General features: G+C 39.9%; 1 protein-coding gene across 1 annotated transcript; it reads right to left on the bottom strand.

The window, feature by feature from the left end:
- Nucleotides 1-24649: 24649 nt before the first annotated feature.
- LOC115921162 lies at nt 24650-39712 on the bottom strand. Its single transcript, XM_030978340.1, has 13 exons — nt 39391-39712; nt 38168-38366; nt 36599-36890; nt 35976-36145; nt 35093-35362; nt 34293-34431; nt 33333-33396; nt 31031-31091; nt 30295-30431; nt 28810-29073; nt 28087-28185; nt 26445-26573; nt 24650-25513 (listed from the first exon to the last, which is right to left on the bottom strand). The coding sequence occupies exons 1-13, from the start codon at nt 39558-39560 to the stop codon at nt 25342-25344; spliced, it is 2166 nt and encodes a 721-aa protein (XP_030834200.1). The 5' UTR covers nt 39561-39712; the 3' UTR covers nt 24650-25341.
- Nucleotides 39713-72089: the final 32377 nt, after the last annotated feature.

Here is a 72089-nt window from a genome sequence, read left to right on the forward strand (position 1 = left end):
GTTAGTCTATTTTCCGTACACCTTTCTACTTCCACTCCTTATTCATCGACACTAGACGAAAACGTTCATGGGTGGAGAAATGTGACAAAGAAGAGGGTGAGAGCATGGACCTAAGTATTTGGAGAGCAAGAGAGACGAGAGGAAATCCCACTAGTATCTTCACGAGGGGGGGGGGGGGGGGGCTACACGTAATAGAGAGAGAGAGAGAGAGAGAGAGAGAGAAAGAAAAATGTTTGATGGGAGCGCAGGCTAGCGAAATCATACTAAGGGAGACATTTACGTACATTTACTTTTGAGAAATAAACAGTAGGATTATGTCTGCCACATGCGTTGAGAGCTGGCTCCCCTCGGCTGACACATCGTAAATAACAAAGATAACATTCAATGACATTTTTAACCGAAGATTGAAAACTAGGTCATTCACACTTCTTTTTCTTTTTATCATTTATAATTACTTTGTACGATGGCGATGTTAAAAAATAGGATGTTGGAAAGGAAGAAAAAAAGTTGGATCGTAGATTAAATGACATTGATTTGCAAAACTGGAACGATGAAGTTCATGAAGTTCATGTTTCAATTACAGAATTTTTAAACAGGTAATCGGTTTGGAAGAATATATGTTAAAGTTGGATTTCAGTGATAATAATATTTATAATTAATTTGCCTGATGTTGCATTCAATTCATTTATGGTTTGCTGCTTCGCAATCGGATATAAAATAAATGATAATTTTAAAAGCAAACTCGTATCATTGGCGACGCAGGGGGGGGGGGTGGAGGGGAGAAGAAAAGAAAAGGAAGGAGGGGAAAAGGAAGAAGAGTAAATCTAAAAATAAAATCAAATAGACAGACGAAACAAGCAGAGAACTGCATCAATCGGAAATTCTAATTTTTTCGCCAATAATTGAATGTTTAAATGACAAGAGAGCTTGCGTCCATTTCATATTGTGTTTCAAGTGTTTCTAAACAATGGGTTTGGAGTTAAGGTGTCTGGCAGCATGTGGTTATCTCATACCCTTTTCACATCTACCAAATATTGCTTAACCCCGGGAAATAGGTGGGGCTAAGGGGGCTCTTAGCCCCACCAATTCCTTCCTTAGCCCCACCAATTACCCGGGGTAATTTTAGCCGGCTTTCTGTTCACATTACGTTTTGCCAAAGTGGGCTAACCCCACAAATAGTACGGGACTATCTGGCCCTGCAAAATAGCAGGGTTAGCCGGGCAATTGCGGGGTTAGCCGGGCAATTGTGGTGCTAAGCTGCGTAGTGTGAATCCGAACCGGGCTAAGGAGAAGCGGGGCTAAGCAACAGCCAATCACAGACAGCGTGGTCGTGTGGTCGTGAATTTGCATTTATCGCGCGCTATGCATGCAGTTCACGTTACGCATGCATGCAGTTCACGTTACGCATGCATGCTCTCTGTATTGACGTTTAGTCTTTTACGAGGCAGAGGTCATTATGAAAAAATCTTTATTATAAAATTGATTTAAAAAAATAGTGAAAGAACATGTAGCTCATAATTTTTTATTGCATTTATCATTATCAGTCATATTTACGTAGGTAAATTTATCAAGTGAATTGGATGAAAAATGGGTAATTGATTTGTATCGGTAAAATAATAAAGGGAAAACGCTTTGCGCAAGGCTGGATAACACAACACGAGCGAGCTAAAATTATTACGTACCGTACTGTATATTGTTGGTCTTTTTACCACAAGCAAAGAGTTCGTTTTTTCCCTTCATTTAGTCGAAAGGCGCATGCGCGGTAGCAAAAGCATTAATATTCATGAGCTATCAAATAGTCCGGGGCTAAGGCGAACGTAGTGTGAATCGCGTGAAATTTCTTAACCCCGGCTAAGCACATAGTCCGGGGTTAAGAAAATAGATGTGAACAGCAAAAAAAATAGTATGGGGTTAAGGATAGTATGGGGTTAAGGATAGTCCGGGGTTAAGAAAAATAGATGTGAAAAGGGTATCAGAAGTTAGTATAAACAGATCATGTTCGCGCCGTAAGATCACGTGATCATAGTAGTGATGATTGAACCTTCGAGAGAAAACTATAAGCGCGTGCATTTTTTTAAATCTTTACCTCATCATCTTTTCTGTTTTTTTTTATTTCTTTGTTTTACCTTTTCTCGAAATATAAATATGTGTATGTATTCCCTTCGCTTGTTCCTTAAGGTTCAAGGAGAATTACCCCCTTGCACAATCACCCCCCTTTGTTTAATTCCTTGTTTTTCTTGCTATCAATTCGATCAATCATTTTTTTGTTGTTTATCCTTATTTCTTACCATATGTAGATCTTTGTTAAGCCGTTATTATTTATTATTATTATTATCATTATTAATCATTCTTCTGGTTTATTCCTTCGTAAATGTGTTTTAATACTTTATGTTTTTCTTAGATTTCTTTCTATCATTTTATATTTTGTCCTCAATCCTCGTGTATGTCTTTGTTATTTCCTTATGTATTACTCCAATTTTGATTACGGGAGCTTGCCAACCCAGGTATATGTGTACATGTATTTAGCTTGCATGCAAACTGAATGTCATAAAATGGAGATCGAGATCGAGGGGTTTTCCAATTCCGGGAATCCCTGAGCGCGCGCACTACATATCAAATTTCAACTACTTTGTGGACCACGAGGTACATTGGCTGATCGAGATCGCGTTGCTTTTGTTTTTGATAATACTGGTTTATGAAAATGCCGTTTGCGGTCTGTGGCAAAATTTGTAATGTGTAGGGACAGGGTCAACCGATTGGTATTATGAATGAATAAAATAATAATATTTTTTTTTATTATTTGGAGTTACGGATCCTTTATTTATTCTGTTAATTTTCAATTCTCTATCTCTCTTAATTATCTTTGTCTGATATATTTCACTCTTCACTCCCTTCCCTCTTTCTTTTCTGTCCCTGTCACGCTAACGGTAACGGTACCCCTCCGCCTCTTCTCTCCTCTTCCCTTAATTATTCACGCCTTCCTGAAAATCTCACAACATACACATAATTCTTCTAGAAATAACAGCCGCATTTATCCAAAAATTCTAAGATTCTACCCACATATTAGATCTGATATGTACATGTAATGATGAATACTCTCGATTAGACAGAAATAACCGTCTGATATGGGCCATTACTCTTTGATAAATCTTACATTTGTCAACATTCCTCATACACAGACGGTGACCCTTACGGCTCGCACGACGGGGGGGGGGGGGGTGAGCCTTTCTTTTCTTCCCGTTTTTCCTTATTTAGATCTAAATTTTCCGATCAATAAATCGGACATAAGAAAGTATGTATATTTCTTAAAATTCTTACAATTTTAATCAAGTAATTGCAATGGCGAAATTTAGGCGAATTAGATCACGCGTTTATGAATATCAAAATATCACCGGGTCAAGCCGTGCTGACTCGTACGCACATGTAGGTATCGGACGTCCGGGAAAAAAAAGAGCATTCATTAACTCAAATCAAGATGGCTGCACAACAAATAATGTTAACGACAAGTCTTTCTCGGATTAAACATAAGCGGAATAGCCGTCGATATTAGAGACTGAAGCTTTCAGTCTAACTCTTGATATACTCTCGGATCTCCTCTGCCATGATATGAGCTATCCCAAACATTCCTCCCCCCCCCCCCCCCTCAAATAAAAAAAAGATGTTGTATCGTGGGAAAGGCCAATTAGACACCTGGTTCTTGGTTTCTGCACTTCTCTCATCGGATAACTTTTCTCTCCGCATGCGCAATCCCAAACATTCCCCGTAGCACATTGTCTCGTGTATGCATGGAATGAAAAGAGCATTCATTCACGCTTTTGTGATGTAATAATCAAGTGATTGTGACGTCAGTGGCAAGCGCGCATCGGTATGTTTGAGGATGCGCAGGCTCAGCAAGCGTATAATACAGCATGCTGTGCGCAGTTCTATCGTGATAATAACAAACTAAAAGGAAATATCACGATATGCATCGGGGATTTAGCGAGTTGATCAAGTTGAGGAAAAAAAATCATGATAGAGATGAATACAAATCACGATGTTTCTCACGATAAAAACACGATAAAACCCGTCTACAATCACGCTAACCTCCTATCGTGAAACACGATCCCGCATGCCCAATAACTTCTGGGCGGTATTGTACCAACTCCAAAACTAGAAACTTCCATCAACATTTTAAAAGTTTTGTGAGTTGCAGCGGATCGGCGGTCGTACCTACTGTAGCTAGATCTACAGCGGTATCCGCCTGCCTGCGCCTAAGCTCCCGGCGGCCGGACAGGCCACCGGCCCCGATGTAGTTTCGTGCACAGCATGAATGCATACGCAGTTCGCACACGTTCACAATACACAGAAACGTACTAGCTCAGCTCCAGCGCGCGCCCGCACGCTCCTTGTATGAAGCAAATAAGTATTTGCGAGTGACGAGAGCTCAACTGCTAGCGACCAAATTGGTACGTAATATGTTTATTTAGTCTTTTTTCTGGCCCTAATTTTTATCATGGACAATGCAATCCCATTAAAAAAAATGTTATTCCGTCTAAAATTGTGTTATTTATAAGTTAAAACCATTAAATGCGAGTATATTTTTACTGTTGTCCCACATACTGATATATTTGTAATAACGAAACGTGCAAAATCAATGCCGGATTTTTTTCCTGTAAAATCGGTATAAAGCAAGTTTCGTACACAGAAATTGAATTTTGTTATAAAAAAACCGTAAATAAATATATAAAGGATGTTCCTACTCCTCAGAATCTTTCTTACAACTGTTTAATTAAATTAAATTATTTATATACGATCGATGCCAGGCCAATTGTCATGAGTGATGATGACATCAATTTCTGTCTACGAAATGAAACTAGCTTTGGCTTGGCCTTTAGAATTAGAGTCTATAAAAAAAAAATAAGGTCATGATTTTGCATGTTTCGGCATAACAAATAGACCCTACATCGGTATGTGGGACAACAGTAAAAATATCTACTCCCATTTAATGGTTATAAATGGTCTAAATAACACAATTTTAAAGGGAGTTGGTCTACATTTTTTTTTAATGGGATTGCATTGTCCATGATAACAATTAAATTTGGGACAGAAAAAAAGACTAAATAACATATTACCTACCAATTTGGTTGCTAGTAGTATGATGGCTAAGGAAAAACACAACTTATTGTTACAGCTTACAATATGGCTTTAAGGAAGTAGCCCCTTGGTTTTTTTTAGGCAATGGGGAAAAGTAGCCCCCATAAAAAAATTAATTCCTAGCCCGCGTGTCAGTGATAATATTTTCTTAGGATATGAAAAACGAACAGTTAAACAAAACACTCCTTTTGACAAGTTTTAGTTACATGTGTAAATCATTAAGCCACACGTTTAACACAAAGTGAATAAATCATGGGTATCTGAATGTCTGCAATACTCTACATGACATATGTACGCTACAATTGTATCTATATTTGCCTTTGCTTGGAATTTAATTAGGTAAAACCGCGTTTGAAAAAAATACCTTCTTTAAAAAAAAAAGCCCCCCTGAGCTCCAAAATAGCCACCGCAAAATAATTAAGGGGGGCTATTTTTTTAAGGGAAAATCTGAAAAGAGCCCTCGTAAAAAAAAAAGTAATTTTTTGGTTGATGGTAACAGCGTAGTTGGTGAGTTTGTCGTACAATTTGAGACCACTGCAGCGATCAAGCAGCCTGGGTTGTGTACCATTCAGAAACGGATGTCAGAGGAAGACAAGGCATGGAATCCGTCATTTTTTATGACAGACTTTTCAGAACGGGAAATAAATGCCATTGAACAGATATTTCCAGGTAATAGCAATGATAAAATTCTTGTAGGTTTCTTCACAATACTTGTTCCAGTCTTTGAAAATACAACTTCAATTTATGGATTCAAGACAATACCGATTGTGTACTAGTACTAAAGACTGTTAAGTCTTTGGAGGTTTCTATGCTCTCCCATGCCCGCTCTCTATCTCCCGTGGCTACTGATGTTCCAGAAAACCTGGAGGGGTCGTAGAGCGAGGCCGATCTGTCAGTGAGTACTGGTGTAGTTATAGTTAGTGACCCGCCTGACCATGTCCGAGGTAAAAGCTGCAAATCGGTGCTAGTATGTATCCTTATAAAATAGGAAGTCATACTGGATGTTCAGAAGTAGCTCACAGGCCTAAGAAGACTACTGCACTGGACTGATAACAGAATATTGGAGACTTATAATCCTTGGTTCAATTCCGGTAAGTGTAGTTTTCTGCCCTTCCGTGGATTTTCATATTTACATCCAAGTAGATTATGGTTTATGGATAAAATCCACCTCTGCAGTGGGTTATAAGGAATGCATGAATTATTTTGTCCTATTGGATATACATGAAAACCAAATCCTCAATAAAATACTTATTTCTTGAACAAAGACAACAAGTTTATTATACATTTGTTTTATATTTCAGTCCTGGGTATGGGGTAACCGGTGTAACAAAGGAGTGCAGGTTAACACAAACAATGGACTTGAAAGGCAGAATGGAATATTTGAATATCCTTCTTGGAGAAGAAAAACGACACAAGTATTTCCGCCTACTATGAATAGGGAGATTTGTGTGAACCTACTGGATAAGGACCCTCCATTGGCCGCGAAGAAGTTTAGATGTTCCCAGAAACTTCTGACAAATGTCAAACTGAAAGCTATCGGAAGAAAACGGATCAGGCTGGAAACAATCCAACTCATACAAGCCTTTTATGAGGAAAACTCAAGTCCCGTACCTGATAAGAAGTTAGTAAGCAAGAAGACCCAAAAACCAAGACACATCATGCGGTGCACCATCTCCGAACTGTACTCCCAATATCAGAAGGCGCACCCAGATCACAAAGTTTCATTCGGCGTGTTCTTTGCGCACAGGCCGAGGCATGTCAGGACCAAATCCCAAGCAAAGTACACAGGGTGCCTGTGCGAGTATTGTGAAAATATTTTCCTGAAGCTCAAAGTCATCAATTAATTACAGCCTGGGATATTCAAGGATGAGTAGTGTACAGCCTGGTATCGGCAACAATGTGTCAGAAATCAGTTGGTGCCAGATTCCACAATCCTGCATGCATTAAACGCCAGTGCAAGGAGTGTGGAACACATTAGTTGAATGTCATCCTTCAACCACTTCTTTGTACTCCAACGCAACAGATTACTTGGACTGCGGAGATGGCATGATTATATTTTAAAATTCGTTTTATCTGTGTTTTGATCAATTCATGCAGGAAGCAAAAACGAAGATTGAACGATTCTGGCATCGGGGATGAGCTGGAGAAAGGCAGAGATCCCATTCAGGAATTGGCAATACCGTTGTGGATTGGCATAACTATTTTAGGGACGTATGCACCAAACATTATATAGATCACCCTAAAGTATTAGGTGGTCCAGGTCCGTACAATTATCTTACCGCCCTCTTACCTCCATATTTTGTTTATATAATTGCATCTTTGGTAATTATATTTAAACGTCTTTGGATCATATCCGTCGATAGAATGGCTCGAGTTGAGATCTGATCGAAGGAGGGAATTTTGACGGGCTCAGAGAAAGCGACTCACGGCTAGAGACTTTAAGGACCATTTCCGTGTGAATATGGTCACATTTGATTTTCTGTGTGGTGAGCTAGCACCTGCTATTCATCGCCAGAACACTCGATGGCGCAAAGCAGTTGGTGTCAGGAAGGGGGTTGCCATTACTCTGTGGTGTTTGTCAACAAACTGCGAGAACCGAATGATCGGGCATCTTTTTGGGGTGGCCAGATGTTCAGCCAATGTCATCGTCAACGACACATGTCTTGTTATTGTTCAAGAACTTATGACAAGATACATAACCTTTCCTTCTGGAGACAGATTGCGGGCAACCGTTCAGGGGTTCGAGGAGATGGGGGTTTCCCCAAGTTGCAGGTGCCATTGACGGCACCCATATCCTTATAATTGGACCTGTTAATTACCATGCCGATTATCACATCAGAAAGGGATGGTAATCTGTAATTCTCCAGGCAGTTTGTGACCATAAGTACATGTTCACAGATATAATGGTAGGATGGCCAGGACGCTGCCACGATGCCCGGGTGCTGGCAAACTCTTCTTTTCACCGAAGAGCGGAAATTGGAGAACTGCTTTCAAATGTACGTTTACTTTAGATCTAACCTAATTTATAAAACTTGGTCTTGAATTAAATTTCATTTTATTATTAAAGTTTTAAGCCACAAAAGATTATGATACATTCATTGAAAATCTCATGCAAGTCAATTAGTAACATGCACATTTATTTCATTTTTGTCAAGGGATAATATGAACAAATTGAACAAAGGATTACAAAAATAAAAATAAACCCAGAGAAAACAAGCCCATAAATCTTCTTTTAAAATGTCATAAGTAATAATAGGCTACCATTAATTTGCTCCACCTGTTCATCTAAAATTACACTGAGGTTTGTGTAATATTGATATCTCATCAGCATGATCAATGTGTATTTTAATGAATTAATTTCAATATAGACCTACCGGTATATTTTTTTCTAAACATCTTCATGATAATTAAATACTTAGTATTGATGTTGTTAATATTATTAAATGATTATATTAATTATTATCATTTTCAATACATTGTTATTGACCAGATGACAAGAAACATCAATGGCCAAGATGTTCCTCTAATGATACTTGGGGACCCTGCCTACCCACTGCTGCCATGGCTGATGAAAGGTTTTGCTGATAATGGTCGTCTCACTGAAGATCAGATTAACTTCAATTACAGACTCAGGAGGGCAAGAATGGTTATCGAAGGTAGTTTTTGAAGACTGAAAACAGAGAAAACCAACAATGGAACAAAGACATCAAATTTATTACAAATCTGTTTTATATTTCAGCGCTGGGTATGGGGTAACCGGTGTAACAAAGGAGTGCAGGTTAACACAAACAACGGACTTGAAAGGCAGAATGGAATATTCAAATATTCCTTCTTGTTGAAGAAGAACGACACAAGCATTTCTGGAATGATTTCCATTCTTATTTCGGAACACCTGCCTACCAGCATGCGCAGGTAAGGTATACAAACGGAAAAGAACTAAGAGAGAATATAAAACAAATCTCAAAATCTTAGCCCTACCACATGCAGAGAAGAAAAAAGATGCTAAAATGGAAGACTTCATTGAAGCCATCCTGTGGCTGACCACCCAACAGAAGTCCATCATATAACATTGGGGACTTTGTTTTCATCAAAATTCTAGTTGGAAAGAAGACACAGGCTTACGATGGGGAGGTACATGTAAGGCTATGATTTTTGAAGCTGCCTATTGAAAATCACTAAATCATGACTTTTTTAACCATTCAATTTTCTTATCAATGTAATATAACTGTAGTATCAACAAATTATGTTGTACAAACCAGTTCTGGTAGAACCATGTTTGTTTTATAAAGGGAAGGCATGCAGAACTAGCCGCCTACTATGTATAGGGATATTTGTATGTACCTACTGGATAAGGACCCTCCATTGGCGGCAAAGAAGTTTAGATGTTCCCAGAAACTTCTGACAAATGCCAAACTGAAAGCTATAGGAAGAAAACGGATCAGGCTGGAAACCATCCAACTCATGCAAGCCTTTTATGAGTGGACAAGCGCTATGCTTGTATTTGTTTCTGTATATACCGAGCGACACATGTCTAGGTCTCGCGAGCTGCTCAAATATATGAGCATAGTAAGAACTGCAGCGGCGTCGAACTATAACTGGCGCGATTACGATATACAGTTTCGTTTGTGCCACACTACTCGGCCAGAATCGTTGTGGGCAACTGTGGACACGGAGTTGTGGTTGCTAGTGGCAACGGCTCAGTCCTTTCGCGCATATGGGGCTGATTTATCACATCCAGAGATACGTGTGTATTTTTCCACAGATGATGATTCAGGCAAGTGTCTCCGAGAGAGAGATTCAGAGCATGAAGCACCCTCAAATGAATAGAGCCGTACGAGAAATTATTGGGGACCTGGATCTCCCTTCGCGAAGCTTCTCAGAAGTATACAAATTTCTTAGAGGTTTGTAACACGTATATAAATCATAATCTCTTGGTGAAAGATGCATGATGTAAAACTGAATGCCAACACTGTCATTTTGCCACAGCTGATGATTCGGACCACCATAAGGGAAAAGAAATTGATGACTGTACGACACCCTGAAATAAATCAGGCTGTGAGGGGGATCCTCAGGGATCTCCACCTAGATACAACATACTTCACCGACATCTACGAGGATTTCGGGGTTATAATACACAACAAGCGAAATTACTTGAAACGGTGAGTTGGTTTCATGTGATATTGTAGTGACCTTTATGGAAATGACTGTAGCACCCAACATCACAATTTATTATATATTTTTATCATTCAAGGTTGCTCTAAGACTTCCTACCAATCTATGTACTATCTGCTTGGACAGAGAGAAGAGTGCATTCCTGGTACCCTGTGGACATGCCCTTTGCTTCCCATGTGGAACTCATTTTGATGCAAATCAACTGGAATGTCCATTTTGCAAGGGAGAGATTACAAATGTGGGAAAGATATTTCCATAGGGGTGATAAAGATAGCACCACCAGCAGCATCAGGGGCACCCACTGCACCCCCTCCAGGGGCAAACCCAACCCCCGCTGGGGAGGAGATGGACGGTAACCCTCCAGCTCCCCAGCCACAGACACAGAGATGTCAGGACGGGGCTCATCCATCCTCCCTGCTTTAGCACCACCAGCAGCATCAGGGGCACCCACTGCACCCCCTCCAGGGGCAAACCCTACCCCCGCTGGGGAGGAGATGGACGGTAACCCTCCAGTTCCCCAGCCACAGACACAGAGATGTCAGGACGGGGCTCATCCATCCTCCCTGCTTTAGCACCACCAGCAGCATCAGGGGCACCCACTGCACCCCCTCCAGGGGCAAACCCGAACCCCGCTGGGGAGGAGATGGACGGTGACCCTCCAGCTCCCCCACCCTCAGACACAGAGATGTCAGGACGGGGCTCATCCATCCTCCCTGCTTTAGCACCACCAGCAGCATCAGGGGCACCCACTGCACCCCCTCCAGGGGCAAACCCAAACCCCGCTGGGGAGGAACTGGAGGGTTACCGTCCATCTCCTCCCCAGCGGCCGGGAGGTTTGGAGCCAATACGGTTGTGTTAGGATGGGAAGGACACACTAGAATGTCTCATGAGAACCACCATTTCTGGTCCAGCTCCAGAGAACTATCCATTTTTGGATGCCGTCAAACTATGGGCCTCCAAGAAAGAGAGGAGATACAGGCTTAAACTTGTCTAACAATTTTGAATGGTAAGAAATTTTGTTTTAAACTTTTAATCATCTAGTTCAGAATTTGTATTACGTCATTCGATCTCGATATTAATTATAATGCACACGGAGAGTACTAGCAACGCGCTGGAGATCTGAACGAGCGCGGGCGGCCAGCCATGCTGGCGCCGAATTGTAGAGGAGCTAGACATAGACTCTAATTTCATCATGGCCCGGATCATGGCAGCTTCAAGGTCTTCTACAAGATCAAAAGCGGACAAATGCTTCCGAGAATGTTTAATTTTCTTTGACCAAGACAACACTTCAACGATTGTGCCAGCGAAATATGTCCAAATTGAAGCCTCAAAAGCCAATATTGGGAAGGGGACAGAAGTACATTTTACAGTGTCCAGAGGGAAGGTTGGCGTAGACCTACATCATGTACGAAGTACCGAAACCCTCGTGGGAGTTAGTGGCAAGTCAAAATGTAAATTAGAGTCTATAGTTAAAGGTAACGTTAGATCAAACACGTCGAGACTAATTTGACATCATGATAATTTAGATTCATCAAACACTGCCAAAAAATATAAAGAATGGGGAAGGTAAAGAGACCTCTGTGAACTATGAGCATCTTGAAGATATATTGGGCGATAGGTCCACAAGTGACCATGCTGAATTAATGGGGGAGGGAGGCAGGGAGGGGTGAGGCAGGGAGGGTTAAGTCATGTGATGGAGAGCAGAGAGGGGGAGGGTGGGGTAAGTCAAGGATGATGGTACCGGGTCCATTTCGGATATGAAGGAGTCTGAAGATGACACCATCAATTTAGAAGAGGGCATGAGATCTGCTCGGAAATGGAAGCAGAGAGTTGACAGGGAGGAGGGTGGGGTTGAGGATGACAGTAGGCCTACCGGGTCCATATCGAATATGAAGGAGTCTGAAGATGACACCATAGATTTAGAAGAGGGCATGAGATCTGCTCGGAAATGGAAGCAGAGTTGATAATTATGCAACCTCGAGTCACCCCCCCCCCCCCATCCCTCCGGACGTGATATATGCCTGTATAATTACGTTGGGGTCGCTTGCACCTCCCAAACCACTAAGGTTTTACGGGCCTATATTGATAATAGACAGTCATTCCATCAATGACAAGCTGATATTCAGATATTGTTGACTTACAGGTTAGTCAACATATATCTCCATCGGCCCATCAAGTGCACATCCATCACTAGGAAGGGGATAAGGTGCAGCAGAGATGCTAAAGTTGAAGGACAAGCTCCGAAGTGCACCAGCCCACCAAGTGTTCGTCGATAACTCGGAAAAGAAGAATATGTAGCAGAGATGCACGATTCGAGGGCGAAGCTCCAAAGTGTACCCAACATCGTAAGTTCATAATTTGTTTATTATATCTATTTCCACTTGTGGAATTGAAAGACCTTATCCGCATGATACTTGTTTTTACGACGACCAACTAAAGGCAAGACGATAACGAGGAAGGGGCTAAGGTGCAGCCAGGATGCTAAATCAAAGGACAAGCTCCGAAGTGTACTCAACATCGTAAGCTTATAATTTGTTTATTAATCTATTTCCACTTGTGGAATTGAAAGACCTTATCCGCATGATACATTGAAGACCTGGTACTTGCTGACAGTTGTTTAAAACAGTTTGTCGAAAACTTTGCAAATTTGTATTGCTTGCGTTTCATGACAATGAACCTTCACCAACTTGTACATTTAACTTGTACATTTAACTACATGTAGAACAATACGTTTCACAGGTCCACCGTTTTCAAATAACTGTTTTGTATTTGAAGATTTCTATGGTTTTATTACACAAAATATTCATGGAACACAAGGTGTTGATAATCAAGTACTAAATACAATTAACTTAATCCAGGCTATTCCAGTACTCACCGAAAAACTTGGTAATGATAATATAGAGGTTAACGACTTCATTGATAAGAAGAACTACCACTCTTCCAATTCATGGGTTCATGTGTGTGATAAAATTCTGATTGGTAAGGCTGGCTTGAAAACTTTGTCAGAATATGATTATGTTGCTGTGCAGAACTGTTTTGCCATTATCGGACAAGAACACCTATGCTGGTATAAAATATATGTAAAGAAATTAAATGTTTATGTATGTGGATCTCATTACAAGGGGCTAGTGAAAAGAGATCAAAAGAGACCAGTGTGAACTATGAGCAACTTGAAGATATATTGGGTGATCGGCCCACAAGAGACCAGGATGTATTAACAGGGGAGGCAGGGAGGAGTAAGTGATGTGATGGAGAGCAGGGAGGGGGGGGGGGTACATTGAGGATGATGGTACTGGGTACATATCGGATATGGAGGAGTCTGAAGATGACACCATCAATTTAGAAGAATGCATGAGATCTGCTCGGAAATGGAAGAGAGTTGATAATGCATCCCTGGGCAGGCTCATTTGCGACACCGGTAGGGTCTTAATCCTGCATATCCGCGGGGAGAAGGGGGCTCCAACCTCGGATGGACCTTCCCTCGTGTGTAGGCAAGAGGTCCAACGTAGGGTGAACAGGCACCAGTGAATTCACATCTACTGCTGCACGTTGGGTCCTCGGGAAGTTGAAGCGTGGGTAAGGACTTTTCCCAACGCTTATTTCAGCTTCAACGCCATGGTGAAGTCATATAACAGGGACTAGCGGGCTGCTCTTAGCCTGATTCCGCGGAGTCGGTTGTTACTGGAGACCGACTCTCCACACCTACCCGTTGGTGGTGGCGTTATTTACGCCACTCCCGCCTATATCGGGGAGGTGGGAGAGTTGGTAGCCGAGGTAAGAGGTGACCGTCTCCAGGCTCTCCTAGAGCAGACTCGGGTTAACACCCAAGGGCTCTATGGCCCGTAGGTCGGGTGTCCATGGGAACTTCTGTTCCTGTAGCACTAGGGAACTGTTAATTTATTTATTCCATAAATGACAAGCTGATATTCAGATATTGTTGTTGTCATACAGGTTAGTAAATCTGTACCTGAACCGGCCGACAAAGTGTTCATCTATAACAAGACAAGGACGTTTGTGCAGCAGAGATGCCTGATTCGAGGGCGAAGCTCCGAAATACACACAGCATGATAAGTTTATTATTTGTAAGATCATTCGAAAGTTTGCTGTCTCTGTTGGGTCAACTGATTTGTATAACAATGTCACCTTGCTTCGCGTCCAATTAGAAGGTGGTATGCCGCTTTTCATTACCCTGGTGAATGATGTGCAAGTCCAGCATACCGTAAAATACACTCCATCTGATTCACCATTAAAAAACCAGGTAGAACAATTCAAGCTCTTCATTCATACCTCTAATTCATTCCTCTAATGATACTTGGAGACCCTGCCTACCCACTGCTGCCATGGCTGATGAAAGGTTTTGCTGATAATAGTCGTCTCACTGAAGATCAGATAAACTTCAATTACAGACTCAGCAGAGCAAGAATGGTTATCGAAGGTAGTTTTGGAAGACTGAAAACAGTGAAAACCAACAACGGAACAAAGACAACAAATTTATTATACATGTACATCTGTTTTATATTTCAGCGCTGGGTATGGGGTAAACGGTGTAACACAGGAGTCCAAGTCAACACGAACAACGGACTTGAAAGGCAGAATGGAATATTCAAATATTCCTTCCTGGTGAAGAAGAATGACACAAGTATTTCTGGAATGATTTCCATTCTCATTTCGGAATACCTGCCTACCAGCATGTGCAGGTAAGGTATACAAACAGAAAAGAACTAAGAGAGAGAATATAAAACAAATCTAAAAATCTTAACCCTACGATATTCAGAGAAGAAAAAAAGATGCTAAAATGGAAGACTCATTGAAGCCATCCTGTGGCTGATCACCCAACAGAAGTTCCATCATATAGCATTGGGTACTTTGTTCTCATCAAAATTCCAGTTGGAAAGAAGGCACAAGCTCACATTGGGGAGGTAAGGCTATAATTTTTTAAGCTGCCTATTGAAAATCACTAAATCCTTTTGATTTTTAACCATTAAATTTTCTTATCAATGTAATATAATACAATTTAGTGAACTGTGCAAGAAGCTAAAAAAGGTTATTTCCAATCTGGACAGAGAGGTGTGGACACGCCTCGAGGTCAAGGGAGGGGGGGTCGCAGAAGTATTGGCGTCAGCAATAAAACCAGTAAGGTTCGCGCCATAGCATCGCATGCTCTCGACTCGCTTCATTCTTTCTATGGTCTTCATGAGAGATGGTCATATTCGTGAACAAACTTTGGAATAAGGAATAATCTGTATTATTTCCAATTTATATTTGTATATCATTTTCCTTCATCTTGTTAACACTCCTGCACTCTACATAGACTTCTTATCCCAGCATTAAAGGGGTAAATAACTAGAGTTTGTAATCAGTAATATAGGCAAGATGCCGAAAGCGAAAGCCCAGCAGCGGTCATCGGAGCGGGGGCGTGGAAGGAAATCGTCAGTATCAGTAGGCCGTCTTGGCCGGAATCGCAGTGGTGGCGAATACAGCTCCGCCGCAGTCAGCGAAAGCGGCGGGTCGGAAGAAAAGACATCCATCGTCAGCATCTTCATCTGCTGTCGACAGAATGTCCGCCATGACGTCTTTAACATCAGCCACGATAGCGGCCTCTGGTCAATCGGGCGAGTCATGGCCTTTATTTTTACAGGATTCGGGAAGTAGGAGGCATGAAGAGAACGGGGTTGGGTCGAACAGTGCTCTGACCTCACCTCAATTAATTGATGCTCATCCTACTATTACTAGCATTAATTTTCCACCCCAATTGACGCAACCGGGCCTTCCGTGCATGTGGCGTGGCATTTGCGAGGAGTTGGGTTTGACCGGCCAACACGCTATGCGCGAGTGGATTTGGAAAGGGGAATACATTGAACTTGGGCATTTGCTAAAAGAGGGTTCCCCTACTTCTTCAGATTTAACCCTCGCTTTGGATCAGGCTAACGGGGGTTTTCAGCTCCGCCCCCAATCCCGTCCGCTGGTTATTCGCTCTATCGAACAGTGGACAAGCGCTATGCTTGTATTTGTTTCTGTATATACCGACACATGTCTAGGTCTCGCGAGCTGCTCAAATATATGAGCATAGTGAGAACTGCAGCGGCGTCGAACTATAACTGGCGCGATTACGATATACAGTTTCGTTTGCGCCACGCTACTCGGCCAGAATCGTCGTGGGCAACTGTGGACACGGAGTTGTGGTTGCTAGTGGCAACGGCTCAGTCCTTTCGCGCATATGGGGCTGATTTAACACATCCAGAGATACATGTGTATTTTTCCACGGATGATGATTCAGGCAAGTGTCTCCGAGAGAGAGATTCAGAGCATGAAGCACCCTCAAATAAATAGAGCCGTAAGAGAAATTATTGGAGACCTGGATCTCCCTTCGCGAAGCTTCTCAGAAGTATACAAATTTCTTAGAGGTTTGTAACACGTATATAAATCATAATCTCTTGGTGAAAGATGCATGATGTAAAACTGAATGCCAACACTGTCATTTTGCCACAGCTGATGATTCGGACCACCATTAGTGAAAAGAAGTTGATGACCGTACGACACCCAGACATAAATCAGGCTGTGAGGGGGATCCTCAGGGATCTCCACCTAGATACAACTTACTTCACCGACGTCTACGAGGATTTCGGGGTTATCATACATAATCAACTAAATTACTTGAAACGGTGAGAGGGATCATCAGGGATCTCCACCTAGACTCAAATTGCTTACCCGACGTCTACGAGGATTTCGGGGTTGTCATACATAATCAACGAAATTACTTGAAACGGTGAGAGGGATCATCAGGGATCTCCACCTAGACTCAAATTGCTTACCCGACGTCTACAAGGATTTCGGGGTTGTCATACATAACAAACAAAATTACTTGAAACGGTGAGAGGGATCATCAGGGATCTCCACCTAGACTCAAATTGCTTACCCGACGTCTACAAGGATTTCGGGGTTGTCATACATAATCAACGAAATTACTTGAAACGGTGAGAGGGATCATCAGGGATCTCCACCTAGACTCAAATTGCTTACCCGACGTCTACAAGGATTTCGGGGTTGTCATACATAATCAACGAAATTACTTGAAACGGTGAGAGGGATCATCAGGGATCTCCACCTAGACTCAAATTGCTTACCCGAAGTCTACAAGGATTTTGCGATAATAATACACAAGCGAAATTACTTGAAACGGTAAGTTGGTTTCATGTGATATTGTGGTAACCTATATGGAAATGACTGTAGCAGCCAACATCACAATTTATTATATATTTTTATCATTCAAGGTTGCTCTAAGAGTTCCTACTAATCTATGTACCATCTGCTTCAAGGACAGAGAGAAGAGTGCGTTCCTGGTACCATGTGGACATGCCCTTTGCTTCCCATGTGGAACTCATTTCCATGCAAATCAACTGGAATGTCCATTTTGCAAGGGAGAGATTACAAATGTGGGACAGATATTTCCATAGGGGTGATAAAGATGATAGCACCACCAGCAGCATCAGGGGCACCCACTGCACCCCCTCTAGGGGCAAACCCAACCCCCGCTGGGGAGGAGATGGACGGTAACCGTCCAGTTCCCTCACCCTCAGACACAGAGATGTCAGGACGGGGCTCATCCATCCTCCCTGCTTTAGCACCACCAGCAGCATCAGGGGCACCCACTGCACCCCCTCCAGGGGCAAACCCAAACCCCGCTGGGGAGGAACTGGAGGGTTACCGTCCATCTCCTCCCCAGCGGCCGAGAGGTTTGGAGTAAACACGGTTGTGTTAGGATGGGAGAGGACACACTAGAATGTCTCATGAGAATCACCATTTCTGGTCAAGCTCCAGAGAATTGTCCATTTTTGGATGCAGTCAAACCATGGGCCTCCAAGAAAGAGAGGAGATACAGGCTTAATTTTGAATGGTAAGATATTTTGTTTTAAACTTTTAATAATCTAGTTCAGAATTTGTATTACGTCATTAGATCTCAATATTAATTATAATGCACACGGAGAGTACTAGCAACGCGCTGGAGATCTGAACGAACGAGCGCGCGCGGCCAGCCATGCCGGCGCCGAATTGTAGAGGAGCTAGACATAGACTCTAATTTCATCATGGCCCGGATCATGGCAGCGTCAAGGTCGTCTTCAAGATCAAAAGCGGACAAATGCTTCCGAGAATGTTCTTCTTTTTTTTACCAAGAGAACACTTCAACGATTGTGGAGGCCAAATATGTGCAAATTCAAGCCTCAAAAGCAAATGTTGGGAAGGGGACAGAAGTACATTTTACAGTGTCCAGAGGGAAGGTTGGCGTAGACCTACATCAAGTACGAAGTACTGGAACCCTTGTGGGAGTTAGTGGTAAGTCAAAATGTGAGTTAGAGTCTATAGTTAAAGGTAACGTTAGATCAAACACGTCTAGACCAATTTGACATCATGATAATTTAGATTCATCAAACACTGCCAAAAAATAAAAAGAGCGGGGAAGGTCAAGACCTCTGTGTGAACTATGAGCAACTTGAAGATATATTGGGCGATCGGCCCACAAGTGACCAGGCTGTATTAACGGGGCAGGCAGGGAGGCAGGGAGGGGCGAGTCATGTGATGGAGAGCAGGAAGGGGGAGGGTGGGGTTGAGGGTGACAGTACCAGGTCCATATCGGATATGGAGGGGTCTTAAGATGACACCATCAATTTAGAAGAGGGCACGAGATCTGCTCGGAAATGGAAGCAGAGAGTTGATAATGCATCCTCGAGTCACACGTTATATGCCTGTATAATTATGTTGGGGTCGCTTGCACCTCCCGAACGACTTAGGTTTTACGGGCCTATATTGATAATAGTCATTCCATAAATGACAAGCTGATATTCAGATATTGTTTTTGTCATACAGGTTAGTGAATCTGTATCTACACAGGCCCACCAAGTGCTCATCGGTAACGAGGCAAGGGAGATTGTGCAGCAGAGATTCCAGATTTGATGGCGTCGCTCCAAAGTGTACGCAGCATCATAAGTTTATAACTTGTTGATTATATATATTTCCACTTGTGGAATTGAAAGACCTTATCCGCATCATAATTGTTTTTACAACGACCAACTAAATGCACAACGATAACGAGGAAGGGGCTGAGGTGCAGCTGGGATGCCAAAGTTGAATGACAAGCTCCACAGTGTACTCAACACCGTAAGTTTATAATTTGTTTATTATATCTATTTCCACTTGTGGAATTGATGCATGATACATTGAAGACTTGGTACTTGCTGAAAGTTGCTTAAAACAGTTTGTCGAAAACTTTGCAGATTAGTATTCCTTGCGTTTCATGACAATGAACCTTCACCAACTTGTACATTTAACTAGAACAGTATGTTTCACAGGTCCACTGTTTTCAAATAACTGTTTTGTATTAGAAGATTTCAATGGTTTTATTACACAAAATATTCATGGAACACAAGGTGTTGATACTCAAGTACTACATACAATTAATTTAATCCAGGCAATTCCAGTACTCACCAAAAACTTGGTAATGATGATATAGAGGTTACCGAGTTCATTGATAAGAAGAACTACCACTCTTCCAGTTCATGGGCTCATGTGTGTGATGAAATTTATCGTATTGGTAAGGCTGGCTTGAAAACTTTGTCAGAATATGATTATGTTGCTGTGCGGAACCGTTTTGCCATTATCGGACAAGAACACCTATGCTGGTATAAAATATACGTAAAGAAATTGAATGTTTATGTATATGGATCTAAATACAAGAGGCTAGTGAAAAGAGATCCAAAGAGACCCATGTGAACTACAGTATGAATGCTTCTAACATGCTTTTGATAAGGGGTCAGTATTTGAAAGTCGTAAGCTGATATATCAATTTGTAAAAATAAGTTTTTCCCATGCCTAACTGAAGAAGTGTTCATTGAATCAATGTCAAACCGGAGCAGATCTGAACGTTGTATTACGCATTTGTATTTTATTGCTTTATAATATGTTTTAATTACAGCTTTCAACCAGCCAGTTCATGGTGACCAGTCAGACATCACAAGACATGGAGTACAATGTTGACATGGAAATTGGTCATTGCTCTTGTTATGCTGGTAAGACAGGGGGCCCCTGCAAACATCAGGCAGCAGTGGTGAAACATTTCAATGTTTCATCTACAAATTTCATCCCGGTTAATGACCCACAGACACGAAACAAGGTCTCTCTCTCCTCCGAGATGTTTCCAGAGACGTGGTCTTAACACAAAAGGTCAACGGCGCACATCTCATTCCCTTCCGTAAGGATGCATGAGGACGAGCATGTAACAGTCATCCGTTTGCCGAGTTGAGGGATATTTCAGAAGCTGTTGCCAGAATTCATGAAGTTTCCTACAACAAGGCAAGAAGTGACTACTATTCTGAGAATAGGAGGACAAAAAGGAGGATTATTTGTTATTAGAAATTTGGGCGAGGGAGGAAATGAAGCAAAAATTAGATGGGACAGTTAGGAACATAGTTGTGCATGAAGAAATGGTACAGCTTTTAGCAGAGGCAGGATAAATGAGATCCTCAACTTCCATTCAAAACAAAATGAAAATCTAAAGAGGAGATTCTACCAAAAACTGCAAACAAATTAAAAGAGTGGGGAAGGTCAAGTGACCTTTGTGAACTATGAGCAACTTGAAAATATATCAGGCGATCGGCCCACAAGAGATTAACAGGTCAGGCAGGGGTGAGGCATGTGATGGAGAGCAGGGAGGGGGGGGGGGGGAGGGTGGGGTACGTTAAGGATGATGGTACCGGGTCCATATCGAATATGAAGGAGTCTGAAGATGACACCATCAATTTAGAAGAGGGCATGAGATCTGCTCGGAAATGGAAGCAGAGAGTTGATAATGCATCCCCGAGTCAACCCCCCCCCCCCCCCCCCCCCCCCCCTCCCTCCGGACGTATTATATGCCTGTATAAACCACTTAGGTTTTACGGGCCTATATTGATAATTGACAGTCATTCAATAAATGACAAGCTGATATTCAGATATTGTTCTTACAGGTTAGTCAACTTATATCAGCACCATCCAACAAAGTGCACATCTATCACTAGGAAGGGGATAAGGTGCAGCAGAGATTCAAGATTTGATGGCGTCGCTCCAAAGTGTACACAGCATCGTAAGTTTATAATTTGTTTATTATTTCCACTTGTGGAATTGAAAGACCTTATCCGCATGATACATTGAAGACTTGGTCCTTGCTGACAGTTGTTTAAAACAGTTTGTCAAAAACTTTGCAGATTTGTACTCCTTGTGTTTCATGACAATGAACCTTCATCAACTTGTACATTTAACTAGAACAGTACCGTTTCACAGGTCCACTGTTTTCAAATAACTGTTTTGTATTTGAAGATTTCAACGGTTTTATTAAGCAAAATATTCATGGAACACAAGGTGTTGATACTCAAGTACTAAATACAATTAATGTAATCCAGGCAATTCCAGTACTCATCAAAAAACTTGGTAATGATGATATAGAGGTTACCGAGATCATTGATAAGACGAACTAACACTTTTCCAGTTCATGGGTTCATGTGTGTGATGAAATTTATCGTATTGGTAAGGCTGGCTTGAAAACTTTGTCAGAATATGTTGCTGTGCGGAACGTTTTGCCATTATCGGACAAGAACACCTATGCTGGTATAAAATATACATAAAGAAATCCAATGTTTATGTATATGGATCTTAATACAAGAGGCTAGTGAAAAGAGATCAAAAGAGACAAGTGTGAACTATGAGCAACTTGAAGATATATTGGGCGATCGGCCCACAAGAGTCCAGGCTGTATTAACAGGGGAGGCAGGGAGGGGTAAGTCATGTGATAGAGAGCAGGGGGGGGGGGGGTGGGGTACATTGAGGATGACAGTACCAGGTACATATCGGATATGGAGGAGTCTGAAGATGACACCATCAATTTAGAAGAGGGCATGAGATCTGCCCGGAAATGGAAGCAGAGTTGATAATTATGCAACCTCGAGTCAACCCCCCCCCCCCCCCAATCCCTCCTAACATGTTATATGCCTGTATAATTACGTTGGGGTCGCTTGCACCTCCCAAACCACTTGGGTTTTACGGGTCTATATTGATAAAAGACAGTCATTCCATAAATGACAAGCTGATATTCAGATATTGTTGTTGACTTACAGGTTAGTCAACTTATATCTCCATCGGCCCATCAAGTGCACATCCATCACTAGGAAGGGGATAAGGTGCAGCAGAGATGCTAAAGTTGAAGGACAAGCTCCGAAGTGCACCACCCCATCAAGTGTTTGTCGACAACTCGGAAAGGAAGAATATGTAGCAGAGATGCACAATTCGAGGGCGAAGCTCCAAAGTGTACTCAACACCGTAAGTTTATAATTTGTTTATTATATCTATTTCCACTTGTGGCATTGAAAACTCGGAAAGGAAGAATATGTAGCAGAGATGCACAATTCGAGGGCGAAGCTCCAAAGTGTACTCAACACCGTAAGTTTATAATTTGTTTATTATATCTATTTCCACTTGTGGCATTGAAAGAGCTTATCCGCATGATATTTGTATTTACGACGACCAACTAAATGCACCATGTCAACCCCCCCCCCCCCCCCATCCCTCCTAACGTGTTATATGGCTGTATAATTATGTTGGGGTCGCTTACACCTCCCAAACCACTCTGGTTTTACGGGCCTATATTGGTAATAGAAAGTCATTCCATAAATGACAAGCTGATATTAAGATATTGTTGTTCTCAAATAGGCTGATTAATCTGTACCTTCACCGCATTCCACAATGTTCGTCCATCACCAGGAAGGGGCTGAGAGGCAGCCGGGATGCCAAGGTTCAAGGACAAGCTCCAAAGTGTACCCAGCATCGTAAGTTTAAAATTTGTTTATCATATCCATTTCCACTTGTTCACAAATGTTTCAAAAAACCCAATCTGTACATAACATTAGAACGCGCAGTGCACAAAATGCAGGATTAATTTTTCCCCAAATAAAAACCCAGATGGGAAAACGAAGTTTTTCATTTGATGGTGCGGCTTTATGGAATAGTTTACCTAATTTTTTAAGAAATGCATCATCAAATTCTTCATTTACTCTTTTGTTTTGGCGCTATAATAATAAATCATTGAACTGGTCCATTGTGTTGTTTTTTGTTCCTTTTTTTTTGTTCGAAAATGTTGTAACTGAGTTCATTTTGTTTCGATTTGGATTGTGTACATCAATATGTTTGTAAATGTTGTATTTACATGTATGTTGTAGGGCCTCCAAGGAAAACAATATTTAACTACTGATGGAGTCACCCTACTAAAAAAGACTAATAAATAAATTAAATAAATAAATTTAAAAAAACGGGTTAGATTTTTTAAATAAAAAATTTGCCATTGCTTCAGCACCGTCAGGCCGAGAACAAATATAAACTCTTCATACCCTTAATTTTTCATAAGAGTCTTCGGAAGTGACCTCCACATTGCACAAAGCCTATACTTGGTGACAATGGTAGGCAGAAAATGGGATCTCTAAAAAGAAAAGGGTTGTATATTCTTTGTACCAATGGCTCATTGCTTCGGCTCCTTCAGTCCAGCCATAAAGCTCAACTTAGAGACCTTTGAATTTTAATTAAAAGTTTTCTCAGGCCACTCCAAGATACAGTAAAGCCTGCAAATGGTGGGGAAGGCACATGGAAAATGGGGTCTCCTCTAAACAAAATGAAAGTAAAGGGTGGAATATTCTTTGAGCCGGCCACTGCTTCATCACTACAAATCAGGGAGCATGCCATATTTGGCTTTGGACACCCTTGACCCTTTCCTCAAAGTCTTCCTATGTGACTTCCATCGAGAGTACTCTTGGAACCGATGGATCACCAACTTGAAGAAGGTCAATGGGTTATTTTTTAAGAAAATGGGAATAAAATTTCTTCTTTCTATCCCCTCTACATCCATAAAATCTTAGTATATAATTTTAAACTTGGAAACCCTTGATCTTTCTTTAGAGACCTCCTCTGTTATTTCCATAGAAAGAGGTCTTTGAACTGATAGATCTCCAAGATGTTCAATGGTGCCTTTTAAAGCCCCACTGCACTACTTATAGCTACTTGCGCCCTCTATATAGCAAACAATGTCTAATCGGTGCCTGTTGGTCCCCCATGATCCTCTTTTTCTTATGTTAATTGAGAGCTGATTTGATGAGATAACCATCTGTCAGTGACCTTGCAGGGAGGTCTAACCCCCCTGGCCAAACTAGTACAGACATGCTTTAAAAGATTCTTAGATAAAGGAACAAAAACTCTTCATTCTATTACCTCCTAACTAACATAGTCCAGTATATTTATTTTCTGGATACCCTTGAATCAAACTTTTTTTTTTTCATTCTATCATCTACACCGTGCATTATTCACGAAAGAGAAGTACACATACATGCATAGGTCATTATTATTTCCCTATAACTTTATGCTTTGAGTATGTCAAACTCTGTAGTTCTTGTCTTCTTTTACCACTTTGTTTATCGGCCTTCATTAAGTTGTAATTTTTTGTCATCGCGCAAATTTGTTTGTTTGATTTATTCACCATGTAAAATAATTGTTTACAGATAATAAAATTCAGCGGGTTACATCGAGAAATAATACATAGTAGGAAGAGTGCATAAACAAAAAATGTTTGAAGCACAACCTCCTAAGATATCATAGCTGATAACTATTAGGTTGAGATAGAACATGGCTTAAAATAAGACATTCTGTCATTACAACAACAAAAACAGAATACAAAATAAATGCTTACATCAAAATAATGCCCTTTAACGTATTTGAAAAACAAGAAAAACAAAGGAATACACATTATTACCTCTTCTTGACAAGTGTTGCATGATTCCAGGGTGTCGCTCCTGAAGTGAGCTTGCCCTTGTCTTATGAATGGCTTTCTTACCGTCAGCAGTCGAGACAATCAATCTTGAAAGTCATTATGTGATGCAATCGAGCTTCTTGGATGGTTCCTGGTTCATTCCATCGTGTTTCTCCGACTTACACACCTGGTGCTTGAAGAACACTAGCTCTCTCAGATCTATGTTACGTGATGCCATTGTGTCTCTCGGGGCTACATACATGGTACTTGAAATAAAAAAACTCTCCCCACTCGATGTTGGGTACAAATGAGAGTCTATCCATTCGGCTCACTACTGACTTCAGCTCTTCTGACGATCCAAAGTCTACAAGCAGCGATGGCCTAATCTCCTTGCACCTACGACAGAGGAAAAACATAAGTACTATTAAAGCCAGAGTCCCTTTTTACGGGGACCTCACAAGAGGTTTTCTCATCTGACGTACAAATTATGCAGGGCTGTCAACTTTGGGGAACTGCTTCGAGGGACATCGTAAACAATTTTGTTATGGTTTTCAACAGGGAAGGGGGGGGGGTGTTGAGTAAGAAAAACAAAAATCATGCTCACTACCCTCAATTGTTTGTGTTGTATTATTATTCCAAATGGTCTAACAATTATATGTAGTGAAAATGAATGCTTAAATATGAATATTGTCTGATTTATGGGCAAAAATGTGAATTTTATGACCTTATTTGCATAAATTACCCTAAATATGCAAATGAGTGAATTTTTCAAGAAATTACCATAGTATTCTATACACTTCACTTGACATGTATGCAAATTTCCGCGGCGATCGGTCGTTTCACGGCCGAGATCATAGGGGGGGGGGGGGGCTTTAGAAGCCCCCCCCGGGCTATGCAGTATCAAAATAGCCCGGGCTAAATAGGGTTAAACAAAGCAAGCCTGTGGTCCCATCAAGAAGTAACCCCTTAGTCTCCATACGGGTCGAAAGGTGGAAAATGCAGAGCATTACATAAGGCCTGTTGGTCATGAAACTGAAGGCTAATCTTGGTGATTGACCTTGGTGTACACCGGAGTGGTGTCGAATCCGCCATGAGAGCCCACTACTATGCAACTTTAAAGGCCGGCTGTACTTTTTGGCCAGGAGGGATTAGACCACACAGTGTGGTCAGTGACAGGTGGCTATCTCATCAACTCAGCTCTCAATTAACATAAGAAAAAGAGGATCATGGGGGACCAATGGTCACCGATTAGGCATTGTTTTCTATATAGAGGGAGCAAGTAGCTACAAGTAGTACAGTGGGGCTTTAAATGCTACATTACACTCACCCCTTCTTGATGTACCATCCCAGATTCTTCCTCACTGGAAAAGAGTCTGCCGTAAAAAGAACCAACAGATAGAGATCTGGACAGCTCTCTACAAGCTCCATGAAATGTGATGGTGCTGGTTTCTCAATCCTACACAGAAATCAAATTTGATAAATCAAACCATTATTCAGGACAAGGTATCTGTCACAAACGTATCGTCTGTAAAAAGCCAGAAGGGCATTACATCCAGAGCTGCCAACCTTGTGCGACCAAAAAAAGGAATCATGATGGCAAAAAAAAGGAATTTCAAGCAAAAAAAAAGGAATTCATTAAAAAGAAAGTTAAAACCACGCGCGACACACTTCCAATGCATAAATGTTCATTCATCATGCTGTTTTTTCCATACAAGCAGGTAATTTTTTTGGTGTTTATTTCGGTATTATCGGCATTTCATTTTCATTTCTCTTCAAGTATGTTTTAAAATTATTTTTCTATTGAATTTGTGATCAAATCACCATTTTAGGGCAGTTGTTTGACATGCGGTATGTAAAAAAATAAAAAAATAAAAAAATAAAAAATTAAAAAAATTATTAAAAAACATATTTTATGAAGAAAAAACGTAATACCGTAATTGGGAGGAAAAAACGGAGTATTTCTGGCAAAAACGGAATGGTTGGCAGCTCTGTACATCGTATCACTATACAAAGAGCCATTTTACAGAGATTGCCTTTCTGGCTCTAAACAGACAATATTTTACTTGCAAAAAGCCATTTTGGACTCCTCTGCATACCATACAGCCCGCGTCTTATTTTTTCGTACCACAGGGAGCCCAGATTAAGCTCACGAAGGAAACCCGAGCATGCGCACATGGAATCTGGTAGGGATGTTAATAGGGTGATAGTAATTATACAAATCAATCTTTCATCAACCAATCGTTAGCTCAATCCGTAAGGACAGCGTTATAGTTATACTAATAGCACTTTCGAGTTTGACTTGAGGGTTCGAACCTCAGTATTTATTCACTTTTTTTGCCTTTATAAATAGTGAGGCAAAGCAATAAATAATCAAAGTCTAGATGTTTGTGACCTCTTTGCAAGCTTTTGTAGCTTGTTCTGTATGAAAATACTGGAATCTGGGCTCGCTGTGGTACGAAAAAATAAGACGCATACTGCCCATACTGATACACAGTGGCCATGTTACATCTTGAAATTAACTTTTCAGGGGTAAACTAGATGGAACTTAATTTCACAAACCAAAACAGAAGCAATTTTTCAAATTCAAAGTTTAATTGTAATCCATTAACAGGTTTTCAGAATATCATGATTACCAGCTATTTTTGATATAAATGTATGACCCTTTTATCTTTGACCTCATGACCCTAAAATCTTATAAGTTCATTGGCTTTGCAAGATACATATAAATGTCTCGAGTTTGATGGTAATTCGTCCATCTGTTCTAGTAATAATGCGATCACAAGCTATTTTTGCATATATAATGACTCCCATGACCTTTGACCTCATGACCCTAAAATCTTATCAGTACGTCCATCGAGAAACCTATGTGAGAAATGGTTATTAGTGGCATGAACAGCCTGCCATAGTTAAGTCAAAATTAAGTCTATCTTAGTCTTTGTGAAACACTCCCCAGGTATCCATTTACTTACCTTCCATTCTCAGATATCAAGCAGATCCTTCTCAACTTCTTGCAGTGCTGAAGTGAACTCTGAAGCCGAATTGATACATTAAGATTCTTGAGATCAATCCTGGTAAATAAATGCATTAGAAAATGGACCATTACAACATTGACAATATAAAGTTTGTATCAAAGTGACCACATAGTCACCGAAAGTAAGTTATCTCATCAAATCAGCTCTCAATTAACATAAGAAAAAGGGGGCCATGGGGGACCAACGGTTGACTGGAGATGCGAATCCCGATACAGCACTAATATCCTTTGGCAAGATATTAACCTGAACTTGCTACTCTCCACCCAGGTGTCAAATGGGTACCCGGTAGGATGCGGCCGTCATTGTTGATCAAACATATTTGCTTTCTTAGAAATCATGGAAAATTATCATAATCATTATCATAATCATCATCATCATCATCATCATCATCATCATCACCATCATCATTATCATCATCATCACCATCGTCATCATCACCATCATCATCACCATCATCATCATCACCATCATCACCACCATCATCATCATCATCATCATCGTCACCATCACCATCATCATCATCATCATCACCATCATCACCATCACCATCATCACCACCATCACAACCACCACCTTCACTATAGACATCGTCATCACTATCATCATCATCATCATCACCAATTTTTTATATGTTTAAAGACACTTGATCTTATGACGCACCTTAAATCCTGCAGCGATGTAGCAAACTTGAGAGCATCGCAGAATGCTGGCATCCAGGAACAGTGCCCTCTCAGTCCAAAGTCTGCCAGGGACAGGAAGGACAGCTGGCGGCATTCCTTGAAGATGGTGCTGAATCCCGCCCCATGGCGAATACCTGAAACCCCACCTAGAGTAAGTCTCTGAAGGTACTTGAGGTGGCCGAGGACAGAGAGGGTTTCATCTGTTGGAACCATGCCTTTAGAAGTTCCTCTGCAGCCTTCAATGCTAAAAGGAATCAAACAAATTCATATCAAGGGGTCAGTGACATAAAGATGTAACTCCATTTTGAGAAAAAGTGGTTTATGGGTCATTGAGCACTTGGGCCTTAAGGAGTTCAGTCTATGTTTCACTAGCCATTGACTTTAATGGGGTGTTGGGTGGAGTTAAATCTTTGTGTTTCCTGGAAAGCCCACATTTTTCTGAACATTTTGATTACAAATACTCATTTTGGCAAAATATGGAGTTACATCTTTGTGTCACTGAACCCTCAATATGATCTATCTATAATGGATGACTTCATGAAAGGTCATCAATTCTAAAATAAACAATGTTTTGTTATTGGTGGGAATTACATACGCACGTTTAATTGCGTTTTATACAGCACATTCTACTTACTATACCTGGGGGGGGGGGGGGTGTTTCACAAAGACTGAGATTGAATTTAAGTTGGACTTAGGTAATACAAAGTTTTGGGAAATTTTGAAAATTGGGTGGATAGTGATTCTTTACAATTTCGATATATTTGGATGCCCCTGTGGATATATCAAAAACACCAGAAATGTTAGCTCCTAAAACACTTCTGCTTTTGAGAAAAATTGAATATAAAGATTTACCGGTGCTCCCGGTAAATTTTGATAAATTTCAAATAGCTCCTACGGCCGTACAATGGTAGCTGCCACCATGAAAATCTCAGAGTATGTGGTTGTATATAATTTCCGAACGAGAATAGCTAATCGGTCAATTTTAGTCAAGAAACATAATATCTTGACCATGAGAGGGAGCTATACAACATAAAGTGTTTATTATTTATAATTTCATAACTTTAGAGTCGATTTCGACCGCGACAACGAACAGTGAATATTGTAGGATCGCATATGCTTCCAATATGTTCATTTGAACCAAATTCACGACCCTATACCAAAACTTTGTATTACCTTTAACTATGACAGGCAATTCATGCTATTGGTTGCTCTCACTATTGGTCGCTCAAGCATGATCTTTAGATATTTTTTCCTTCAATAATGAACTATCAAATAATGTAAATTCTGTAGATGTGTGACCATGATTTGTATGTCCTTGAGAGACCAATGCCAGTAAATGCTGAGACCAAACAGCGGCATGAACGGCCTGCCATAGTTAAATCCAACTTAAAGTCGACCTTAGTCTTTGTGAAACACTCCCCTGGTCAAAGAATAGTGGATGAATGTCTTAGACAGCTGAGCTCACCTTGAATCGCTGATGCCATCATAGGGATACCCTAGGGAGACCCTAGTCTGTGGATTGATCAGTTCTAGTTCTGTAAGACCAGGACAGGATTGGACCAGACCTGATATGTCCTTTCCTAAATCATCAGGAGTCTGGCTCTGTTTGTATAAATAACAATCAGATATAATTTTAAAAAATTAAAAAAGAAGAAAACTTAAGCTGAATATTGTAGTCTTCAAATAAATAATACCTGCTGAACAGTTTTGGTAGAAACTGTGTCAGCCTACTAGTCAAGTATCTCAAATCGATTTAGTGAAAAACATTCAGAAGCAGGGTTTATTCTAAAAATGAACACCAACAACAAATGTGAACTTTAATTGAGTCAATTTATGGAGCACATTTTGGTACAAATACTGATAACATACATCAGCTGATGGCCATATGAAAGATTATTGATGATTCTGGACACTCCGTACATGTATGACCCTTTGATCTTTGACATCATGACCCAAAAATCTAATCAGTTTATTGGCTCTGCAAGATACATACATGTCCTGAGTTTGATGGTAATCCGTCCATCGGTTCTACTAATAATGTGATCACGAGAACAGGATATAAGGACGGACAGGCGGACAACCCCAAAACATCATGCTCCCCGCTACTTTGTTGCGGAGGCATACAAATTACCAAATATCAACATCAAGCTCAGAACAAATGTCACCAGAGGATTGTATCACTGCAGAATAGACATACTTACATTTTCAATGCCCTTGGGTAGCGCTGAGGCCCTCTCTGCGATGTCTTCTTTAGTGTCAAATCTACAAAACAAGTTGGAAACAAAAATACTGATTATTATCTGCTTGATGGCAATACACCCCTTCACGGTTAAGGCAGCCATTTTAATTTGTGAGTAAACATTGCGTCATCAATGTTTTCAGATGTGCATGTATTGTTGCGTCATTACCTGCGCTGCGAGCTCACATCATTATTGACATAGGCACCATTTTAAATTGTGAGGAAAATGGTGCCAATTTCTGCGCATGCGCACTCTTGTAACCGTGAAAGGGTGTATTGTTAAAGCTGATTGCTGTTACATAATAAAGAATACACAAGCAACTAAACTATCACAACACATACTCTTTGCTGAACATATCACATAATTATTCTTTTCTCAAAGCTGTAGTAGAACTAGAAATATCGCAATCTGTATTGCCGTGCAATGCGAATGTATCCCCCGGCAGTGGCAGCGATTTTGCGTCATCCTTATGTTCGAAGGAGGGACAAAGTCCCCTCTCCCCTCCCTGAAACAAAAGGATGACATAGAGATCACCACTGGTAACTCAGACTATTGTCAAGACTAGGAACAGCATCACCAAAACAATATGTGTGTAGATTAGAGTATATGGCATCTCTGTAGAAAATTTGAAAGATATCTGTCAGTTAGAAATGTAGCAGTTAGAGCGCACAAAAGACAGCCACCAAAATATGACCATTGACCCTATAACAAATGGAACACAGGTGGCAGCATAACCAAACACTAAAGATGTTTAGACGGTACTAAGACACACCTCCATACAACATTTGAAAGAAATTTGTCAAGAAATGTGGCACATAAAAGACTGAACAATGAGGGCAGCATCGCCCAAAAGTGTAAATTGTACCAAGATACATTTCTCATTCTCTATACGAAATTTGAAAGAAATCCGTGATGAAATATGACCCGCAGAGCGCACACTAGACACCCATCAAAATATGACCTTTTGATTCTATAGAAGACGGAACACTGGGGGCAGCATCGCCAAAAGTTGTATGTGTGTAGATTATACCAAGATACACCTCCATACAAAATTTGAAAGAAATCTGTTAAGGAATAATACAGTTAGACCACAAACTAGAGTGCCACAAAGACATCTATAAAAATATGACCTTTGACACTATAAAAGATTGAACACTGGAGGCAGCATCACCAAAATCTATAGGCTTGTAGATTATACCATGATACACCTTTGTTAAAAATTTGAACGAAATACCTTGAGAAATGTGGCCTATAGAGGGCACACAAACCATCCACAACTAGATGGAACTTCAACTGCGCACAGTCGAAAATGATGCCTCCGTCATAGAGCAATTTTACAAACCAAAACAGAAGAAATTTTTCAAATTCAAGTTCAATGGTAATCCATTAACAGGTTCTCAGAATATCGCGATTACCAGCAATTTCTCATATACATATATGACCCTTTGATCTTTGACCTCATGACCCTAAAATCTACTCAGTTCATTGGCTCTGCAAGATGTCCTAAGTTAAATAGTAATCCATCTATCAGTTATAATGAGAATGCATTCACAAGCTATTTTTGCATACATAATGAGCCCATGACCCAAGAATCTATTTAGTTCATTGGCTCTGCCAGATACATACATGATCTAAGTTTGGCAGGAATCCATCAATCTGTTCTAATGATAATGCTATCACAAGCTATTTTTGCATAATGAGCCCCATGACCTTTGACCTTGACCCCAAAATCTTATCAGTTCATGGACGGACAACCTGAAAACATAATGCCTCCGGCTACTTCGCAACGGAGGCATAAAAATATGGCCTGTTACCCTATAGAAGACGGAACACTGGGGGCAGCATCACCAAAAGTTATAGGTGTTGAGATTATACCATGATACACCTCCATACAAAATTCAAAAGAAATTTGAAAGAAATCCGTCCAGGAATGTGGCAGTTAGAGCGCACACAAGAATATGACGCGGCGGCTTAACGCTGTTGAATCCAAAGTACCCCACCGGCATACTGCCGGGGGATACAATTTATATCAATGTTACTGAACTTGAATTGCGTAATAAATTTGTAAGCAGCATTTGTACTTGTGTATACTCCAGGGGTGATAGTGGGCACTAAAAAAAATCAGAAAATTGGGGAAAAATCAGAAAGAACAAAAAACCTGGGAGGAAATTATCGGGGAGGGGGGGGGGGGGGGGGATCTGGAGGGGAAAAAATCAGGTAATTATCAGGCCTGATACTGCTTGAGCATGGAACAAACACTTACATTGAATGATTAGTCCGGCTGTGTATCCCAAACGCACAAGGAGAAATGGACAGATACTGCAGCTCTGCAAATAAAGAACATAAAGAGAAAGGAGACTTAGAGTGAAGAAAAGGCCAAATGAAACATGATGGCTGTGAATTAGTGAGGAGAGAGAGAGAGAGAGAGAAACCGAAAGAGAGTGGGCAGAGATAGAGAGTAGGAGAGAGAGAGAGAGAGAGACCGAAAGAGAGTGGGCAGAGATAGAGAGTAGGAGAGAGAGAGAGAGAAACCGAAAGAGAGTGGGCAGAGATAGAGAGTAGGATAGAGAGAGAGAGAAACCGAAAGAGAGTGGGCAGAGATAGAGAGTAGGAGAGAGAGAGAGAGAAACCGAAAGAGAGTGGGCAGAGATAGAGAGTAGGAGAGAGAGAGAGAGAAACCGAAAGAGAGTGGGCAGAGATAGAGAGTAGGAGAGAGAGAGAGAGAAACCGAAAGAGAGTGGGGGCAGAGATAGAGAGTAGGAGAGAGAGAGAGAAACCGAAAGAGAGTGGGGGCAGAGATAGAGAGTAGGAGAGAATAAGGGAGAGATGGAAACAGGAACAGAGTGGGGGCAGAGATGGAAAAAGAAAGAGAGTGGGGCATAGAGTAGGAGAGAGAGAGATAGAAACAGAAAGAGTGAGGGGCAGAAATAGAGAGTAGGACTAGGAGAGAGAGCGATGGAAATAAAAAGAGAGTGGGAGAGAGACGGAGTACTTTTCAGCTTGCCCAACATTCAAGCAAGTGGACTGTTGTTGGTTGTTAAAGTGAACAGTAGCCCTGGTAAACACGAATCCAAAATATGAAGACAAGCAGAAGCCAAAACAAGGCAGTTACAGAACTACTGGAATCGGCTGTTATTAATCTTTTTTATACAGCACACATTATCACATTTAAAATACCGTTCAGTTTCATATTTACAAGGGTTGAACACTCAGAAGTTCTTACTCTTCATTCTGCCCAGGATTTGAGAGACTGGAGTGTCCAGAGTGGTTGGATGGATGTGAATTCCTGGTAAGCACAGACCCAGCAGATTAGGACAAGCAGAAGCCACTTGGGGAAGCAGCTCTAGAATCAGCCTCTCCATCTGTTAAAAAAACAAACAGATACAATTTGAAACAAATAGAAAATCATTTTCTTCAAAATTTAACTTAGGTTTATTTTACTTTCTTTCTTGAATCACTTGATGGTCGTATGCCCACAGTTATAAAATTTTCACACAACTGCGCCAGAGGTGACATTTTTGAGAGACATTGTGCATTATAAGTGTTCACTATTATTAAAAGCATTACACTTTAACATTTGCAATTAAGTGTAAGTGGGATAATATCTCACATTTCAATGCTGGAAATCAATGTGGTGATAGGCCTTTAAAGGCACACTGTCCTACTTGAAGCTACTTGCTCCCTCTATAAAGAAAACTTCCCAAATCCGTGCCTGTTGGTCCCCCATGATCCTCTTTTTCTTCTGTTAAATGGGAGCTGAGTTAATGAGATATCCACCTGTCACAGTGACCTCGCTGGCTCGCTGGGTGGTCTAATCCCTTCTTGCTGAAGTAGTAAAGCCTGCCTTTAATACTCAAAGAAGTGATCAAATTCTGCCATAAATAATTTATGTTTGTTAAAGATAATCAGTTGTTTATTGAGAATCGGGTATGGAGTATGGAACGCTAATTGACAGCACCTCACATACGAATGACAGTACTCTACTCAGAGGACTATACAGATACTTGAAGAAAGTCTCATTACCTTCTCAGAAGTTCCCTGACATAAACGCAGATACTGCAGATTTGGGAACTGCTTGAAGGTGTGATCTTCCACATTCTTAAGACAGACAAGGTCTGTTCTGAGGTAGCGTAGAGAAGGTACAGTCCTCTTCAAGTCAAATGGCATGTCTGCGTGGCTAAGGTTTGACGACCAGTAAGGCTTATCATTTAGCTTACTTTGGAAAATTTGATCATTTTCAGTCGCCGATATTGCCCGTGAGAAGAACAGCTTGGTGAAGCTTGCCCCGTTTAGCTGTAGGAAGAGAGAAAATATTGAAGAGTTAAATATTTCATGGTGTCATGAACCCCTTGAATACTGTATTCTCTCATCCCCATAGACTTAATAAAGGTGCTGCCCGGTTCATGTTGGTATAGGTTAATTGCAAAAGATTTTCGACTGACTTTACAAAAGAGTATTTCAGATTCACGAGTTTATGAACTGCACATTCATATGCATGACTGCACGACAAAGTGAAGTTTAAAGCAAATTTCAAGTTTTCCTATGATCTTAGCACCTGTACTAATAATTCAATTTTTCTTTCATTTCCACCTATCCCTTCCTTTTATTTGCCTTTCTTCTATTTATTTGTTTCAAACCATGGTTATATACGCATTTCAATGTGTTTCGAGAAAGGTTTGTAGCGTCATATGACGCGCTTAAACCTAGGTTTGTCGACAAACCTCCTTTGTGAAATCGGGCCAAAGACTCTATTAAGATTAATCTGGACCCTATACCAAAACAGTTGGTGTGAAGCCCTCTATTAAAGGTAATAGGTAAGTACCATAAGCAACAAGAATTATAGACCATACCAATATAATAGTACATAACAAAACAAAATTTGGAGGAGTAGAAAGAGCTTCCTTACCAGTAAATGTTTGATAATATTCTTCATGATGTAAGTCAGTTGTGGATGCATTAGAGAGTGAGCTCTGGTCTGACTGAACTGCTTCAGGTGATGAAAATGCTCCGCTATAACCATCACATGCTCATCCCATAACATTGACGTTCGCATCCTACCGGGTTCCCATTCAACACCTGGATTGAGAGGGGGTCATGCAGATAAAATCATATCAACATATTTTTTCTTCTTGATGCACACTTATTTTTTCTTATTTATAGACAATGCATTTTGAACAATGCTGCATTTCATGTATTCTAGTTGATTACGCTCTGAAGCTCTTCGAAAAGCGCTTTCCAAATGAAATTTACCATTACTAAAAATCATTGAATAAGATATTCAAATAAGCTGGACTTACAGCGCTTCTGCTAAGTTCTGCAGTAGTTTTGGCAAGGGGTATTAGACCTCCCTGCAAGGTCACTGACAGGCGGTTATCTCATCAAATCAGCTCTCAATTAATATCAGAAAAAGAGGATCATGGGGGACCAATAGGCACTGATTAGGCATTGTTTGCTATACAGAGGGCGCAAGTATCTATAAGTAGTGCAGTGGGGCTTTCATCCAAGATTCTTTTTTAGAGAGAAACTCACCGGTTAGATTTTGAAATGAACAACCGCAGTGTACATAGCCTGTGGTTTTGAGGTGGTGATCAAGCCTCAAGGCAGTGAGTTTGGGACAGTAAGCGACCAGAGAGAGATCCACACAGCACATCAAGAATGCAATACTGAGATGGGTGATTCCAGAGAGGGTACAGAGGCTCTCGCTGCTCAGGGCTCCCTCGTGAGAGGATCCTTCTTCAGGTGCAGAGATGAAAGTGAAGTTGCGATCGGTATAAGCCAGCTTGTGGAGCTTGGTCGCCTTGGATAGGATCATGTCCATACACTAGAATGAAGATATCAAATAAAAATTTAATTATAAAGTTAGCAGATAAATTTTTCATTCAGAGTGCATCATAGAAAAAATCTTAGAGATGAATTTCATCACAAAGTTTTGCTGATGAAAGTGAGATATTGCATGCAATAAGCCAGTTCATAGTTGCAGTCTGAGCATGAGCAGATAAAGGTCATTGCAAAGTTGCAAACCAAATTGTGAAATACAAGGAGACAAAATACTGGATGCGTGCTCATGAAAGTTATGTAATCATTATTCATTTATGCACAAGCAGCGCACTCCATGATACACATGTGGAAGTATTCTTTGAAACGGAGAAATAAAGGCTATTTATGTAGCACCTCCATCACTGTAGGAGTGATTATTTCAAAATGTACAAAGTGGGACCTCTTCATGTTTTGAAGATCTGTGGATAATATCCACCGGAAATTGGCATGTGCTAACCGTGAACAGGGGGGTGTTTCACAAAGATCCTAAGTTGAACTTAACTCTAAGTTGGACTTAAATATTATGGAGAGCCCTTTGTAGCCTTAAAATCAAATATATTCAAAAGCGAAAATTCAAGTATTTTAGACTTTTCATAAATTCCACATCAACAACATTGAAAATTTCTCGATAATTGAAAATAAGAATGTTTTGAATCAACTTTTACAAAATATTGTCAATGACGCTAACAGCTTTCCATAATTTTTAAGTCCAACTTAGAGATAAGTTCAACTTAGGATCTTTGTGAAACACCCCCCTGGTCTATAAACAGGCTTCAGAGTTGAATCATATGAAGAATTTAAATGAAGTAAGGTACAGTACCTCTCCTTAGCTACATTTTCAAAGAATCTTCCCATTTCATGTTGAGGTAAATAGAGACAAATACCCCACCTGCTCTGCCCCTCTCCCCACCCCCTACACACAACAAACAAAGGATGAAGATGGAGAAAGATAAACTATGTAGAAGGGCCAAGGATTAAAGTATCACTTTTACTTGGAGCTATGAGTTGGCCCTTTGCAAAAATCTCAGACACCCTTCAAAAAAATAACTAAACCTTCTCTCCATATTATCATTTATAGAACAGCACCCAAAATATGAAAGAATATAATCAGCATTTATAAATCAAATCTGTCAGGACCGTAATGGGATAGCAACAAAAATAGTTTGACTTATGTAAAACTTGACTAAGGAAGTATAGTTATTACAAATTTTGCATTGTTTGATTTTAAATTGATTCTACTTTGAGAAAATTTAACTCTTGCGACCGAGTTGTGCCACCCACCTTTTCACTGATGCAACATCCTGTCACATCCAAACACGTGACATTGACCATGAAATTGGTGAGTTTTTCAAAATACTTGGCCGATATCCAAGGATTGTGGCTCAGGTCCAGGGCTCCAATCATCACACCTGAGAGTGTCTTCATGTAGTCTAGCAACCAGCCCCATGTGTTGTCACGACATCCAGAGAGGTTCACATTGCTGGAAAAAATGAACAGTAATCATTTATTTTAACTTCAAGGGAGATCAGTATTATATGGAGCATTCTCACATGTAAAACAGTATTCAAATTTCAAGCATTTAATTACAGCCCCACTGCACTACACATATCATGGGCGTAAATCTGCAATTGATACCTATTGTTCCGGGGGGGATGATCTATTCATTCATCCCCCCTGAACAATAGGTATTACGTAAGGATTTACGCCCATGACACGTATAGCTACTTGCGCCCTCTATAAAGCTAACAATGCCTAATCAGTGCCTGTTGGTCCCCCATGATGATGATCCCTTTTTCTTATGTTAATTGAAAGCTGATTTGATGTTATTCAACGGCTGGCTGAGTCGTTGCGAAATTGTTCTCAAAAAAAAAGTTGACAGCCCTGCAAATTATACATGTATGGCCTACTGTACTGGGGAGTACAGCACTGCAGGGCCGGCTGTCGACCATTCTGCATTATTTTGGAGGGAGTCTCACGCAACCACGTTTATTCTCCCACCGTCCCACGAGCTCGTAGCGGGATATGGGAGACTCCCTCCCGCCACCACGCCCTTCTTTCCGCTTCCATGTAGAATCTCCCGGTTCATGAAAAAACCTCCCGCCAAACACAATTTTACCTTTGTAAAATTATTATTAAAAAAGCTAAGGAGTAACATGAGTAAAGGGCTGTTGAATTCGTTCAAGTTTTGAATTGAATATCAAAAAGTGTAGCCGTAGGGCCTCATTGCATGCACTAAATTCTAAATGATTTAAAAAGGAAGTCAGTTTCCACTTTTCCGCCTTAAAAATCATACAAATATACAGAAAGGGTTTACAATTAATTCACTGGCCTTGGTGGGTCATCTTACTGTCTTACAGTAACAACAACTTTATTCAGTCCAGACCCCGAGTCTGACGTAAATATTTCAAAATCAGATTCTAACGTAGGCCTAGAGGTCTAGCTACATGCCGAGCACGTGCTGTGCTGGCGATTCTCTAATCCAGCGAAAATTCAACTGAGCTTACCGCCCCGCTGTACGGGTGAGCGCCAGGTCGAAAAGGCGTCTGCTGATACTGGTTACTTTGGAGACTTCAGTTGCGTGGAGATATGACAAAATTTCGATTAACGCCACATCTGGAAGCATGTCAAAGTAGCCTTTATTCTCTTCATTTGGGTTCTCATTCACCGACGCCATTACCACCAGTCAGCTGTCAACAGAATTATTGCTAGTCGAAGCAAAAAGAAAGCATGCGGAAACTTCAGGTCAAATGAAAACATGCAGTAGTCTGCAAATGCAGACTATATTTTGATTTTCATACACATTTTCATACACCATGACCGTGAGCCAATTAAGTCTAGATCTAATGTTTTTTAAATAATTTTCTCAGACATGCTATAAGCTCCACCCTAAAAATTGCTCCAGATCTCATTTCCCTGATGATATCATATATGTCAATCATGAGTGAGCTAACAAGACTCACTGAGAGACGGAATTTCCAAATGGACCAATAAAATTAATCTGAATCTGATCTGAATAGTACAGTGGCGGATCCAGGGGGGGGGGCCGAAACGGCCGCGGCCCCCCTATTGGCGGCGCAAAAAAATGAAGAAAAAAAAAAGAGGAAGAAAAAAAAAGAGAAAAAAAGAAAGGAGAAGAGAAAAGGAGAGGAGAAGAGAAAGGAAAAAAGAAGAAAAGAGAAGAGAAAAGATAAAGAAGAAAGCCCCCCCCCCCCCCCCCCCCCCCCCCTCCACTCCGGGGTCGGAGGGACCGAATTTGTGTTCCCAAAATTTCCGATAAAGAGTTACTTTTCACGCAACAAAGTCCGGCCCGTAATACACACAAATCCGGCCCGTACTGAACTTTACACACCGGAGATAGAGGGGTGCTTTCAAAGAGAGGGAACCGTGAGCGTACCCTAGATAACACTGAGAGGGAGGGAGGGAGGGAGAAAAGTCGGGTGAGAAAGGGGGAAAGACAAGGAAATGGCGCTAAGTGACAGTAACGACGAATAAGGGAAAACTGGAATCGGGAGATTTGGGGTCATTCCAGAAGGCTTGGCAAACGTTATTGAATAGAGGGGGGCCGGGCCGGCCGCATAAAATCTCGAGCCGCGGATTCAAAGTTAAACGTTAAGAACATCCCCTGTAGCAAAGGTCATCACTCTTTAGTGAGAAATTTGAAAAGGGCACAATATTTTGGATGTCTTTTAAATAGAAGTTATATACTCGACAGTCAAATTATAAACTAACGGTAGGGCCGCTCCACAACTCTTATTTTGCCCTTCATTTCGATTCAGCTCATACCAACTCGCTTCTGCTTGTATTTGAACTCATGTTGGTAGTAATCATGGACAGGGGCGGCAATCCTGGGCCCGATAGGGGGACAAGCCCCCCAGGAAATTTAGAAATATAGCTAGAAAGAAATATAGCGGAAAGAACGTAGATATTGGGCTAAGGGATTTTCTAGAATGCATAATTTCAGCATTCAACATTGCAAAATCTCGCTTGGTCCCTACGCCCCGGCCCTCGCCCGATAACACAAAACTATATGACGCTCCCGGCCGTCATTTATACATGATTGGTGTAATAGATCTTTTTTCCCTTTCATTTCTACTAACCTAATTGTGTGCTATCACAATCATGATTGTTTCATTTTCCCTTTAAAGCAGGCGCGTAGCTAGGGGCGGTAGGGGCAGTAAGAGGACATAGGACGAAAAAGGAGCAGACAAAGAAAAAAAATGAAAATTCTGACAAGTCGAGAACGGTACAACAAATCGTTTTCTTTCTCTAATAATTTTATGAAATGTCAAAGCTTCAGCGCTTCGCGCGGGCGGAAGGAAACCAGGCAAAAAATTAATATTTATTTTTCGGGGGCTATTTTTCAAGCTTGCCTGCATGAAATAACATTCTAAAATTTGTTTTGCATTGAACTCTATGCAAACTACAGGGGCTCTTTTCTGATTTTTGGGGGCTCTTTTAGGCATTTTGGGGGCTAATTCGCCCCGAGCCCCCGTGTATTTTTTTCACTGAAGGAAACTGAATTCAGACAAGGATTAAGAGTCGAGAATGATAAAACGAATCATCTTCTTTCTCTAATAGTTTAATTAAACGTCAGAAGTTTACGCGCTACGCGCGAGCCGGAGAAAACTGAATTCAGACAAGGATTTAGAGTCGAGAATAGAACAACGAATCATCTTCTTTCTCTAATAATTTAATGAAACGTCAAAGTTTTAGCGCTTCGCGCGGAAGGAGGAAAACTGAATTCAAACGAGGATTAAGAGACGAGAATGGTACAACGATTCGTCTTCTTCCTCTAATAATTTAATGAACCGTCAAAGCCTCCGCGCTTCGCGCGGGAGGAGGAGGAGGAGGGGAGGGGGGTAACTCAATTCAGACAAGGATAAAGAGTCGATGACGGTACAACGAATCGTCTTCTTTCTCTAATAATTTAATGAAAATAATGTTAAGCTTCCGCGCAAAGCGCAGGAGGGGGGAACTGAATTCAGACAAGGATTAAGAGTCGAGAATGGAACAACGAATCATCTTCTTTCTTTAATAATTCATTAAACTATAAAAGGCCAAAGCTTCCGTGCTTCGCGCGGGAGGGGGGGGGGGGCTGAATTTAGTCAAGTAGAGTCGAGAATGGTAAAACAAATCTTCTTTCTCTAATAATTAATGAAAGGTCAAAGCTTTCACGCTTCGCGTAGGAGGGGGGGAAACTGGATTCAAACAAGGATTAAGAGTCAAGAATGTTACAACGAATCGTCTTCTTCCTCTAATAATTTAATGAACCGTCAAAGCTTCCGCGCTTCGCGCGGGAGGGGGGGGGGGGAAGGGAACTCAATTCAGACAAGGATAAAGAGTGGATGACGGTACAACGAATCGTCTTCTTTCTCTAATAATTTAATGAAACGTTAATTCTACTCTTAACCTATCATGCACTAAAATGATCTAGCTCCAGAATATATTTCATCCCTTCTATCACCACACTCCGCAGGTCGTTCTGGTTTACGTTCATCACATAATATTAGACTTAAAGAAATACGTATACCAAAAGAAATTGGGGGATAGAGCATTTGCATCAGCAGCTCCTTCTTTGTGGAATAAGTTACCTTTCTCTATTCAGACGGCCAACACTCTCTCTACTTTCAAAACTGGGCTTAAAACTCACCTGATGCTCAATGCATATTGTTAAATTTCAATGTTCTTTTTATACAATGCATGCAAAACAAACAATAACATTGTGCCACATTGTATGTACCTTGGCACCATGAACTTGTATGATCTAATGCAGGTTAACATTTAATATTTTTTAAGTATTTTCTTAAGTATGTTGAATATTAATTTAAATTATTTGTATGCGCCTTGACCATTTCTAGAGATGGATATGTTGCGCTTTATAATAATTATCAGGTGGGCTGTATAACGTACAGACCACCTTATAATCAGGTGGGCTGTATCTAATACAGACCACCTTATAATGTTGTTAAAATTGCCTTTATTATTATTTCTTTATTTTTCTTATTTCGACCCACTTTTTTGTGAGCAAGATAACTTGAAAATGGTTCAATTAAATACCTTGAAATTTAGCACACATTATGTATAGGCATTAGAACAAAGCACAGAAAATTGTTCAACCTTGACCTTGACTGATGACGTCAGCTAGGCGCCATTTTGTGAAATTTTCTGAAATCAAGTCATGGTCATATCTTCATAACCGAAATCCATTTCTCATTCATATTTATTATGATCAAGGTCAATATCAGTCTGGTCAATTTCAAGACAAAAAACGCGCGTGTGCGCGTACGTCCGCGCGTCAGTGCGCGCGCAAAATTTTGAATTGCTCAAAATCGTCTTAAATTTTTTTTGCATACGTTTCAGGTCATTTAAAGCATTTTATAAAAAATCGCGCACACGCGCATGCGTGCGCGTTTTCGCGCGTAACACGATTACACAACGTAGAATCACCATTTTTTGTTTTTCATGATATTTCTCATATTTTTTCGAGGAATTTGATACCATGTTTATCTCTTTATGTCCATCAATAACAAGATGAGCGTCAACTCAAGAAAAATGCCCATGCGCGCGAGCTCTTTTAATACATAGCATATATGGGCAAAAACATGCCTATACAAAATCCATTATAGCTCTTTAGAGTGAACTGTGACCTTCAATTTGTTTTCATATTTAGATAGAGTATGAGCCGAAGATATGATTCCATGTCTCATTTGGCCATTAAGTGTATCGTGACATCATCACAATGGCCTTGGAACTCAAAAAAGGAATTTGCATATTATGACGTCAACATATTTATGGAAAATTGATTGTATCTCTGTAAATATTGATCAATTTTCTTCAAAATTTCGATATGTTGTAGCTAAGACAATTCTCTACAAGCTTAGTAATAACTATTTTTTATTTTAATGACGTCATCATAGTGAAAATCTCGATTAAAGGCCTCATGTCAAAAGGCCTTCATAATTTGCGTTATCCCTATAGAAGGTGAATTTCGTTCACGTCATCAAACTACATGATATTGTTTTTTAAAGAATTTTAAGCAGTATCTCGCTTATTTTTGCTCTATTTTGTCTCAAATTTAAGTTGACCAGCCCACCTATACTTGTTCCAAACAAGTATTATATGTCTAGTTTCGTTAGAATTGCCTTTATTTATCAGGTGGGCTGTATCTAATACAGACCACCTTATAATGTTGTTAAAATTGCCTTTATTATTATTTCTTTATTTTTCTTATTTCGACCCACTTTTTTGTGAGCAAGATAACTTGAAAATGGTTCAATCAAATACCTTGAAATTTAGCACACATATGTATAGGCATTAGAACAAAGCACAGAAATTTGTTCAACCATGACCTTGACTGATGACGTCATCTAGGCGCCATTTTGTGAAATTTTCTGAAAATCAACTCATGGTCATATCTTCATAACCGAAAGCCATTTCTCATTCATATTTATCATGATCAAGGTCAATATCAGTCCGGACAATTTCAGGACAAAAAATGCGCGCGTGCGCGTACGTCCGCGCGTCAATGCGCGCGCAAAATTTTAAAATGCTCAAAATCGTCTTAAATTTATTTTGCATACGTTTCAGGTCATTTTAAGCATTTTATTAAAAAATCGCGCACACGCGCTTGCGTGCGCGTTTTCGCGCGTAACACCATTACACAACGTAGAATCGCCATTTTTTTTTCTTTCATGATAAATCCCATATTTGTTTAAACGATTTGATACTATGTTCATCTCTTTATGCCTATTAATATTAAGATCAGCGTCCATTCAAGATAAATGTCCGTGCGCGCGAGCTCTTATAATACATAGCATATATGGGCAAAACATGCCTATACAAAATCCATTATAGCTCTTTGGAATTCACCGGGATCCTCAATTTGTTTTCATATTCTGATAGAGTATGAGTCGGAGATATGATTTCATGTCTCATTTGGCCATTAAGTGTATCGTGACATCATCACAATGGCCTCGGAACTCAAAATACGAATTTGCATATTATGACGTCAGCATATTGATGTAAAATTGATTGTATCTCTGTAAATATTGATCAATTTTCTTCAAAATGTTGATATGTTGTAGCTAAGACAATTCTCTACAAGCGCAGTAATAACTATTTTTCATTTTGATGACGTCATCATAGTGAAAATCTCGATTAAAGGCCTCATGTCAAACATTTCATAATTTGCGTTATCCCTATAGAAGGTGAATTTCGTTCACGTCATGAAACTACATGTACATGATATTGTTTTTTAAGAATTTTTTAAGCAATATCTCGCTTATTTGTGCTCTATTTTGTCTCAAATTTAAGTTGACCAGCCCACCTATACTTGTTCCAAACAAGTATTATATGTCTAGTTTATTATATATTTTTCTTATTTCTAACCACTTTTTTGTGAACAAGATAACTTGGAAATGGCTCAATCAAATGCCTAGAAATTTGGCACACATATGTATAGACATATGTACAAAGCACAATAACGTTTTCAACATTGACCTTCACTGATGACGTCATCTAGGCGCCATTTTGTAAAATTTTACGAAAATCAACTCATGATCATATCTTCATAACCAAAAGGTATTTCTCGTTCATATTTATCATGATCAAGGTCAATATCCGTCCGGTCAATAAAAGGTCAAAAAACGCGCGCGTGCGCGTACGTCCGCGCGTCAATGCGCGCGCAAAATTTTGAAATGCTCAAAATCGTCTGAAAATCATTTTGCATACGTTTTAGGCCATTCTAAGCATTTTATAAAAAAATCGCGCGTACGAGCATGCGCGCGCGTTTTCGCGCGTAAAACTTTTGCACAACAATGAATTGCCTTTTTTTTTTCTTTCATAATATACCACATATATTTACAAACATATTGATACCATGTTTGTCTCTTTATGACTATTAATAACGGAATGATCGACCGTTTAACATAAATCTCCATGCGCGCGAGCTCTTGTAATACATAGCATATATGGGCAAAAACACGCCTATACAAAATCCATTGTAGCTCTTTAGGATGCAAGGTGACCCCAATTTGTTTTCATATTTTAAAAGAGTATGATTCGGAAATATTGTTTCATGTCTCATTTGACCCTCAATTAACTCATGACGTCATCATAATGGCCTCCGAACTCAAAATTCCAATTTGCATATTATGACGTCAGCATATTTATGGAAAATTGATTGTATCTCTGTAAATATTGATCAATTTTCTTCCAAATTTTAATATGTTCTAGCTGAGACAAATTTCTACAAATGCAGTCAGTACTATTCTTCATTTTGACAAAGGTATCATGGCGTATTTTTGCGATTAAAGGAGGCATGTCAATTTTTCACATTTTGCGTGTATTCTCTATGGGACATGACTTTTTCTCAAAACTCGATTCTACATTCCCGTCTTTCGCGGGCAACATCTACGTCATTTTAGCTTCATTTACGCTGAACTTCGAGTATGATGTAGCTGAGACAATTAGCTATCTCAAATGTGCCCTTCATTTTGTCTAAAATGTTAGCTGGACCAGCCCACCTATACTTGTACCAAACAAGTATTACAAATCTAGTTATTATTATTATTCAGCTTCCGCGCAAAGCGTAGGAGGGGGAAACTGAATTCAGACAAGGATTAAGAGTCGAGAATGGAATAACGAATCATCTTCTTTCTCTGAATTCAGTCAAATAGAGTCGAGAATGGTAAAACAAATCTTCTTTCTCTAATAATTAATGAAAGGTCAAAGTTTCCGCGCTTCAAGCGGGCGGGAGGAAACTGAATTCAGACAAGGATTAAGAGTCGAGAATGGTACAACAAATCGTCTTCTTTCTCTAATAATTAATGAAAGGTCAAAGCTTTCCGCGCTTCGCGCGTAATGGGGGGGGGGGGGTGATAAATAACACTTTCACAAAATACATATTATGCTCAAATTGTTGCTCGCTTGCCTCGCTCACTAGCCGAATTATTGTGAAACCAGAAAATTACTTTTTTTCGGGCAAGAGGCTATAGCCCCCCCCCCCCCCCCCCCCCTCGATGAAAATGTGAAAAATTGTACCGGTATGGTGCTTCTAATAATTATGACCTTGAAAAAACGGTCTGCGCAATTTTCAAATTTCCGGCCCCCCCTATTGGAAAATCCTGGATCCGCGCCTGTAGTATACCCCAGCTCAGCACATGCTGAACAAAAGAATTGCATGCTTTCCTTTCTTTTGGTGATGCTACAGCCCCGGGCTACAGCATGTCTGACATAGCAACTCCTATGTTGGTATTATATGGTTTGTGTACAGGTAGTCAGCTCTGGTAAATTACATACCGGTACCATATTGTCTTTTGATAGCTCACTGATTGAGAATGTGGAGCATTTTTCAGGGTGGAGCTTATATTAGCAGGTCTGAGAAAATCATTTTTAGAAATATTTAAAAATCTATGAAATTTATTTAGATGTTTGAATAATAAAATATGAGTTGTAGCCCGGGGCGGCGGAGCGTCATTCAAAGTGGGGGGGGGGGGCATCAACAAAAAAATGAGGGGCAATTTCTGGGAAAAGGGGCACCTACAAAGGGAAACCTCAAACCAAAATATGCAATTTTTAGACATTGGTATATACCCCTACACTACATTGTGATTACATTATAAGAGATTATTTCAATTACATGGACTTTGCAGTTGGCCATGATGGTATGAATATTTATTTGCGAGAAAACAAAGCGAGCGAGCAACAATTTTGAGATGTGTACCGGTCGCAGTGCAAAAAAATTACATCTTCTGAAGATGAAAAGGTTCTAATGGGGTTTTAAGCACAATCTAATCATGGCAGACTGAAAACATCTTTAATAAGAAACATTATTATATCAACTTTAAATGCGAGCGATCCGGTAGCGAACCAACTTTGGGTGAAACTAAAGAGAAAGTTGCTCAGTAATTTATGGGGCAAGCCTAATATAAAGCGGGCACATATCCAAAGGGGATATACATACAGCCTAATAGAAAAGAAAAAGAGCACTTTCAGATCGAGTAAAAAGGCGAATTAGCAGAGGTGAAAATGTGGCACTCCTCGCACTTAATAAGGGGAACCAGAGATGAAAAATGGCGCACTTATGACAACGAAAAACGGACACTTCTTACAACGGGAAAACCTCTACAGGCAATAATCAGGATTTTTCGCACGGGGACGCTTGCAAGTGCTGACTACGATACGGGGTATTTGGGGACTTTTAGATTTGCACAACGAAAACGGAAAAGAAAAAGGTCGAGTTTTGCTACATCTGCAACAATAAGTATAATCATGACAGGACAATGTAGAATAGCTAGAGAAAGACGAGGAGACCTTGGTTGAAGCACAGCTTGCTAAGTTAAGGCCCCCTCATATGATGTGACAAAGATAACTGATTCATGAATACAACAACAATATGGAATATATAAAACTATTTACAAAATACTCTCAGAGAACATGTACCAACGACGCATCGACCACAGCATGGGTGACTACAACAAGTGTACCGGAAGATGCGCACATCCCCATCACACCGGGTGAGCTAACAAACTCACCGTGTGTGTGAAAATATGTATCATATGAGCAAAAATCAACCCACCCATGGGAGGGCGATCTAATATGGACAAACCCAAGCTGACACCAAATCGAGACATTAATGAGTTATTGCTCTCTGAGTGCAGAGGTCAAGAACGACAAGTAGGAATATATGGTACATGTACAGATGAGAAAGAAGAAGAAAAAAGAAAAGGGATAAATTAGGGGATTATGTCAAAGTCAAGAAATAACAAAAATAGATCGAGAGTGAGGTTAAATATGCTACAGTACACGAAAAATAAAGCTTGATAACATATTCATGTGTCATCGACATACTTGTGAAGTAAATATGACTTAAGTCTACATTTAAAAGCTGACGGATACTTGAAGCATTTGTTATAGTAGGCTACAGGGGCGGCGATTTCTTTTCATGACCGGGGGGGGGGGGGACGAAATGCGAGGAACGAGGGAGGAGTGACGTAATAAGCAAAAACTTTTTTTGGGGGGGGGGGGTAGAAAAAAAAATCGGCATCATCACCGCGCTTACATGTTACATACAGGCCCCGCGGAACGTTTTTCAAAGTGGGAGTGGTGGGGGGGGGGGGCTAAAGTATTTGCGATCGGATAGAGCAAAGCAAGTTTTTAGGCTCAGCGGTTTTAGGCATTAAATTACGATCAGGTGAGCATCCAGGGGCCGCCTTAGGCCCTTGGTGTGATCTAGGGGCGGAGCCCCCGGAAGCTCAGGGTCTTAGGCTTTTGAATATGGTCAGATGAGCATCCAGTGGCCCGCTTAGGGCCCTGGTGTGGTCCAGGGGCGAAGCCCCAGAAGCTCAGGTGTTTTAGGCATTTATTTATGGTCAGCTGAGCAACCAGGGGCCCACCATAGGGCCCTTGGTGGGGTACAGGGGACAGAGCCCCGGAAGTTCAGGGAATTACCATGCCATTTCAGCAACATTTGTAAATTAGTCACTGGTATCGAATTAGAAATAAACCACGTTCAAATTTTATCGGGATGGGGAGAGGGGACTGCCCCAAGCCCGAGTGAGTGAGCATAGTGAATGAGAGGGGTGAAGGGGACGAAAGTGAGTACCCCCTCACAGGTTTTGAAGTTTTGTTGTATTACAAAATTATATTCCTTGGCAAAACTATAGTATGAAAACAAACAATGTACTTTTTTCACACTTCACTTTTCTACAATATTTAATTGTACATTTTGAAGGATGTTATGCGAGGGAGCATAGCTCCCGAGCCAGGAGATTTTTGCATTTTTATTTGTCTAAACGCTGCACTCTTGGGCCCTCCAAAGCCTAATAGTGTGTTGAAGTCTTTAGTCAGTATTTGTTGTACATTATTTTTTTGCACTTTTTCAAATTTTCCGGGGGAGACGATCCCCTCCTACAAAAATCGAGGGGGACGTGTCCCCCCCCCCGTCCCCCCCGGGATCGCCGCCCCTGGTAGGCTAGTATCAAGTGAATTCCAGAACCTGGGGCCAGTGGACATTAGAGTAGGCCTAATCAGAGTGAAGGTTGTCCTTGCATACGGTAAATGGAGAGCAGAAGCCTGTCTAGTATTATACCTGTGAATTTAGTTATTTCTTCTAAAGATTTGAGCAAGGGCAGGAGGGAGGTCCTCAGAGTGAATGCTAAACATTCAAAATTGCATTGAATCAGGGGCGTATATCTGGGGGGGGGGGGGGGGGTGGGGGATGCATCCCCCCCCCCCCCCCCTCGCTTGAAGGAGGGGGATGGTCTGTACAAATATCCCCCTGAGATTACAACAACAAAAACAGAAAAAAGGAAGAAGAAGAAGGAAAAAAATGTGATTGTTTCAATTTCAGCATAATGCGTGAGAAATTAGTGTTTTTTTTAAATGTATGTATAACTGTATAGCCTACACGAATACAGTATGTCACGATCATTAAGAGTAGTTGCGCGACGTGCGCGAACAAGCACTTCATAAACTTCAGAATAATTTTTCGTTATTTTGCAAGGTATTATTATAGCCTAGACGTAAAGTGCGCCAGCGCGCTACCGCTTAAAAAGTGCAATCATGTACAGTAGATGCACGGCTCCCCCTCCACACTGCACTCAGTGTTATTTAGGGTACGCGTATGCTCGTTCACTCCCTTTGAAAGCACCCCTCCCCATCCCCCTCAGGACTGCCAACATTTCTGAATCCCCCTTTCGTCCGCTTTTCGCTGGCTTTTCCTGCCTTGGAGACCCCCCCCCCTCCCCCGAATCCGAAACACTGCTAAATGTACCACTCTCCCCCCCCCCCCCCCCCCCCATTTCAGGTGAGCTCTAGTCGATCGAGGGGGACTGGGAGCCAATGTTTTTGCTTTTCAAAATGAAATAATCCTGAATGAGCTTTCAAAGCTAGCAGGAATTTCAGGAATTTGTTCCCGGGAATTGATCAATTTTTCTAGGATATTCAAGATATTATATAACCCCCTTTTTACATTTCTCAGGAGTCCAAAGAGAGAGAGAAAAAAAAACCACCCCTTTTTAAAGAAATCTCCGGGTGAAAAGTCAAATACACCCCCTTTTTTTACAATAATTCTCGGGCCGGATTTTGTCGTGCGAAAAAGTACCCCTTTCCTGGAGATTTTAGGAACGCGCATGCGGTCCCTCCAACCCCGGAGTGTGTGTGTGTGTGTGTGTGTGGGGGGGGGGGGGGTATAGATGAAGACTGAAGTTCCAGACCTGGCGTTTTTAAGACTTACAGTGGCCGTTTGTCTCAGTTCAGTTATTTCAAGGTAAGCCTGTACACATTCTTATTATTTTTATATTTGAGAAAGGATTTGACTGAGATAATTAAAGAATTCATTAGATTTAATTAATAAACACAGTACATGTATCATTATATGAATTCAAGAAACATTTTTTAAGAGGTGTGAAAGCTGTGAACGCATCTGATTGAGAGTGATACATAATACAGTAACTGTTGCATTGCCTACTCGGTGGTTGTCATTTGTTCACACCTAAAACTTAAGGGACGAGGGGATGATATTTAAGGGCTGCAATGCATGTGTTGTTTGTGTAGCTCTATGAATGAATTAATGTGTTGTTTATATTGAACGAATTGAATCGAATTCGGATAAATAGGGCTTAATAAGAAACTAAAACAGTGCAACGAATCGTCTTCTTTCTATAAAATCAAATGTCTAAACTTTTCGCGCTTCGCGCGGGAAGGGTGGAAATGAATTCAGACATAGATTAAGAGTCGAGAATAGTACACCCAATCGTAAGCTTTCTCTAATAATTTAAGGAAACGTCAAGGCTTCCGTGCTTCGCGCGAGAGGGGGAAACTGAATTCAGATAAATAGGGCTTATTAAGAGTCGAAAACGGTCCAACGAATCGTCTGCTTTCTCTAATAATTCAATGAAACGTCAAAACTTCTGCGCTTTGCGCGGGAGGGGTAAACCGAATTCAGACAAAGATTAAGAGTCGAGCACGGTTTAACAATTCGACTACTTTCTCTAATAATTTAATGAAATGTCAAAGCTTCCGCGCTTCGCGCGGGAGAGAGAGGGAGAAACTGAATTCAGACAAAGATTAAGAATCGAGCACGGTTTAACGATTCGTCTACTTTCTCTACTAATTTAATGAAACGCCAAAACTTACGCGCGGGAGGGGGGTGGGCGGGGGGGAACTGAATTATTAACAGTCGAGAACGGTACAGCAAATGGTCTTCTTTTTATAACAATTTAATAAAACGCCAAAGCTTTCGCGCTTTGCGCAGGAGGGGGGGGGGGGGAATTCATTCAGGCAAGGGTTAACAGTTGAGAACGGTACAATAAATCGTCTTCTTTTCCTAATAATTTAAGGAAACGTCTAAGCTAAGATTGGCAATGTGACACATTTAGTCTAGTACGTGGTATAGGCAATTGCCTGGTAACTGTAAGGTATCGGGTTCGACACCCAGCGAGTGCTTTTTTTTTAAATCTTTGAAAAAGAAAAACGTATTTTGCTACATCTACATCAATAAGTATTAAAGCTTATCTGCCGTAGTTTACAGGAGGGATTAGAGCGCCCTGCAAGGTCACTGGACAGGTGGTTATCTCATCAACTCAGCTCTCAGTTAACATAAGAAAAAGAGGATCATGGGGGACCAATGGTCACCGATTAGGCACTGTTTGTTATATAGAGGGCGCAAGTAGCTACAAGTAGTGCAGTGGGCCTTTAATATGAAAAAAAAAATACATGGAGATTAGCAGTGTGACATAATAGTCTAGTGGATAGGCAATTGCCTGGTAACTGGAAGGTATCGGGTTCGACACTCAGCAAGTGCTTTTAAAAAAATCTTTGTAAGAGAAAAACTTATGTTAAACCCCTTTTTATCTCACTCAAAGTCCATATTTATTGCTATAATTCTTTTATTTGATTAATACCATTTTTTTTTAAATTTATTTATTTATTTATTTTTTATTTTTTTAAATCTATTTATTTTATTTATTTATTTATTTATTTATTTATTTTTTTAATTTTTTTTTTTTGGGGGGGGTAGCTGACGACCGCCAGCTAGCTGGCGGTCGTCAGCGTGGCCTGCGGCCGGTAGCGGTAGCCACAGAGTCATGTCCATTTAAAAACTAGATTCAAGAGCCTCTTATTGCCAGGTTAACAACGTTTTTTTACATTTTCAATCACAATTTCCTCGTTTAAATCACTCTCTACTGTCCCATACTATCCTTTTCCAGCCTGTAAACAACTCATTTGCAGCATGCATGCAATGAACGGTGCTTTACTCCTCCTATAAATTTTATAAAAGCGCCCTAATCTTGCACGAGGTGAGACAAAGGGCCTTTTACATTTGAAAGCATTCACCCCACCTCGCCTGTATACCCGAGCAGAATTAAATGGTGCTCAACAATAAAAACCCACAGTCTTGGGTCAAGATCGAGGTCTATATTTTTTTGTTTATTTAGTTATTTGTTTTAATTGACAGTACTTTTACATATTAGGTATATTAGATACTCTGTTTTAAATACAATCAATTAGACTGTCGAGCAATGAATTATCTTCTGCTTCTTGTCCTAAAAACATATCTAATTACTGGATTTTAAAACGGTATCATTTGAATTTTCATTTCCCAGCATTATTTTGAACTGTCCCGAAATTGTTTTCCTTTCTTGAAATCAGACTACAGCCCCAGTCTATTCTTTTCTTATGCATGGGGATATTGAAAGGCCTTGTCCTCCATGCAGACAAGGATAAAAAGCTCATTCAGTAGGCTACCTTTAGGGACAATACTTTAAAATAATGCTGTCATTGTTGCAATGTCAGGAATGCTATTATTACCTCTTTGGTAATCCACGTATTTGCCAAAAGTATTCGCTCAATGAAGGGAGGGTCGGATTTTTTTTCTTTAATTCATTAATTGATGCCATGTCTGAAAGAGCTGAGTAGTTTGTTACGTAACTATTCAAAAATTGCAGGTGCAAGCTATTGAAAAGCCAAGCTTCTTTTATTCCTTGGTGCCCTTTTATAGAATTCGTAGCGTATACTAAATTGAATAGACCCGTGTTCTATTTATTATGCTATGTCAGGGCAGTGACCTATTGCCATATCACTTTTAGTTAAAGTCAGTAGTTTGCAGAATAAATGAAAATAACATAAAACCTCCCTATATATATCAGTAATATCAGTAACTGAAAGAAAAAAATAGGGGCAATCTTGACAACATCGGACTACAAAAATAATAATAAATATGCCTCCCGAAAGCGTGAAATCAGTAAATCGGCATATTTTGTAAAGTCATTATCATGCAGAAAGTGTTAACAACAACAAACGAACCAGAGAATAGCAATGAGGCAAAGTGGTCTAGTGGATAAGACTGATCGCTTCACAATGCAATGTATCCGGTTCGACTCCCAGCTTCTCCTTTTTTTTTTTTTTTTATTATTATTTTTCTTCACCCCATGATATTGACTTTCCATCTCTTTTTTTTAAAGGGGACACCCCCCCCCCTCCCCCACCTCCTAAAAAAGGAGTAAATAACATGTGATACTCTTTCTTTTTTTTTAAGAGCGACCTTTTGAATTACTCAGTCGTTAGAATACACCTTTTGATACATCTACAACAATAAGTATCAATATGAAAAAATACATAGAGATTGGCAGTGTGACACATTTAGTCTAGTGGATAGGCAATTGCCTGGTAACTGGAAGGTACCGGGTTCGACACCCAGCTAGTGTTTTTTTTTTTTTTTTAATCTTTAAAAAAGAAAAACGTCTTTTGCTACACCTACACGATAAGTATCAATATGAAAAAATACATAGAAATTGGCAGTGTGACACATTTAGTCTAGTGGATAGGCAATTGCCTGGTAACCGGAAGGTATCGGGTTCGACACCCAGCTAGTGTTTTTTTTTTTTTAATCTTTAAAAAAGAAAAACGTCTTTTGCTACATATCTACACGATAAGTATCAATATGACAAAATACATAGAGATTGGCAGTGTGACACATTTAGTCTAGTGGATAAGCAATTGCCTGGTAACTGGAAGGTACCGGGTTCGAAACACAGCAAGTGCTTTTAAAAAAAAATCTTTGTAAGAGAAAAACTTATGTTAAACCCCTTTTTATCTCACTCAAAGTCCATATTTATTGCTATAATTCTTTTAATTGATTGATACATTTTTTTAATTTTTTTTTATTATTATTATTATTATTTTTTTTTTTGGGTGGGGGTAGCTGGCGGTCGTCAGCTAGCTGCTGGCGGTCGTCAGCTAGCTGCTGGCGGTCGTCAGCTAGCTGCTGGCGGTCGTCAGCTAGCTGCTGGCGGTCGTCAGCTAGCTGGCGGTCGTCAGCGTGGCCTGCGGCCGGTAGCGGTAGCCACAGAGTCATGTCCATTTTAAAAACTAGATTCAAGAGCCCCTTATTGCCAGGTTAACAACGTTTTTTTACATTTTCAATCACAATTTCCTCGTTTAAATCACTCTCTACTGTCCCATACTATCCTTTTCCAGCCTGTAAACAACTCATTTGCAGCATGCATGCAATGAATGGTGCTTTACTCCTCCTATAAATTTTATAAAAACGCCCTAATCTTGCACGAGGTGAGACAAAGGGCCTTTTACATTTGAAAGCATTCACCCCACCTCGCCTGTATACCCGAGCAGAATTAAATGGTGCTCGACAATAAAAACCCACAGTCTTGGGTCAAGATCGAGGTCTATATTTTTTTGTTTATTTAGTTATTTGTTTTAATTGACAGTACTTTTACATATTAGGTATATTAGATACTCTGTTTTAAATACAATCAATTAGACTGTCGAGCAATGAATTATCTTCTGCTTCTTGTCCTAAAAACATATCTAATTACTGGATTTTAAAACGGTATCATTTGAATTTTCATTTCCCAGCATTATTTTGAACTGTCCCGAAATTGTTTTCCTTTCTTGAAATCAGACTACAGCCCCAGTCTATTCTTTTCTTATGCATGGGGATATTGAAAGGCCTTGTCCTCCATGCAGACAAGGATAAAAAGCTCATTCAGTAGGCTACCTTTAGGGACAATACTTTAAAATAATGCTGTCATTGTTGCAATGTCAGGAATGCTATTATTACCTCTTTGGTAATCCACGTATTTGCCAAAAGTATTCGCTCAATGAAGGGAGGGTCGGATTTTTTTTCTTTAATTCATTAATTGATGCCATGTCTGAAAGAGCTGAGTAGTTTGTTACGTAACTATTCAAAAATTGCAGGTGCAAGCTATTGAAAAGCCAAGCTTCTTTTATTCCTTGGTGCCCTTTTATAGAATTCGTAGCGTATACTAAATTGAATAGACCCGTGTTCTATTTATTATGCTATGTCAGGGCAGTGACCTATTGCCATATCACTTTTAGTTAAAGTCAGTAGTTTGCAGAATAAATGAAAATAACATAAAACCTCCCTATATATATCAGTAATATCAGTAACTGAAAGAAAAAAATAGGGGCAATCTTGACAACATCGGACTACAAAAATAATAATAAATATGCCTCCCGAAAGCGTGAAATCAGTAAATCGGCATATTTTGTAAAGTCATTATCATGCAGAAAGTGTTAACAACAACAAACGAACCAGAGAATAGCAATGAGGCAAAGTGGTCTAGTGGATAAGACTGATCGCTTCACAATGCAATGTATCCGGTTCGACTCCCAGCTTCTCCTTTTTTTTTTTTTTTATTATTATTTTTCTTCACCCCATGATATTGACTTTCCATCTCTTTTTTTTAAAGGGGACACCCCCCCCTCCCCCACCTCCTAAAAAAGGAGTAAATAACATGTGATACTCTTTCCTTTTTTTTTAAGAGCGACCTTTTGAATTACTCAGTCGTTAGAATACACCTTTTGATACATCTACAACAATAAGTATCAATATGAAAAAATACATAGAGATTGGCAGTGTGACACATTTAGTCTAGTGGATAGGCAATTGCCTGGTAACTGGAAGGTACCGGGTTCGACACCCAGCTAGTGTTTTTTTTTTTTTTTTAATCTTTAAAAAAGAAAAACGTCTTTTGCTACACCTACACGATAAGTATCAATATGAAAAAATACATAGAAATTGGCAGTGTGACACATTTAGTCTAGTGGATAGGCAATTGCCTGGTAACCGGAAGGTATCGGGTTCGACACCCAGCTAGTGTTTTTTTTTTTTTAATCTTTAAAAAAGAAAAACGTCTTTTGCTACATATCTACACGATAAGTATCAATATGAAAAAATACATAGAGATTGGCAGTGTGACACATTTAGTCTAGTGGATAAGCAATTGCCTGGTAACTGGAAGGTACCGGGTTCGAAACACAGCAAGTGCTTTTAAAAAAAAATCTTTGTAAGAGAAAAACTTATGTTAAACCCCTTTTTATCTCACTCAAAGTCCATATTTATTGCTATAATTCTTTTAATTGATACATTTTTTTTTTTTTTTTTTTATTATTTTTTTTTTTTTTTTTGGGTGGGGGTAGCTGGCGGTCGTCAGCTAGCTGGCGGTCGTCAGCTAGCTGGCGGTCGTCAGCTAGCTGCGGCCGGTAGCGGTAGCCACAGAGTCATGTCCATTTTAAAAACTAGATTCAAGAGCCCCTTATTGCCAGGTTAACAACGTTTTTTTACATTTTCAATCACAATTTCCTCGTTTAAATCACTCTCTACTGTCCCATACTATCCTTTTCCAGCCTGTAAACAACTCATTTGCAGCATGCATGCAATGAATGGTGCTTTACTCCTCCTATAAATTTTATAAAAACGCCCTAATCTTGCACGAGGTGAGACAAAGGGCCTTTTACATTTGAAAGCATTCACCCCACCTCGCCTGTATACCCGAGCAGAATTAAATGGTGCTCAACAATAAAAACCCACAGTCTTGGGTCAAGATCGAGGTCTATATTTTTTTGTTTATTTAGTTATTTGTTTTAATTGACAGTACTTTTACATATTAGGTATATTAGATACTCTGTTTTAAATACAATCAATTAGACTGTCGAGCAATGAATTATCTTCTGCTTCTTGTCCTAAAAACATATCTAATTACTGGATTTTAAAACGGTATCATTTGAATTTTCATTTCCCAGCATTATTTTGAACTGTCCCGAAATTGTTTTCCTTTCTTGAAATCAGACTACAGCCCCAGTCTATTCTTTTCTTATGCATGGGGATATTGAAAGGCCTTGTCCTCCATGCAGACAAGGATAAAAAGCTCATTCAGTAGGCTACCTTTAGGGACAATACTTTAAAATAATGCTGTCATTGTTGCAATGTCAGGAATGCTATTATTACCTCTTTGGTAATCCACGTATTTGCCAAAAGTATTCGCTCAATGAAGGGAGGGTCGGATTTTTTTTCTTTAATTCATTAATTGATGCCATGTCTGAAAGAGCTGAGTAGTTTGTTACGTAACTATTCAAAAATTGCAGGTGCAAGCTATTGAAAAGCCAAGCTTCTTTTATTCCTTGGTGCCCTTTTATAGAATTCGTAGCGTATACTAAATTGAATAGACCCGTGTTCTATTTATTATGCTATGTCAGGGCAGTGACCTATTGCCATATCACTTTTAGTTAAAGTCAGTAGTTTGCAGAATAAATGAAAATAACATAAAACCTCCCTATATATATCAGTAATATCAGTAACTGAAAGAAAAAAATAGGGGCAATCTTGACAACATCGGACTACAAAAATAATAATAAATATGCCTCCCGAAAGCGTGAAATCAGTAAATCGGCATATTTTGTAAAGTCATTATCATGCAGAAAGTGTTAACAACAACAAACGAACCAGAGAATAGCAATGAGGCAAAGTGGTCTAGTGGATAAGACTGATCGCTTCACAATGCAATGTATCCGGTTCGACTCCCAGCTTCTCCTTTTTTTTTTTTTTTTATTATTATTTTTCTTCACCCCATGATATTGACTTTCCATCTCTTTTTTTTAAAGGGGACACCCCCCCCCCTCCCCCACCTCCTAAAAAAGGAGTAAATAACATGTGATACTCTTTCCTTTTTTTTTAAGAGCGACCTTTTGAATTACTCAGTCGTTAGAATACACCTTTTGATACATCTACAACAATAAGTATCAATATGAAAAAATACATAGAGATTGGCAGTGTGACACATTTAGTCTAGTGGATAGGCAATTGCCTGGTAACTGGAAGGTACCGGGTTCGACACCCAGCTAGTGTTTTTTTTTTTTTTTTAATCTTTAAAAAAGAAAAACGTCTTTTGCTACACCTACACGATAAGTATCAATATGAAAAAATACATAGAAATTGGCAGTGTGACACATTTAGTCTAGTGGATAGGCAATTGCCTGGTAACCGGAAGGTATCGGGTTCGACACCCAGCTAGTGTTTTTTTTTTTTTAATCTTTAAAAAAGAAAAACGTCTTTTGCTACATATCTACACGATAAGTATCAATATGAAAAAATACATAGAGATTGGCAGTGTGACACATTTAGTCTAGTGGATAAGCAATTGCCTGGTAACTGGAAGGTACCGGGTTCGAAACACAGCAAGTGCTTTTAAAAAAAAATCTTTGTAAGAGAAAAACTTATGTTAAACCCCTTTTTATCTCACTCAAAGTCCATATTTATTGCTATAATTCTTTTAATTGATTGATACATTTTTTTAATTTTTTTTATTATTATTATTTTTTTTTTTTTTTTGGGTGGGGGTAGCTGGCGGTCGTCAGCTAGCTGGCGGTCGTCAGCTAGCTGGCGGTCGTCAGCTAGCTGGCGGTCGTCAGCTAGCTGGCGGTCGTCAGCTAGCTGGCGGTCGTCAGCTAGCTGGCGGTCGTCAGCTAGCTGGCGGTCGTCAGCTAGCTGGCGGTCGTCAGCTAGCTGGCGGTCGTCAGCTAGCTGGCGGTCGTCAGCTAGCTGGCGGTCGTCAGCTAGCTGGCGGTCGTCAGCTAGCTGGCGGTCGTCAGCTAGCTGGCGGTCGTCAGCTAGCTGGCGGTCGTCAGCTAGCTGGCGGTCGTCAGCGTGGCCTGCGGCCGGTAGCGGTAGCCACAGAGTCATGTCCATTTTAAAAACTAGATTCAAGAGCCCTTATTGCCAGGTTAACAACGTTTTTTTACATTTTCAATCACAATTTCCTCGTTTAAATCACTCTCTACTGTCCCATACTATCCTTTTCCAGCCTGTAAACAACTCATTTGCAGCATGCATGCAATGAATGGTGCTTTACTCCTCCTATAAATTTTATAAAAACGCCCTAATCTTGCACGAGGTGAGACAAAGGGCCTTTTACATTTGAAAGCATTCACCCCACCTCGCCTGTATACCCGAGCAGAATTAAATGGTGCTCAACAATAAAAACCCACAGTCTTGGGTCAAGATCGAGGTCTATATTTTTTTGTTTATTTAGTTATTTGTTTTAATTGACAGTACTTTTACATATTAGGTATATTAGATACTCTGTTTTAAATACAATCAATTAGACTGTCGAGCAATGAATTATCTTCTGCTTCTTGTCCTAAAAACATATCTAATTACTGGATTTTAAAACGGTATCATTTGAATTTTCATTTCCCAGCATTATTTTGAACTGTCCCGAAATTGTTTTCCTTTCTTGAAATCAGACTACAGCCCCAGTCTATTCTTTTCTTATGCATGGGGATATTGAAAGGCCTTGTCCTCCATGCAGACAAGGATAAAAAGCTCATTCAGTAGGCTACCTTTAGGGACAATACTTTAAAATAATGCTGTCATTGTTGCAATGTCAGGAATGCTATTATTACCTCTTTGGTAATCCACGTATTTGCCAAAAGTATTCGCTCAATGAAGGGAGGGTCGGATTTTTTTTCTTTAATTCATTAATTGATGCCATGTCTGAAAGAGCTGAGTAGTTTGTTACGTAACTATTCAAAAATTGCAGGTGCAAGCTATTGAAAAGCCAAGCTTCTTTTATTCCTTGGTGCCCTTTTATAGAATTCGTAGCGTATACTAAATTGAATAGACCCGTGTTCTATTTATTATGCTATGTCAGGGCAGTGACCTATTGCCATATCACTTTTAGTTAAAGTCAGTAGTTTGCAGAATAAATGAAAATAACATAAAACCTCCCTATATATATCAGTAATATCAGTAACTGAAAGAAAAAAATAGGGGCAATCTTGACAACATCGGACTACAAAAATAATAATAAATATGCCTCCCGAAAGCGTGAAATCAGTAAATCGGCATATTTTGTAAAGTCATTATCATGCAGAAAGTGTTAACAACAACAAACGAACCAGAGAATAGCAATGAGGCAAAGTGGTCTAGTGGATAAGACTGATCGCTTCACAATGCAATGTATCCGGTTCGACTCCCAGCTTCTCCTTTTTTTTTTTTTTATTATTATTTTTCTTCACCCCATGATATTGACTTTCCATCTCTTTTTTTTAAAGGGGACACCCCCCCCCCTCCCCCACCTCCTAAAAAAGGAGTAAATAACATGTGATACTCTTTCCTTTTTTTTTAAGAGCGACCTTTTGAATTACTCAGTCGTTAGAATACACCTTTTGATACATCTACAACAATAAGTATCAATATGAAAAAATACATAGAGATTGGCAGTGTGACACATTTAGTCTAGTGGATAGGCAATTGCCTGGTAACTGGAAGGTACCGGGTTCGACACCCAGCTAGTGTTTTTTTTTTTTTTTAATCTTTAAAAAAGAAAAACGTCTTTTGCTACACCTACACGATAAGTATCAATATGAAAAAATACATAGAAATTGGCAGTGTGACACATTTAGTCTAGTGGATAGGCAATTGCCTGGTAACCGGAAGGTATCGGGTTCGACACCCAGCTAGTGTTTTTTTTTTTTTAATCTTTAAAAAAGAAAAACGTCTTTTGCTACATATCTACACGATAAGTATCAATATGAAAAAATACATAGAGATTGGCAGTGTGACACATTTAGTCTAGTGGATAAGCAATTGCCTGGTAACTGGAAGGTACCGGGTTCGAAACACAGCAAGTGCTTTTAAAAAAAAATCTTTGTAAGAGAAAAACTTATGTTAAACCCCTTTTTATCTCACTCAAAGTCCATATTTATTGCTATAATTCTTTTAATTGATTGATACATTTTTTTAATTTTTTTTTATTATTATTATTTTTTTTTTTTTTTTTTTGGGTGGGGGTAGCTGGCGGTCGTCAGCTAGCTGGCGGTCGTCAGCTAGCTGGCGGTCGTCAGCTAGCTGGCGGTCGTCAGCTAGCTGGCGGTCGTCAGCTAGCTGGCGGTCGTCAGCTAGCTGGCGGTCGTCAGCTAGCTGGCGGTCGTCAGCTAGCTGGCGGTCGTCAGCTAGCTGGCGGTCGTCAGCTAGCTGGCGGTCGTCAGCTAGCTGGCGGTCGTCAGCTAGCTGGCGGTCGTCAGCTAGCTGGCGGTCGTCAGCTAGCTGGCGGTCGTCAGCTAGCTGGCGGTCGTCAGCTAGCTGGCGGTCGTCAGCGTGGCCTGCGGCCGGTAGCGGTAGCCACAGAGTCATGTCCATTTTAAAAACTAGATTCAAGAGCCCCTTATTGCCAGGTTAACAACGTTTTTTTACATTTTCAATCACAATTTCCTCGTTTAAATCACTCTCTACTGTCCCATACTATCCTTTTCCAGCCTGTAAACAACTCATTTGCAGCATGCATGCAATGAATGGTGCTTTACTCCTCCTATAAGTTTTATAAAAACGCCCTAATCTTGCACGAGGTGAGACAAAGGGCCTTTTACATTTGAAAGCATTCACCCCACCTCGCCTGTATACCCGAGCAGAATTAAATGGTGCTCAACAATAAAAACCCACAGTCTTGGGTCAAGATCGAGGTCTATATTTTTTTTTTATTTAGTTATTTGTTTTAATTGACAGTACTTTTACATATTAGGTATATTAGATACTCTGTTTTAAATACAATCAATTAGACTGTCGAGCAATGAATTATCTTCTGCTTCTTGTCCTAAAAACATATCTAATTACTGGATTTTAAAACGGTATCATTTGAATTTTCATTTCCCAGCATTATTTTGAACTGTCCCGAAATTGTTTTCCTTTCTTGAAATCAGACTACAGCCCCAGTCTATTCTTTTCTTATGCATGGGGATATTGAAAGGCCTTGTCCTCCATGCAGACAAGGATAAAAAGCTCATTCAGTAGGCTACCTTTAGGGACAATACTTTAAAATAATGCTGTCATTGTTGCAATGTCAGGAATGCTATTATTACCTCTTTGGTAATCCACGTATTTGCCAAAAGTATTCGCTCAATGAAGGGAGGGTCGGATTTTTTTTCTTTAATTCATTAATTGATGCCATGTCTGAAAGAGCTGAGTAGTTTGTTACGTAACTATTCAAAAATTGCAGGTGCAAGCTATTGAAAGCCAAGCTTCTTTTATTCCTTGGTGCCCTTTTATAGAATTCGTAGCGTATACTAAATTGAATAGACCCGTGTTCTATTTATTATGCTATGTCAGGGCAGTGACCTATTGCATATCACTTTTAGTTAAAGTCAGTAGTTTGCAGAATAAATGAAAATAACATAAAACCTCCCTATATATATCAGTAATATCAGTAACTGAAAGAAAAAAATAGGGGCAATCTTGACAACATCGGACTACAAAAATAATAATAAATATGCCTCCCGAAAGCGTGAAATCAGTAAATCGGCATATTTTGTAAAGTCATTATCATGCAGAAAGTGTTAACAACAACAAACGAACCAGAGAATAGCAATGAGGCAAAGTGGTCTAGTGGATAAGACTGATCGCTTCACAATGCAATGTATCCGGTTCGACTCCCAGCTTCTCCTTTTTTTTTTTTTTTTATTATTATTTTTCTTCACCCCATGATATTGACTTTCCATCTCTTTTTTTTAAAGGGGACACCCCCCCCCCCCTCCCCCACCTCCTAAAAAAGGAGTAAATAACATGTGATACTCTTTCCTTTTTTTTTAAGAGCGACCTTTTGAATTACTCAGTCGTTAGAATACACCTTTTGATACATCTACAACAATAAGTATCAATATGAAAAAATACATAGAGATTGGCAGTGTGACACATTTAGTCTAGTGGATAGGCAATTGCCTGGTAACTGGAAGGTACCGGGTTCGACACCCAGCTAGTGTTTTTTTTTTTTTTTTAATCTTTAAAAAAGAAAAACGTCTTTTGCTACACCTACACGATAAGTATCAATATGAAAAAATACATAGAAATTGGCAGTGTGACACATTTAGTCTAGTGGATAGGCAATTGCCTGGTAACCGGAAGGTATCGGGTTCGACACCCAGCTAGTGTTTTTTTTTTTTTAATCTTTAAAAAAGAAAAACGTCTTTTGCTACATATCTACACGATAAGTATCAATATGAAAAAATACATAGAGATTGGCAGTGTGACACATTTAGTCTAGTGGATAAGCAATTGCCTGGTAACTGGAAGGTACCGGGTTCGAAACACAGCAAGTGCTTTTAAAAAAAAATCTTTGTAAGAGAAAAACTTATGTTAAACCCCTTTTTATCTCACTCAAAGTCCATATTTATTGCTATAATTCTTTTAATTGATTGATACATTTTTTTAGCTAGCTTTTTTCGTTATTAGCTGGCGGTCGTCAGCTAGCTGGCGGTCGTCAGCTAGCTGGCGGTCGTCAGCTAGCTGGCGGTCGTCAGCTAGCTGGCGGTCGTCAGCTAGCTGGCGGTCGTCAGCTAGCTGGCGGTCGTCAGCTAGCTGGCGGTCGTCAGCTAGCTGGCGGTCGTCAGCTAGCTGGCGGTCGTCAGCGTGGCCTGCGGCCGGTAGCGGTAGCCACAGAGTCATGTCCATTTTAAAAACTAGATTCAAGAGCCCCTTATTGCCAGGTTAACAACGTTTTTTTACATTTTCAATCACAATTTCCTCGTTTAAATCACTCTCTACTGTCCCATACTATCCTTTTCCAGCCTGTAAACAACTCATTTGCAGCATGCATGCAATGAATGGTGCTTTACTCCTCCTATAAATTTTATAAAAACGCCCTAATCTTGCACGAGGTGAGACAAAGGGCCTTTTACATTTGAAAGCATTCACCCCACCTCGCCTGTATACCCGAGCAGAATTAAATGGTGCTCAACAATAAAAACCCACAGTCTTGGGTCAAGATCGAGGTCTATATTTTTTTGTTTATTTAGTTATTTGTTTTAATTGACAGTACTTTTACATATTAGGTATATTAGATACTCTGTTTTAAATACAATCAATTAGACTGTCGAGCAATGAATTATCTTCTGCTTCTTGTCCTAAAAACATATCTAATTACTGGATTTTAAAACGGTATCATTTGAATTTTCATTTCCCAGCATTATTTTGAACTGTCCCGAAATTGTTTTCCTTTCTTGAAATCAGACTACAGCCCCAGTCTATTCTTTTCTTATGCATGGGGATATTGAAAGGCCTTGTCCTCCATGCAGACAAGGATAAAAAGCTCATTCAGTAGGCTACCTTTAGGGACAATACTTTAAAATAATGCTGTCATTGTTGCAATGTCAGGAATGCTATTATTACCTCTTTGGTAATCCACGTATTTGCCAAAAGTATTCGCTCAATGAAGGGAGGGTCGGATTTTTTTTCTTTAATTCATTAATTGATGCCATGTCTGAAAGAGCTGAGTAGTTTGTTACGTAACTATTCAAAAATTGCAGGTGCAAGCTATTGAAAAGCCAAGCTTCTTTTATTCCTTGGTGCCCTTTTATAGAATTCGTAGCGTATACTAAATTGAATAGACCCGTGTTCTATTTATTATGCTATGTCAGGGCAGTGACCTATTGCCATATCACTTTTAGTTAAAGTCAGTAGTTTGCAGAATAAATGAAAATAACATAAAACCTCCCTATATATATCAGTAATATCAGTAACTGAAAGAAAAAAATAGGGGCAATCTTGACAACATCGGACTACAAAAATAATAATAAATATGCCTCCCGAAAGCGTGAAATCAGTAAATCGGCATATTTTGTAAAGTCATTATCATGCAGAAAGTGTTAACAACAACAAACGAACCAGAGAATAGCAATGAGGCAAAGTGGTCTAGTGGATAAGACTGATCGCTTCACAATGCAATGTATCCGGTTCGACTCCCAGCTTCTCCTTTTTTTTTTTTTTTATTATTATTTTTCTTCACCCCATGATATTGACTTTCCATCTCTTTTTTTAAAGGGGACACCCCCCCCCCTCCCCCACCTCCTAAAAAAGGAGTAAATAACATGTGATACTCTTTCCTTTTTTTTTAAGAGCGACCTTTTGAATTACTCAGTCGTTAGAATACACCTTTTGATACATCTACAACAATAAGTATCAATATGAAAAAATACATAGAGATTGGCAGTGTGACACATTTAGTCTAGTGGATAGGCAATTGCCTGGTAACTGGAAGGTACCGGGTTCGACACCCAGCTAGTGTTTTTTTTTTTTTTTAATCTTTAAAAAAGAAAAACGTCTTTTGCTACACCTACACGATAAGTATCAATATGAAAAAATACATAGAAATTGGCAGTGTGACACATTTAGTCTAGTGGATAGGCAATTGCCTGGTAACCGGAAGGTATCGGGTTCGACACCCAGCTAGTGTTTTTTTTTTTTTTAATCTTTAAAAAAGAAAAACGTCTTTTGCTACATATCTACACGATAAGTATCAATATGAAAAAATACATAGAGATTGGCAGTGTGACACATTTAGTCTAGTGGATAAGCAATTGCCTGGTAACTGGAAGGTACCGGGTTCGAAACACAGCAAGTGCTTTTAAAAAAAAATCTTTGTAAGAGAAAAACTTATGTTAAACCCCTTTTTATCTCACTCAAAGTCCATATTTATTGCTATAATTCTTTTAATTGATTGATACATTTTTTTAATTTTTTTTTTATTATTATTATTTTTTTTTTTTTTGGGTGGGGGTAGCTGGCGGTCGTCAGCTAGCTGGCGGTCGTCAGCTAGCTGGCGGTCGTCAGCTAGCTGGCGGTCGTCAGCTAGCTGGCGGTCGTCAGCTAGCTGGCGGTCGTCAGCTAGCTGGCGGTCGTCAGCTAGCTGGCGGTCGTCAGCTAGCTGGCGGTCGTCAGCTAGCTGGCGGTCGTCAGCTAGCTGGCGGTCGTCAGCTAGCTGGCGGTCGTCAGCTAGCTGGCGGTCGTCAGCTAGCTGGCGGTCGTCAGCTAGCTGGCGGTCGTCAGCTAGCTGGCGGTCGTCAGCTAGCTGGCGGTCGTCAGCTAGCTGGCGGTCGTCAGCGTGGCCTGCGGCCGGTAGCGGTAGCCACAGAGTCATGTCCATTTTAAAAACTAGATTCAAGAGCCCTTATTGCCAGGTTAACAACGTTTTTTTACATTTTCAATCACAATTTCCTCGTTTAAATCACTCTCTACTGTCCCATACTATCCTTTTCCAGCCTGTAAACAACTCATTTGCAGCATGCATGCAATGAATGGTGCTTTACTCCTCCTATAAGTTTTATAAAAACGCCCTAATCTTGCACGAGGTGAGACAAAGGGCCTTTTACATTTGAAAGCATTCACCCCACCTCGCCTGTATACCCGAGCAGAATTAAATGGTGCTCAACAATAAAAACCCACAGTCTTGGGTCAAGATCGAGGTCTATATTTTTTTGTTTATTTAGTTATTTGTTTTAATTGACAGTACTTTTACATATTAGGTATATTAGATACTCTGTTTTAAATACAATCAATTAGACTGTCGAGCAATGAATTATCTTCTGCTTCTTGTCCTAAAAACATATCTAATTACTGGATTTTAAAACGGTATCATTTGAATTTTCATTTCCCAGCATTATTTTGAACTGTCCCGAAATTGTTTTCCTTTCTTGAAATCAGACTACAGCCCCAGTCTATTCTTTTCTTATGCATGGGGATATTGAAAGGCCTTGTCCTCCATGCAGACAAGGATAAAAAGCTCATTCAGTAGGCTACCTTTAGGGACAATACTTTAAAATAATGCTGTCATTGTTGCAATGTCAGGAATGCTATTATTACCTCTTTGGTAATCCACGTATTTGCCAAAAGTATTCGCTCAATGAAGGGAGGGTCGGATTTTTTTTCTTTAATTCATTAATTGATGCCATGTCTGAAAGAGCTGAGTAGTTTGTTACGTAACTATTCAAAAATTGCAGGTGCAAGCTATTGAAAGCCAAGCTTCTTTTATTCCTTGGTGCCCTTTTATAGAATTCGTAGCGTATACTAAATTGAATAGACCCGTGTTCTATTTATTATGCTATGTCAGGGCAGTGACCTATTGCCATATCACTTTTAGTTAAAGTCAGTAGTTTGCAGAATAAATGAAAATAACATAAAACCTCCCTATATATATCAGTAATATCAGTAACTGAAAGAAAAAAATAGGGGCAATCTTGACAACATCGGACTACAAAAATAATAATAAATATGCCTCCCGAAAGCGTGAAATCAGTAAATCGGCATATTTTGTAAAGTCATTATCATGCAGAAAGTGTTAACAACAACAAACGAACCAGAGAATAGCAATGAGGCAAAGTGGTCTAGTGGATAAGACTGATCGCTTCACAATGCAATGTATCCGGTTCGACTCCCAGCTTCTCCTTTTTTTTTTTTTTTTATTATTATTTTTCTTCACCCCATGATATTGACTTTCCATCTCTTTTTTTTAAAGGGGACACCCCCCCCCCTCCCCCACCTCCTAAAAAAGGAGTAAATAACATGTGATACTCTTTCCTTTTTTTTAAGAGCGACCTTTTGAATTACTCAGTCGTTAGAATACACCTTTTGATACATCTACAACAATAAGTATCAATATGAAAAAATACATAGAGATTGGCAGTGTGACACATTTAGTCTAGTGGATAGGCAATTGCCTGGTAACTGGAAGGTACCGGGTTCGACACCCAGCTAGTGTTTTTTTTTTTTTTTTAATCTTTAAAAAAGAAAAACGTCTTTTGCTACACCTACACGATAAGTATCAATATGAAAAAATACATAGAAATTGGCAGTGTGACACATTTAGTCTAGTGGATAGGCAATTGCCTGGTAACCGGAAGGTATCGGGTTCGACACCCAGCTAGTGTTTTTTTTTTTTTAATCTTTAAAAAAGAAAAACGTCTTTTGCTACATATCTACACGATAAGTATCAATATGAAAAAATACATAGAGATTGGCAGTGTGACACATTTAGTCTAGTGGATAAGCAATTGCCTGGTAACTGGAAGGTACCGGGTTCGAAAAACAGCAAGTGCTTTTAAAAAAAAATCTTTGTAAGAGAAAAACTTATGTTAAACCCCTTTTTATCTCACTCAAAGTCCATATTTATTGCTATAATTCTTTTAATTGATTGATACATTTTTTTAATTTTTTTTTTATTATTATTATTATTTTTTTTTTTTTTGGGTGGGGGTAGCTGGCGGTCGTCAGCTAGCTGGCGGTCGTCAGCTAGCTGGCGGTCGTCAGCTAGCTGGCGGTCGTCAGCTAGCTGGCGGTCGTCAGCTAGCTGGCGGTCGTCAGCTAGCTGGCGGTCGTCAGCTAGCTGGCGGTCGTCAGCTAGCTGGCGGTCGTCAGCTAGCTGGCGGTCGTCAGCGTGGCCTGCGGCCGGTAGCGGTAGCCACAGAGTCATGTCCATTTTAAAAACTAGATTCAAGAGCCCCTTATTGCCAGGTTAACAACGTTTTTTTTACATTTTCAATCACAATTTCCTCGTTTAAATCACTCTCTACTGTCCCATACTATCCTTTTCCAGCCTGTAAACAACTCATTTGCAGCATGCATGCAATGAATGGTGCTTTACTCCTCCTATAAATTTTATAAAAACGCCCTAATCTTGCACGAGGTGAGACAAAGGGCCTTTTACATTTGAAAGCATTCACCCCACCTCGCCTGTATACCCGAGCAGAATTAAATGGTGCTCAACAATAAAAACCCACAGTCTTGGGTCAAGATCGAGGTCTATATTTTTTTGTTTATTTAGTTATTTGTTTTAATTGACAGTACTTTTACATATTAGGTATATTAGATACTCTGTTTTAAATACAATCAATTAGACTGTCGAGCAATGAATTATCTTCTGCTTCTTGTCCTAAAAACATATCTAATTACTGGATTTTAAAACGGTATCATTTGAATTTTCATTTCCCAGCATTATTTTGAACTGTCCCGAAATTGTTTTCCTTTCTTGAAATCAGACTATTTCTTTTGAATATTCATTCACTGTATTTCGATAGCATTACGTCATCTTTCATACGCCTGTCCGGCATGCATTGCGAGCAACTTGTACTTTTCTATCGGTAGCGTATGAACATTAATAAAAATGATTATATGACGTCATGATACGTCATCTGCATTGCTCAACTTGCGCTGTGCAATAATTGTATGTACTGCACTGCGTTTCAGTAGCTTTGTAGCAGTCCTATGTATTTACTGAAATATGTTTCCTAGTCTAGAAGTTTAGTCATTGTTCTTGATCCAGCATTGCACAAGCCCATATATCCAAAAAATAATATGGAACTGTCAATGACTTCATAATACGAATTGATAGAATTAATGATAGATAAATTATGATTCTATTGATATATTATAGAGGTAGAACATCTAATGACAACCTTGCTCTAAATAATAAACTAGATGATGTTTCTATAGAGAGACTCCTTGGTGTCTCTATCAATGAAAAACTTGATTGGAGCGTCCCCCGGCAGGCACGTAGCCACTTGGGGGGGGGGGAGGCACGTGCTCCCCCCCCCCAAAAAAAAGGACGTCGATCGATTACATGTATGTGCCCCCCCCCCCCCGAACATCAAACAATGTAAAATGTAAAAATGTATTTCAAAAGAGAAGCAATAACATCAAACTGTAGGCCGACACTATCAAACCGGTTTGATGCACAGCCATCAGAACTCCTTTCTTTGAAAAAAGAAAGAAATAAGTTTCAAATTTGATCCATTTCATATACATGGTACAGTAATGTTTAGAAAAAAGTACACAATGTACAATGGACAATTACTATTTTACTATGCAAAACAAAATATAGGGCCTAAGGGACCAGTGGGGATGTTTCATAAAGAGTCTCTCTTAAAAGTCTCTCTTAGTGTAAATCATGGAAAGTCTCTCTTAAGCTACCAGAGACTCCCGTGAAAATTTATTTTTCGTTTCATCGAGATCTTCGAAGACTCTCCTAGCTTATGAGTGACTTCATGTAAATAAAAATTTGCATATCGTTTGCATACGTCAACAGCGAATAAAACTTCACTTTACCGCCGCTGCAAGACAGTGCAATCTTTGGTAAGTGGACTTTAAAATGTTATATAATTTCGTCTGTATTTCTGTGTAAAGTGTAAATAACCAGTATTCGAGTCCCTTTTATACTAGTAATGATTTATCATGTACATTTTTTAGAGAATTATAGCAAACTGTATCATTAAATCATGTTTTAACCTCGTTATTTTTGCCGGCCGATATCGTCTGCAAAATTTGCTTGGTCCCATGTGTGTCTTTTGGTGTGTGGCCTAAGGCTAAAAAGTCGGCACTACAGTCACTTAATTCACCCTCGACTTTGTACCGTCTAAATACGGAATCATTATCTTAATTCTAGGCACATAAATATGCCGGCCTTGACAGTATAGGAACAACAATTTTGCATCTTGTTCCTGTACGTGTTTTTGTTATTACTGTGAGATTTAGTGCCGGTCATTATAGCATGACCTACAAAAGGATGGATGCAGTTCCTGACACTTTTAGGGCAGAAGTGCTAGATTCCCGCTCACACCCAAGCTAACGTGTAGTTGCTTGCTACGAATCTTTCAGATATCGATCTGCATAAATGATTTGTTTTACATACCCAGTTTACACATATTGTTTACATAGTTGATTTTATCTCGACAAAGTTTGTTAGATGATAACTCTTTTTTTTAAATCTCTTTTAATTTAAAGGACATTGAGGAGGATAATGCTGCTACCAGCATGCTTGAGGACGTCATTGGTGGTGTAGAGGAAGAGGAAGGGGCCGTAGATGAAGAAGAGGCAGTATAGAATCTAGAAGAGAAAGAGGAGAGGGGGGGGGGGGGAGATGCTGCACAAGTTGTGAAGGGTATTTGTACAGTCGATAGCTTGTTGAAGTGGGGGAAGAGCGGAATTGGAGCTTGCAGGATATCCTGCATGTGCTCCGGGAGCATTTGTATTTTTAAATTGTTTTTCATTGTTCTTATTATTTGTAAAGGATTTTGAAAACAAATGTTTTCTATGACGCAAGATCAGATTTCGCTCTTCCTTCAC

Source organism: Strongylocentrotus purpuratus, unplaced genomic scaffold, assembly GCF_000002235.5.
Source record: "Strongylocentrotus purpuratus isolate Spur 01 unplaced genomic scaffold, Spur_5.0 spur5_scaffold_1, whole genome shotgun sequence".
Taxonomy (NCBI): Eukaryota; Metazoa; Echinodermata; class Echinoidea; order Camarodonta; family Strongylocentrotidae; genus Strongylocentrotus; species Strongylocentrotus purpuratus.

Bases quoted from the DNA above. Each gene is read 5' to 3' on its own strand.
- LOC115921162 (XM_030978340.1), bottom strand. From the start codon at position 39,560: ATGGCGTCGGTGAATGAGAACCCAAATGAAGAGAATAAAGGCTACTTT. The intron at 30,432-31,030 runs GTAAGTATGTCT...TTATACAAACAG, and splicing joins TACCCAAGGGCATTGAAAAT to AGCCAGACTCCTGATGATTT. The intron at 29,074-30,294 runs GTGAGCTCAGCT...GATTCCTTTTAG, and splicing joins GATGGCATCAGCGATTCAAG to CATTGAAGGCTGCAGAGGAA.